The sequence below is a fragment of the Tachyglossus aculeatus genome, chromosome 17, assembly GCF_015852505.1.
Source record: "Tachyglossus aculeatus isolate mTacAcu1 chromosome 17, mTacAcu1.pri, whole genome shotgun sequence".
NCBI classification, from domain to species: Eukaryota; Metazoa; Chordata; class Mammalia; order Monotremata; family Tachyglossidae; genus Tachyglossus; species Tachyglossus aculeatus.
This window is the reverse complement of record NC_052082.1, coordinates 48,516,380-48,570,184: the sequence shown is the minus strand read 5'-3', so window position 1 is coordinate 48,570,184 and position 53,805 is coordinate 48,516,380. Positions and strand designations below refer to the sequence as shown.

General features: G+C 50.9%; 3 protein-coding genes across 4 annotated transcripts; 1 reads left to right on the top strand and 2 right to left on the bottom strand.

Annotated features, from left to right (window-relative positions):
- Nucleotides 1–8,770: 8,770 nt before the first annotated feature.
- Nucleotides 8,771–26,256, bottom strand: SARM1 (sterile alpha and TIR motif containing 1). The gene is made up of 9 exons (XM_038758948.1): nt 25,527–26,256; nt 19,375–19,993; nt 16,292–16,504; nt 15,932–16,023; nt 13,796–14,031; nt 10,836–10,938; nt 10,552–10,741; nt 9,474–9,595; nt 8,771–9,287 (listed from the first exon to the last, which is right to left on the bottom strand). The coding sequence occupies exons 1-9, from the start codon at nt 25,973–25,975 to the stop codon at nt 9,158–9,160; spliced, it is 2,154 nt and encodes a 717-aa protein (XP_038614876.1). The 5' UTR covers nt 25,976–26,256; the 3' UTR covers nt 8,771–9,157.
- A 6,191-nt stretch (nt 26,257–32,447) lies between these two features.
- On the top strand, nt 32,448–36,872 carry VTN (vitronectin). The gene is made up of 8 exons (XM_038758949.1): nt 32,448–32,559; nt 32,754–32,873; nt 33,417–33,692; nt 33,805–33,944; nt 34,273–34,429; nt 35,126–35,278; nt 36,149–36,457; nt 36,649–36,872. Exons 1-8 carry the CDS (start codon nt 32,490–32,492, stop codon nt 36,759–36,761), a joined length of 1,338 nt encoding a protein of 445 aa, XP_038614877.1. The 5' UTR covers nt 32,448–32,489; the 3' UTR covers nt 36,762–36,872.
- A 6,038-nt stretch (nt 36,873–42,910) lies between these two features.
- Nucleotides 42,911–51,504, bottom strand: TMEM199 (transmembrane protein 199). Of its 2 annotated transcripts, none has more exons than XM_038759482.1 (6): nt 51,316–51,504; nt 49,579–49,652; nt 47,378–47,467; nt 45,941–45,983; nt 45,563–45,675; nt 42,911–43,557 (listed from the first exon to the last, which is right to left on the bottom strand). In XM_038759482.1, exons 1-6 carry the CDS (start codon nt 51,464–51,466, stop codon nt 43,462–43,464), a joined length of 567 nt encoding a protein of 188 aa, XP_038615410.1. In that variant the 5' UTR covers nt 51,467–51,504; the 3' UTR covers nt 42,911–43,461. The 2 variants fall into 2 exon arrangements, with proteins under 2 accessions (XP_038615410.1, XP_038615411.1); XM_038759483.1 differs by lacking the exon at nt 42,911–43,557 and adding an exon at nt 44,744–44,759.
- Nucleotides 51,505–53,805: the final 2,301 nt, after the last annotated feature.

Sequence of the window (53,805 nt, the reverse complement as noted above, 5' to 3'; positions counted from 1 at the left end):
TGGCCTGACCTCTGAATTTTATGGCAGTGCCATATTGTCCCTTCTTCTCCCGCCCACACTTCGTCTTGTTTCTGTCTCCTAAGCAGTTTGGGGGGGCAGGGGGTGAGGATTTTGCTGAGGTTTTTGTTTTGAGGAGCGGTTCCTATCGCTTCCTCATTCCCTGTCCCAGGTCCCCCAAGTTGTTAATAAGTAGTTCGATTTTATGGTTCTTTCTGTGACTAGTGCAGTCAGAAGCTCCTTTCAGGCAGAGTGCTTTAATCCTTAGTGCACCTCGGTCTCCTGCTCTCTCCCTCACTGCTCTTTCCCCTCATTGATTCCACCATTTCTCTGGACTTCTTTTCCCCACCTCAGGGTCTTTCCGTGAAGATGAGAGTGTTTGGGGGCAATTATTTTAAGGGATATGGCCAGTAGGAAAGACTGCATTCCCTTCTCCCTAGATGTTCCCATCTTAAAACCCTACCTGCCTATAGATAAGGACAGACAGATGGACACTCGCAAAGCCAATTAACTTCTCCGTGCCTCCGTTTCCTCAACTGTAAAATGGAGATCAAAAGCCTGTTCTCCCTCCTACTTAAATTGTGAGCCTCGTGAAGGACAGGGACTGTGTCCAAACTAATTAACTTCTGTTCTACCCCAGGCCTAAGAACAGCATTGACACATAGTAAGAGCTTAGCGGTACGGCCTAGTGGATAGAGTATGGGCCTAGGTGTCAGAAGGACCTGAGTTCTAATCCCGGCTCCACCACTTACCTGCTTTGCTTCTCTGTGCCTCAGTTACCTCATCTCTAAAATGGGGATTAAGATTCCCCCCGTTTAGACTGTGAGCCCACTATTGGGTAGGGACTGTCTCTATATGTTGCCAACTTGTACTTCCCAAGCGCTTAGTACAGTGCTCTGCACACAGTAAGCGCTCAATAAATATGATTGATTGATTGATTGACTGTGAACCCCGTGTGGGACAGGGACCGGGACCAACCCAATTACCTTGTATATCTATTCCAGTGCTTAGGACAGTACCTGGCACTTAGTAAGTGTTTAACAAATAATAATAATAGTAGTAAGAACAAATACCATAAAAAGGGGGTTTCTCCCTTTTCTTCCTTTTCATTACCCATTTCCTCAGCCTGCAACCTACCGCTGGGCATTCAGTGTACATCTGTGAAGAGAAGCAGCATGGCTCAGTGGAAAGAGCCCGGGCTGGGGGGCCAGAGGTCGTGGGTTCTAATCTCGACTCTGCCGCTTGTCAGCTGTGTGACCTTGGGCACGTCACTTAACTTCTCTGGGCCTCAGTTCCCTCATCTGGAAAATGGGGATGAAGGCTGTGAGCCCTATGTTGGATAATCTGATTACGTTGTAGCTACCCCAGCGCTTAGAACAGTGCTTGGCACGTAGTAAGCGCTTAACAAATACCAACATTATTATTATCCGTGGAAAACACCCCACGCCAAATGGAGGCCAGGCATCTCAGGCCAGTCCCCCTGGACTCCCCACCACGGATCATTTCTTTCCCCTCCGCCGCTTCCGCCCCTGGCTGACGGTTTTCCCTTCCCTGCCTTCGTGTCGCCTTTTCCCTAAGGCTTCCTAAGGTTCTAGCTTTGCTGGCCACTTCCAAGCAGTCGCCTATCCCGGGGAATGCAGGATACTAACAAATCCTTAGCTTCCCTGCCTTTCCCTCCCACACTACCAAGGCTCAGCCTAGGCCCCTCAGCCTAATCCCCTCAGCTCCTCGAGCACCAGCTCAGCGCAGAATCACCCCCCGAACGGTGGGCACTGCCAACTAGGGCAACCTGAAGCAGGGCCTGAGCCCCGGAGGGCAGTGGCCAGACTGGAGTTTTCTCCCCTTAGGGCCGGAAAGGTCTTCCAAGGAACCAGGACGTGGTTCCTGCTCACTCAGGAGTCCTGCCGTCATCCACCTCCGAGTGACTTTGGGAAAACAGGAGGTTGTGGCCCGAGGGGCCGGGAAGCAGGAGGACAGGGACACGGTAGCCACGGTGCAGGAATGTGGGCAAGAAACTGGCACCCAAGAAAGTGGTATATTAAGCTGAAAAAAACCTCCCCTGTGTTTGTGCCGGGGCCAAGGAGTAAAGGCCACTTTTTTCAGTCTCTGGGTCTCAACAGTACAGTCTCAACAGTACAATCTGGTCCAAAGGTGAGTGGATTAAAGTCCGTAGGAAGAGCAGGGGTCAGCAATTTGTCCTTAGGAAGGGGAGAGTGAAGGAAAAAGAGAGCCTGGTTCCCTAACCTAGACCCTGCTCCCATCGGGCACCCAGGGATTTGCCGATCCCCACTTCCCTCCCGCTTTTCCTGCCCTCTGCCGCAGTCCCGGCCAGCTGGAGAAGCCCAAGGAGCTTTGTAGGGTTTGGTGGTCCCAAGGACCAACCCCTAGGGAGGGAACCCACTTCATGGTGTTTCCCAAGGTGAAGAATGGGGTGAGACAGTCCCTGTCCCCTCCCTTTAGTTTCTGTGGACTCCTGACATACAGGGCTCTGCACACAGTAAGCGCTCAATAAATACGATTGATTGATTTTTCTCTCTGGGACACGTGACACGGGCCAGAGGACGAGGTTCGTGGGGCCAGCTCAGAGGAGAGTGCCTCCCACGATAAGGACAAGGTGGCATGTCCTGTGAGTTAATAATAATAATGATGATGGTATTCGTTAAGTGCTTACTATGTGCAAAGCACTGGGGAAGCAGAAGGGGTTGGAGCTTTGCAGTCTAGGACCTTTCTAGGGTGCTGGGGGAGAGGGGTCTTCTTAGGGGCCAAACTTCAGCCCCTCAGGACGCTGTCTGGGCCCCTCCCCAGGTTGGGCATGGCTTTCTGGAAGGGAGGAGGAGCCAGGAGCAGGTAAGGCCCTCCTGTAAATAACTAGGTCTCCAGGGTGCCAGTGACTGGTACCCGGGCCACCTAAGTAAAGATCTTTTTAAAACCAAAGCTCAGAGTTGATGATACACTGAAAAAACAACACCTGTGTTCTGGAGCAGACGGAGAGGAATTGGCCCGACGGTGGGGGGCAAAACTTTGGACCACATTGGCGTGACTTAGCGCCTGAACTGATAAGGTAAGTGATTTGTTTGTACATATTTATTAATCTATTTATTTATTTATTTTACTTGTACATATCTATTCTATTTATTTTATTTTGTTAGTATGTTTGGTTTTGTTCTCTGTCTCCCCCTTTTAGACTGTGAGCCCACTGCTGGGTAGGGACTGTCTCTATATGTTGCCAACTTGGACTTCCCAAGCGCTTAGTACAGTGCTGTGCACACAGTAAGCACTCAATAAATACGATTGATGATGATGATGATTTGCCACGGGGAAGTGTCCCCCCAACACTGGGTTTGTAGGGGGGCATTCTGGTCCCCTCTTTGGTCAAAACAAACCAGGTGAGACGCTCGAGATGGCTGGGCCGTCAGAGGCCTTCCCTGACTAAACCCTCCTTTCCTTTTCTCCCACTCCCTCTGCGCTGCCTTGACTGGCTCCCTTAATTCATTCCCCCTCCCAGTCCCACAGCACTTATGTACATATCTGCAATTTTATTTATTTATAATTCAATCATTCAGTCATATTTATCGAGCGCTCACCGTGCACAGAGCACTGTACTACTACTACTAATAATGACATTTATTAAGCACTTATGTGCAAAGCACTGTTCTAAGCGCTGGGGAGGTTACAAGGTGATCGGGCTGTCCCACGGGGGGGCACACAGTCTTCATTCCCATCTATATGTTGCCAACTTGTACTTCCCAAGTGCTTAGTACAGTGCTCTGCACACAGTAAGTGCTCAATAAATACAATTGAATGAATGAATGAATTTTCCAGATGAGGGAACTGAGGCACAGAGAAGTGACTTGCCCAAGGCTGACAACTGGCAGAGCTGGGATTTGAACCCATGACCTCTTACTTCAAAGCCCGGGCTCTTTCCACTGAGCCACGGTGCTTCTCTTCGGAGAGTCCAATACAGCAACAGTCACCTTCCCTGCCCACAATAGTGGGCTTACAGTCTAGAGTGGGGGAGACAATGTCTCCTCTTCTAGACTCTAAGTTCACTGCAGGCAGGGACTGTGTCTGTTATATAATAATAATAATAATAATGTTGGTATTTGTTAAGCGCTTACTATGTGCCAAGCACTGTTCTAAGCGTTGGGGGGGGATACAAGGTAATCAGGTTGTCCCACGTGGGGCTCATAGTCTTAATCCCCATTTTACAGATGGGGCCCAGAGAAGTAAAGTGACTTGCCCAAGGTCACACAGCAGACAAGTGGCGGAGCCAGGATTAGAACCCACAAACTCTAACTCCCAAGCCCGGGCTCCTTCCACTGAGCCACGCTGCTTCACTTTTATCTGCTACTGTACTCTCCCCAGCGCTTAGTACAGTGCTGTGCGCACAGTAAGCGCTCAATAAATACAATTGACTATTTCCTCACTCATCCATTCATTCTATCGTATTTATTGAGCGCTTACTGTGCGCAGAGCACTGTACTAAGCGCTTGGGAAGTCCAAGTTGGCAACACATAGAGACGGCCCCTACCCAACAGCGGGCTCACAGTCTAGAAGGGGGAGACGGATAACGGAACATGTAGACGGGTGTCAAGGTCGTCAGAACAAATAATTACAGCTCTGTGCAGGTCGTTAACAAAATAACTAGAATAGTAAATATGTACAAGTAAAATAGGGTGATAAATCTGTACAAATATAGATACAAGTGCTGTGGGGAGGGGAAGGAGGAGAGGAAAAAGGGGGCTCAGTCTGGGATCCAGCTAAATCTAAACGCCTGGACAATTCCCAGCTGGATGGGGAGCATTTTCTCTAGTGTTTGGCCCAGGGAGAGCTCTTCATTGTCGTGCTTGGCTGCCGGGAAGGACTCGGCGTACTGCTTACTGTAAAAGGAAGGGGAGTAGAGGAGGCCCTGGCCACTAGCCACTGGCTACTGGCCACCCCCCCTGGGCAAGCTCTGCTGGCTAACCTGCTAGTGCCCGCCAGAGCCCCAGCCTCTGCCAGCTCTTGGGCAGGAAAAGGAACTCCCTGGCACAGGCGAATTGGATAACAAAGGAGAGTTCCTGCTTACCATCCTATAATAATAATGGTATTGAGCGCTTACTATGTGCCAGGCACTGTACTATCAATCAATCAATCAATCGTATTTATTGAGCGCTTACTGTGTGCAGAGCACTGGACTAAGCGCTTGGGAAGTACAAGCTGGCAACATCTAGAGACAGTCCCTACCCAACAGTGGGCTCACAGGCTAGACGGGGGAGACAGAGAACAAAACCAAACATACTAACAAAATAAAATAAATAGAATAGATAGGTACAAGTAAAATAAATAGAGTAATAAATATGTACAAACATATCCATATATACAGGTGCTGTGGGGAAGGGAAGGAGGTAAGATGGGGGGGATGGAGAGGGGGACGAGGGGGAGAAGCGCTGGGGTGGCTTGGTGGCAAGAGCCGGGCTTGGGAGTCGAAGGTCATGGGTTCCAATCCCGCTGTGTCACTTACCAGCTGTGTGATTTTCAGCAAGTCACTTAATCAATCAATCGTATTTATTGAGTGCTTACTGTGTGCACAGCACTGTACTAAGTGCTTGGGAAGTACAAGTTGGCAACATATAGAGACAGTCCCTACCCAACAGTGGGCTCACAGTCTAGAAGAACTTCTCTGCGCCTCAGTTATCTAATCTGGAAAATGGGGATGAAGACTGTGAGCCCCACATGGGACAACCTGATTGCCTTGTATCTACCCCAGGGCTTAGAACATATATAGTAAGCGCTTAATAAATGCCATCATCATCATCATTACTATTATTTAGCTTTAATTCTATTTGTTCTGATGACTTACTATGTGCCAGGCACTGTACTAAGCACTGGGGTGGGCACAGCGTGGCTTGGTTGCAAGAGCCGGGCTTGGGAGTCGAAGGTCATGGGTTCCAATCCCGGCTCTGCCACTTACCAGCTGTGTGACTTTCAGCAAGTCACTTAATCAGTCATATTTATTGAGCGCTTACTGTGTGCAGAGCACTGTACTAAGCGCTTGGGAAGTCCAAGTTGGCAACATATAGAGACAGTCCCTACCCAACAGTGGGCTCACAGTCTAGAAGAACTTCTCTGGGCCTCAGTTACCTAATCTGGAAAATGGGGATGAAGACTGTGAGCCGCACTTGGGACAACCTGATTGCCTTGTATCTACCCCAGGGCTTAGAACATATGTAGTAAGCACTTAATAAATGCCATCATCATCATCATCATTATTATTTAGCTTTAATTCTATTTGTTCTGACGACTTGACACCTGTCCACGTGTTTTGTTTTGTTGTCTGTCTCCCCCTTCTAGACTGTGAGCCCGCTGGTGGGTAGGGACCGTCTCCATATGTTGCCGACTTGTACTTCCCAAGCGTTCAGTACAGTGCTCTGCACACAGTAAGTACTCCATAAATACGATTGAATGAAGAACAGTGCTTTGCACATAGTAAGTGCTTAACGAATATCATTTTTTTTTTAATTATCATTTCAAACTTCCAACCTCTAAATTCAGAAAGTTAAGCACACTCGCCCCCAAGGGAGCTGCAAGAATGAACAATTCTGATTCCTTACGCTATTATTCTCATAGACCCGGAGCCTTCAAAACTGTAAGCTCACTGTGAGCAGAACGGGGTCTACCCACTATATTGTACTCTCCCACACGCTTAGTACAGTACTTCTAGACTGTGAGTCCACTGTAGGGTAGGGACCGTCTCTATATGTCGCCAACTTGTACTTCCCAAGGGCTTAGTACAGTGCTCTGCACACAGTAAGCGCTCAATAAATACGATTGAATGAGTGAATGCTCTGCACACAGTTACGTGCTCAATAAATACAATCGATTGCCAATCCAGACGTTGGGCCGGGAAGCCCAAAAGTCCACCAGGAGCCGAGGGGCTCCCTCATCAATCAATCAATCAATCAATCGTATTTATTGAGCACTTACTGTGTGCAGAGCACTGTACTAAGCGCTTCGGAAGTATAAGGTGGCAACATATAGAGACAGTCCCTACCCAACAGTGGGCTCACAGTCTAAAACACTTGGCTCCTTACAGCCCCCGGCCCTCTTTCTCTAGAGCCCCAAGGCCCACCCCACTGAGGCTCCCCCATAGAGAAGCAGCACGGCTTAGTGGAAAGAGCCCGGGCTTTGGAGTCAGAGGTCGTGGGTTCAAATCCACATGTCTGCTGAGTGACCTTGGGCAAGCCACTTAACTTCTCTGAGCCTCAGTTACCTCATCTGTAAAGTGGGGACTAAGACTGTGAGCCCCATGTGGGACAGCCTGATCACCTAGTATCCCCCCAGTGCTTAGAACAGTGCTTTGCACATAGTAAGTGCTTAACAAATGCCAACATTATTATTATTATTCTTATTAATCAATCAATCGTATTTATTGAGCGCTTACTGTGTGCAGAGCACTGTGCTAAGCACTTGGGAAGGACAAGTTGGCAACATATAGAGACAGTCCCTACCCAACAGTGGGCTCACAGTCTAAAAGGGGGAGACAGAACAAAACCAAACATACTAACAAAATAAAATAAATAGAATAGATATGTACAAGTAAAATAGAGTAATAAATATGTACAAACATATATACATATATACAGGTGCTGTGGGGAAAGGAAGGAGGTAAGATGGGGGGATGGAGAGGGGGACGAGGGGGAGGAAGGAAGGGGCTCAGAAAAGTGCTTTGCACATAGTAAGCGCTTAACAAATGCCAACATCATTATTATTATTATTATTATTATTATTATTATTATTATTATCTTCCCCCCCGCCACCTCGGCGCCAAGAGCATGCATGTCCGAAATGAGGCTACTTCTCACGGCATTACCTTGGAGAGAGTGTATTGGAGCCCAGGGCCGGCCGGGCTAAGAGCACAGACTGGTTACAGGTCAAGGCCACGGGGTGGTGAGGTGAAGCGAGGTGCTACTTGCAACGCTGCTAAAGTGGGGAAAAGGCCGGAAAGACGGGAGAAAGCAGGCCACGCTGGCTGACCCCGCCTCAGGTTCCCTTCCTAGGGGCTGTTTCCCAGCCCTCCCTGGTTCTCTGCGACCGCCTGGCTTTCAGGGGGTGAAAAGGGCCGTGGGGTGGTTCCCCTTCCTTGCTAAAGCCAGCAAGGACGGGGAGGGGCACCCCTTAAGTCTGAAGAGGCAGGCCAGGGTGAAACCACAGGTTGGTCCAGGGCGGTTCCGGACGGGGAGGTTGCTTAAAGTTAGTAAGGAGGAGTCTGGCCTGGCGGGGTGGCTCGTGCTGTCCTCTCCCCCGACCCTGCAGATGCCACAGTGGTTCCCCACATCTCCCTATAACACCCCCAAAGTGTGCTGAGCCATTCCTGTGCTGATGGAGTCCTGGGTTAGCAGGCAGCTGGGCGCCCCGGCCCTGTCTCCGAGGTCCCAAACCCATTAACAGCTAATGGATTCCAAGCGGGTACCCCAGGGGCTTCCCCTACCCACGCTCTCCTTCTCGGGGATGGGATAGGAAACCAGCCTGGAAGCAGCGTGGCTCAGTGGAAAGAGCCCGGGCTTTGGAGTCAGGGGTCATGGGTTCAAACCCCGGCTCCGCCACTTGTCAGCTGTGTGACTTTGGGCAAGTCACTTCACTTCTCTGGGCCTCAGGTCCCTCATCTGTAAAATGGGGGTTAAGACTGTGAGCCCCACGTGGGACAACCTGATCACCTTGTAACCTCCCCAGCGCTTAGAACAGTGCTTTGCACATAGTAAGCACTTAATAAATGCCATTATTATTATCTCCCCACCGCTTAGAACAGTGCTTTGCACATAGTAAGCGCTTAATAAATGCCATTATTATTATCTCCCCACTGCCTCTGGCTCCCCTCTACCCCTATAGCTGCTGTTTCTCTCTCTCATCCTGCTCTCCCCTTCCATTCTCCTTCTCCCTGCTGACCGGAGCTGGACAGTTGGGTCGCCGCTCACCTCCAGGGCAGCAGCAGAGAGAGGGTCACAGGCTGGGGAGAGCGGAGGCAGGAGCGTCATTCCCTCCGATCCCGGCCAAGGACCATCCCGGAGGGTCCCGGGCGCAGGCGATACTGCGGCGTCCGCTGTAGGGGTGAGGGGCATGGCCGGGGTGTGACATCCCGCAGCGTGGGGGGTTGACGCCGGCAGCGGGGCCCGGCCCGGGGTTAGGTCTGGCCAAGGGGGACCGCACACTCCAGACCGTTGTCGGAGCCGGCTGAGGAGTCGCGGGAGGAACGGCCCTGCAGGAAGCGGATGATCTTCTCGATGGTGGCCTCCTGGTACTCGTGGGACCACCTGTGGGCACAGTAGGGCACGGGTCAGAGAGGGCATTGCCCGGGAGCATCCCCAGTGCCTGGTGTGCAATCAGGAGCCCGGTACTAGTCCTCCCCTCTGGGGTCTCGCCCCTTAGGCTCCGTTGGCACAGGGTCGCCTCCCCCCAACCTCGCCGCCTCCCAACCGTGGGTCATCCCCCAGCCTCACTTAATGCCATTGAACTTGAGGACGGCCCGCATGTCCTCGGGCAGGGCCCGCGGCTCCGGCCACTCGAAGCCATCGATGACGGGCACGATGTTCTTGCCACAGTTCAGGGCGGTCACAATCTCCTGGGGGAAGGCACAGGGGTTAGAAGAGATTTGCTCTGCTGAGCAGGGGGTGATGTGAAGGGAAGAGGACCTGCAGGTTGCCCCCGGACAAGCCCTGTGACCACCCCAGGGTCACTGAGGGGCGGAGGGGTAAATCGGGGAAGATGGGAGGGAGAGACTGTGAGCCCACTGTTGGGTAGGGACTGTCTCTATATGTTGCCAACTTGTACTTCCCAAGTGCTTAGTACAGTGCTCTGCACACAGTAAGCGCTCAATAAATACGATTGATTGATTGATTGATTGAGAGAGGAAGCCCGGCACAGACAAGGAGGCGAGGCTGCCGATGTCCCTCTGTGCCCTTGGGACAGTTTTGTCGTCCGTCTCTCCCTTCTAGACTGTGAGCCCGCTTTTGGGTAGGGACCGTCTCTCCATGCTGCCGACTTGTACTTCCCAAGCACTTAGTACAGTGCTCTGCACACAGTAAGTGCTGAATAGGTATGAATGAATGAATGACAGGGGAGTGGGCGCGCTCGGGAATTTCTCCGCAATTTGAGATTGGGTCAAACAAGCAAGCTCTAGACCGTAAGCTAGTTGTGGGCAGGGAATGGGTCTGTTATATTGTCATATTCTACTCTCCCAATAATAATAAACGTGGTATTTAGGTGCTCACTACATGGCAGGCACTGTACTAAGCACTGGGGGGGGGATACAAGCAAATCAATCGGTCAGTACGAAGCACTTACACACAGACACATTCCCTGCCCATAACGAGCATACCGTCTCGGTAAGGACACAGTCTCCCAAGCGCTTAGTACAGCGTCCCGCACACAGTAAGCGCTCACTAAAAACCACGGATCGATCGACAAGACATGCAAATGAAAGGCAAGACTTTTGGGAGTCACAACTCAGGCATTCCTAGCAGGTGAGGGCTGTTGGGGGGGGCCGGAGGCCGGCGAGGGGCTGGGGAGGATGGCCACCTTGTGCACCCAATCCTTGCAGTCAACGTCCTGCATGCACTTGTCCAGCGCCCCGGCCGACAGCACCAGCATGAAGTTGCGGGCGCTCGTGACGCTCTGGATCAGCTTGTCCTCAAACTTGCCGGCCTCCAGCTTCTCCACGTCGATGAACACACTGAAGCCGTGCAGCTGCAGGTGCACCTTGAGGAGACTGCGTCCACGGAGGGGAGGGTTGGGGCCCGGACCTCCCCGCCCCGCCCGGCCGCCCCGGGCCCCCGCGAGCCCCTCGGCCCACGCCCGCACACCTGGCCAGCTGGGAGCCCGAGCTGCGTCGGTAGCTGATGAACACGTCGGGGCCGTCGGAGTTGGACTTGCAGCCGCTGCAGGGTAAGGGCGAGTGCAGCATCTCTGGAGCGGGGGGACGGGACGGTGCAAGAGGGTGGTCACCTGCGGCCGCCTGCCCTGCTGCTTCCCCCCTCGGACGGCCACCCCCGACCACGGGCCGTCCAAGGGACCCGGCCTGGCGCAGTTTCTAATTCCGGCTCTGCTACTTCAATCAATCAATCAATCGTATTTATTGAGCGCTTACTGTGTGCAGAACACTGTACTAAGCGCTTGGGAAGTACAAGTTGGCAACATATACAGTCCCTACCCAACAGTGGGCTCACAGTCTAGAGGGGGGAGAGCTAGTCTAGTAGCCTTGCTGCATGGACTGATGTGGGCTAGGGGCAAAGGAGAGTAAGGACTGTAAGCTCACTGTGGGCAGGGAATGTGTCTGTTTATCGTTGTATTGTACTTTCCCAAGCACTTAGTAAGTGCACACAGTAAGTGCTCAATGAATGAATGAATGAGTGGGGGGCTCATTGCCAGCGTAGTGTTGAGGTACATTTCATTGCTTCAACTGCTGGGAACGGGGCATATAGACTCTCTTAAGTTTATGTATTATAAATTAGTTATTTATAACTAATTATTTATAACTAACTTTATAACTAACATTTATAACTAATGTCTTTCTCCACCTCTAGACTGTAAGCTCTTTGGCAGGGAACATATCTGCCAACCCTGTTGTATTGCACTCTCCCAAGTGCTTAGTAGATTGCTCTGCACATAGTAAGCTCTCATTAAATACCACTGAGGATGATGAAGATGATTGATGATGGACTGTAAGCTCCTTGTGGGCAGGGATCGCATCTACTAACTCTGTTGCATTGTACTTTTCCAAGGGCTTAGTACGTTGCTCTGCATCATCATCATCATCAATCGTATTTATTGAGCGCCCACTGTGTGCAGAGCGCTGTACTAAGCACTGTACTTGCCCGCTGCGCGTAGGGACCGTCTCTCTATGTTGCCAACTTGTACTTCCCAAGCGCACACAGTAAGCGCTCAATAAATACGACTGAATGAATCAATGCTGTGTGACTTTGGGCAAGTCACCTGTTCTGTGGGCCGCCGTTTCCTCATCTGTCATTGTACTTCCCAAGCGCACACAGTAAGCGCTCAATAAATCCGACTGAATGAATCAATGCTGTGTGACTTTGGGCAAGTCACCTGTTCTCTGGGCCGCCGGTTCCTCATCTGTCATTGTAATTCCCAAGCTCAAACAGTGAGCACTCAATAGATACGACTGAATGAATCAATGCTGTGTGACTTTGGGCAAGTCACCTGTTCTCTGGGCCGCCGGTTCCTCATCTGTCAAACACCCATCCCTCAGACTGAGAGTCAGGTGCGAGACAGGGACTGCGTCCTACCTGATGAACTTGTATAATAATAATGATGGTATAAGCGCTTACTATGTGCAAAGCACCATTCTAAGCGCCGGGGAGGTTACAATAATAATAATAATGATGGCATTTATTAAGCGCTTACTATGTGCAAATCACTGTTCTAAGCGCTGGGAGATTACAATAATAATAATAACGATGGCATTTATTAAGCGCTTACTATGTGCAAAGCACCGTTCTAAGCGCTGGGGAGGTTGCAATAATAATAATAATAATAATGATGGCATTTATTAAGCGCTTACTATGTGCAAAGCACCGTTCTAAGCGCTGGGGAGGTTACAAGGCGATCAGGTTGTCCCGCAGGGGGCTCAAAGTCTGAGCCCACTGTTGGGTAGGGACTGTCTCTATATGTTGCCAATTTGTACTTCCCAAGCGCTTAGTACAGTGCTCTGCACATAGTAAGCGCTCAATAAATACGATTGATGATGATGATCCCCATTTTACAGGTGAGGTCACTGAGGCACAGAGAAGTGAAATGACTTGCCCAAAGTCACACAGCTGACAGCTGGCAGAGCCGGGATTGGAACCCATGACCTCTGACTCCAAAGCCCGGGCTCTTTCCACCGAGCCACGCTGTGCACACAGTAAGTGCTCAATAAATAATTTCTAGACGGTGAGCCCGCTGTTGCCAACTTGTACTTCCCAAGCGCTTAGTCCAGTGCTCTGCACACAGTAAGCGCTCAATAAATACGACTGAATGAAGGAATGAAGAGCATGGGCTTTGGAGTCAGAGACTGCGGGTTCAAATCCCGGCCCTGCCACTGTCAGCTGTGTGACTTTGGGCAAGTCACTTCACTTCTCTGGGCCTCAGTTCCCTCATCCATAAAATGGGGATGAAGGCTGTGAGCCCTTCGTGGGACAACCTGATTACCTTGTATCTACCCCAGCGCTTAGAACAGTGCTTTGCACAAAGTAAGCGCTTAACAAATACCAACATTATTATTATTATTATTATTATCTATGTGCACAGAGGATGCAGCTCCAGTACTCACTACAGCGCTTGGAACATAGTAAATGCTTAAGAAACATCACTCTTATAATAATAATAATAATGGCATTTATTAAGCGCTTACTATGTGCAAACCACTGTTCTAAGCGCTGGGGAGTTTACAAGGTGATTAGGTTGTCTCACGGGGGGCTCACAGTCTTAATCCCCATTTTACAGATGAGGTCACTGAGGCCCAGAGAAGTGAAGTGACTTGCCCAAAGTCACAAAGCAGACTGGATTGGAACCCATGACCTCAGACTCCAAAGCCCGGGCTCTTTCCACTGAGCCACGCTGCTTCATTCATTCATTCATTCATTCAATCATATTTATTGAGCGCTTACTGTGTGCAGAGCACTGGACTAAGCGCTTGGGAAGTACAGGTCGGCAACATATAGAGACGGTCCCTACCCGACAGCGGGCTCACAGTGTAGAAGGCTTCATCATTTGAGGAGGGAGGCAGCCGTCCGGCCCGGGGGTCTCGGGCGGGGGGTCTCACCTCGGGCCGCGGTGAGGATGCGCACGCGGTGGACGCCCAGCCGGATGCCGCAGTCGTCCTGCAGCTGCTGCTCGGAGACGCGGTGAAGGAGGGTCCGGTCGATGCCGCAGGCCACCAGCCCGTACGTGTACTGCCTGAAGCGCGGGTCCACCGCCCCCAGCCAGTCCGCCAGATTGCTGCGGTCGCAGGTGGCATAGTTGGCGAAGGTCTTCAGCTCCGTCAGCTCTCGGAAGAACCTGGGAGGGCGGAGGGAAGGGCAGCAGGAGGGGCAGGCCCGGTGGGCGGCGTGGAGGGGGCCGCAGCAGGCCCGGAGTCAATCAATCAATCAATCGTATTTATCGAGCGCTTACTGTGCGCAGAGCACTGGACTAAGCGCTTGGGAAGGACAAGTTGGCAACATCTAGAGACGGCCCCTACCCAACAGTGGGCTCACAGTCTAGAAGGGGGTGACAGAAAACAAAACAAAACATATTAACAAAATAAAATAAATAGAATAGATATGTACAGGGGTCAGAGGGCACAGGAGGCACAACAGACCCACGGGCCAGCCTAGGACGACGGGGCGGTCGTATTTATGGAGCGCTTCCTGTGTGCAGAGCACTACATTAAGTGCTTGAGAGAGTACAACGATATAATAATAATGATGATGGCATTTATTAAGCGCTTCCTATGTGCAAAGCACTGTTCTAAGCGCTGAGGAGGTTACAAGGTGATCAGGTTGTCCCATGGGGAGCTCACAGTTTTAATCTCCATTTTCCAAATGAGGCAACGGAGGCCCAGAGAATAATAATAATGATGGCATTTGCTAAGCCCTTACTATGTGCAAAGCCCTGTTCTAAGTGCTGGGGAGGTTACAAGGTGATCAGGTTGTCCCACGGGGAGCTCACAGTTTTAATCTCCATTTTCCAAATGAGGCAACTGAGGCCCAGAGAATAATAATAATGATGATGATGGCATTTGCTAAGCGCTTACTATGTGTAAAGCACTGTTCTAAGCGCTGGGAAGGTTACAAGGTGATCAGGTTGTCCCACGAGGGGCTCACAGTCTTCATCCCCATTTTACGGATGAGGGAACTGAGGCCCAGAGAAGTGAAGTGACTTGCCCAAAGTCACACAGCAGACAAGTGGCAGAGCTGGGATTTGAACCCATGACCTCTGACTCCAAAGCCCAGGCTCTTTCCACTGAGCCACGCTGCTTCTAGACGCCCTTCATTTCCCCAACTTCTTGCTGTACCAGTTGAGTTTAACTTCCTGCCCTCCGTGTGTCCACAACTGATGGTCCCGTTGCCTTCATTAGATTGTAAACTCTTTGAAGGCAGAATCCTTGTCTTCTCACTCTCCTGGGCTCTCCCAAGCACTTAAAACAGTTGCCAGGCCCCCCACAGCAGTTATTCGAAAATTTCCCCAACAGCATGGCTCAGTGGAAAAGCGCACGGGCTTTGCAGTCAGAGGTCATGGGTTCAAATCCCAGCTCCGCCAATCGTCAGCTGTGTGACTTTGGCCAAGTCACTTAACTTCTCTGTGCCTCAGTTACCTCATCCGTAAAATGGGGATGAAGACTGTGAGCCCTCCGTGGGACAACCCGATCACCTTGTAACCTCCCCAGCGCTTAGAACAGTGCTTTGCACATAGTAAGCACTTAATAAATGCCATCATTATTATTATTATTCCTGCTGTACCAGTTGTGCTTTCCTTCCTGCCCGCCGTGTGTCCACAACTGATGGCCCCGTTGCCCTCATTAGATTGTAAACTCTTTGAAGGCAGAATCCTTGTCTTCTCACTCTCCCGGGCTCTCCCAAGCACTTAAAACAGTTGCTAGGCTCCCCACAGTGGTTATTTGATAATTTCCCCAACTTCCTGCTGTACCAGTTGTGTTTTCCTTCCTGCCCGCCATGTGTCCACAACTGATGGCCCCATTGCCCTCATTAGATTGTAAACTCTTTGAAGGCAGAATCCTTGTCTTCTCACTCTCCCGGGCTCTCCCAAGCACTTAAAACAGTTGCCAGGCACCCCACCGCGGTTGTTATTCGATAATTACCATCTAATGGATGATGAATGAGTGAACAAATGAACGGACATGCAAGCGGAGTGACAAAAACTCAGCGGAAAGGAGGAAGAGCGGGCAGAGCGGCCGTACCTCTTGCGGGTGATGCCCGACGTCATGCCCAAGTCATCCCGCAGCTCCTCCTCTGTGAGCCGTAGCAGCAAGTCCCCGTCCACCTGCTGATCCTGGTGGGCAGAAGGGCAGGCCCGTGCCCGCTTCGGACGCCCGGGCCCTCTCCCATCTCGCCATTCCCCCGGGGCCCAATCCAGGGGAGAAGAGGGGCTCCGTGGAGGGGAGCGGGAAGGGGTATCTAGCAGGGGCCGGGGGCGGCCAACGGGGAAGGGCCCCGGGGTGAGGGTGGGAAGGGGTTGATCGGAGTGGGGACAGGCCTCTTCCAGTAGGGTCAGAGACGGGGTGACCCCGAGGTGGGAAGGGACGGGGCCCGGTCCATACCCGGAATCGCTCGCAGAACTGGGAGAAGCCGATCTGCTGCAGCCAGGTGCGCACTTCGGCCTCCTTCCAGCTGGCCACGCAGGGCAGGATGCGCCGGGGCACCTCCTCGCCCACCAGGCGCAGCGCCCGCTTGGCCAGCGTGGAGGTGGTGCCGTTGGGCGAGTAGCAAACCAGCCGCTTCAGGCTCTGGGTGGCCCCGATCTCACTGAAAACCTAAGGGTGGGATGGGCAGGCCGGTGGCTTACATCTCCGGCCGTCCCCGACGCGGTGGGCCCCGCGGAGGCAGGCGAGGTGACCCTGGCCTTCCCTTCTTTCTCACGCCTTCCCCCGACTTGGGGTCTCCCGCACCCCCTCCCAGCTGGGCCCTGCCGCTAATGACCACCGAGGCAGGTGGCTCAGCGGCCAGCGGGTGTCCACATAATAATAATGTTGGTATTTGTTAAGCGCTTACCGTGTGCAAAGCACTGTTCTAAGCGCTGGGGGGAATACAAGGAGATGAGGTTGCCCCATGTGGGGCTCACAGTCTTAATCCCCATTTTACAGATGAGGGAACTGAGGCACAGAGAAGTGAAGTGACTTGCCCAAGGTCACACAGCCGACATGTGGGGGAGGTGGGATTCGAACCCATGACCTGCGACTCCCAAGCCCGCGCTCTTTCCGCTGAGCCACGCTGCTTCTCACATCAGTGTCCCCCTCCCCTGCCCAGTTGAGAAGAGGGGCAGGGAGGGAGAAGAGGGTGGTATCCTGCCCCGGGGCTCAGTGCCACTTAATAATAATAATAATAATAATAATAATAATAACGATGGCATTTGTTAAGCGCTTACTATGCGCTTAACTATCCCCCCCGCCTTACCTCCCCCACAGCACCTGTATCTATGTTTGGACGGATTTATTACTCTATTTATTTATTTATTTTGCTTGTACATATTTCTTCTATTTATTTTATTCTGTTAATACGTTTTGTTTTGTTCCCTGTCTTCCCCTTCTAGACTGTGAGCCCGCTGTTGGGTAGGGACCGCCTCTATATGATGCCAACTTGGACATCCCAAGCACTTAGGGAAAGTGCTGTTAAGTTTGGAGTCAGAGGTCACAGGCTCAAACCCCGGCTCTGCTCCGCCAACTGCCAGCTGTGTGACTTTGGGCAAGTCACTTCACTTCTCTGTGCCTCAGTACCTCATCTGTAAAATGGGGATGAAGACTGTGAGCCCCCCCCATGGGACAACCTGATCACCTTGTAACCTCCCCAGCGCTTAGAACAGTGCTTTGGCACATTGTAAGCGCTTAATGATCAATCAATCAATCAATCGTATTTATTGAGCGCTTACTGTGTGCAGAGCCCTGTACTAAGCGCTTGGGAAGTCCAAGTTGGCAACATCTAGAGACGGTCCCTACCCAACAGTCTAGACTGTGAGCCCACTCTTCTAGACTGTGAGCCCACTGTTGGGTAGGGACCGTCTCTAGATGTTGCCAACTTGGACTTTTAGTCCGGTGCTCTGCACACAGTAAGCGCTCAATCAATACGATTGATTGATTGATTGATAGAATAAATGCCATCGTTATTATTATTATGAGGGAACCGAGGCCCAGAGAAGCGAAGTGACCTGCCGAAAGTCACCCGTGACCTCTGACTCCAAAGCCCGGGCTCTTTCCGCCGAGCCACGCTCGGACACGACTCCCGGCCCGCTTCCCCACGGCGCCCACCTCCTAATCCTCCTCCTCCTGTTTTAATAATAATAATAATGATGGCATTTGTTAAGCGCTTACTACGTGCAGAGCACTGGTCTAAGCGCTGGGGGGAGATACAAGGTGATCAAGTTGTCCCACAGTCTTAATCCCCATTTTCCAGATGAGGGAACTGAGGCTCAGAGAAGTGAAGTGACTCGCCCAAGGTCACATAGCAGACATGTGGCGGAACTGGGATTCGAACCCATGACCTCTGGCTCCAAAGCCTGGGCTCTTTCCACCGAGCCACGCTCAGACACGACTCCCGGCCTGCTTCCCCACGGCGCCCACCTCCTAATCCTCCTCCTCCTGTTTTAATAATAATAATAATGATGGCATTTGTTAAGCGCTTACTACGTGCAGAGCACTGGTCTAAGCGCTGGGGGGAGATACAAGGTGATCAAGTTGTCCCACAGTCTTAATCCCCATTTTCCAGATGAGGGAACTGAGGCTCAGAGAAGTGAAGTGACTCGCCCAAGGTCACACAGCAGACATGTGGCAGAGCTGGGATTCAAACCCATGACCTCTGGCTCCAAAGCCCGGGCTCTTTCCACTGAGCCACGCTGCTTCCTCTCTTCCTCGCTGTTTTCTCCTCCAGGAGGCCTTCCCAGACTGAGCCCCTTCCTTCCTCTCCCCCTCGTCCCCTTCTCCATCCCCCCATCTTACCTCCTTCCCTTCCCCGCAGCACCTGTATATATGTATATATATTTGTACATATTTATTACTCTATTTTACTTGTATATATCTATTCTATTTTATTAGTATGTTTGGTTTTGTTCTCTGTCTCCCCCTTTTAGACTGTGAGCCCACTGTTGGGTAGGGACTATCTCTAAATGTTGCCAACTTAGACTTCCCAAGCACTTAGTCCAGTGCTCTGCACACAGTAAGCGCTCACTAAATACGATTGATTGATTCTCCTCCAGGAGGCCTTCCCAGACTGAGCCCCTTCCTTCCTCTCCCCTTCGTCCCCCTCTCCATCCCCCCCATTTTACCTCCTTCCCTTCCCCACAGCACCTGTATATATGTAGGTACATATTTATTACTCTATTTTACTTGTACATATCTATTCTATTCATTTTATTTTGTTAGTATGTTTGGCTTAGTTCTCTGTCTCCCCCTTCTAGACTGTGAGCCCACTGTTGGGTAGGGACTGTCTCTAGATGTTGCCAACTTGGACTTCCCAAGCTCTTAGTCCAGTGCTCTGCACACAGTAAGTGCTCAATAAATACGATTGATGATGATGATGATGTTGCCAACTTGTACTTCCCAAGCGCTTAGTCCAGTGCTCTGCACACAGTAAGCGCTCAATAGATACAATTGATGGATGGATTCTCTCTCACCCGCCACCCTCAGGCGCTCACCTTGCTCTTCCCCTGCAGGTTCTTGATGGCGGCCTCGGCGCAGAGGTAGAAGGCGGCGATGCACTGGGCCTCGAGCCGCGAGGACTCGAGCAGGGCCACCAGGCGCTGCAGGTCGTCGGCCGCCCGGCCCTGGCGCGTGTCGCTGGCGTCCACGAGGCGCCGGGCGAAGTGGCCGGGGTCCAGCGAGGCCACGAGGGGCTCGACCAGCGCCAGGGTGCCCGAGCGCTCCACCTCCCGCTCCACCTCCTTGTTGGTGGCCAGCACGGCCACGGCCAGGCAGGCGTGGAGCCGGAGCAGCTCGTCGTCCTTGGAGAAGGCCAGGGGGAAGAGCCACTCGGCCGCCCGCTTCTCCACCATGAGCCGCTGGTTGGCCTGCCCGCCGTGCATGGCGCAGTTGGCCAGCGCCAGGGCGCAGTGGCGCAGCACCACGGGGTCGGTCCAGCGGCACCAGTAGAGGACGGCGTCCAGCCCGCCGGCCGTGATCAGCTGGTGGCAGGTCTCCTCCGTGTGTTTGAACATGTGCTCCAGGATGCCCGCCACGCTGCGGGCCAGCTCCACGGGCTCCCGCTCCTTGGCCAGGTTCAGGATCACGCCCAGCCCCATCCGGGCCACCCGGTCCCTGCGGAGAGACGGCGGCCGGGGGAGCGCGGGCGGGCGGGCGGGCGGGCGCGCCTCGGCCGGGTCACGCTTCGCGTTCTATTAATAATAGTGGCGTTTTCTAGGTGCGCTGTGTGACTTTGGACAAGTCACTTTCACTGGGCCTCAGTTACCTCATCGGGAAAATGGGGATTAAGACTGTGAGCCGCACGGGCGTGGCTCGGTGGAAAGAGCGCGGGCTTCGCAGTCAGGGGTCGTCGGTTCTAATCCCGGCTCTGCCACTGGTATGCTTTGTGACTTTGGGCAAGTCACTTTCACTTCTCTGGGCCTCAGTTGCCTCCTCGGGAGAATGGGGATTAAGACTGTGAGCCTCACGGGTGTGGCTCGGTGGAAAGAGCACGGGCTTCGCAGTCAGGGGTGGTTGGTTCTAATCCCGGCTCTGCCACTGGTGTGCTGTGTGACTCTGGGCAAGTCACTTTCACTTCTGTGGGCCTCAGTTGCCTCCTCGGGAAAATGGGGATTAAGACTGTGAGCCTCACGTGCGTGGCTCAGTGGAAAAAGTGCGGGCTTCGGAGCCAGACGTCAGGGGTTCAAATCCCGGCTCTGCCACTTCTAGACTGTGAGCCCACTGTTGGGTAGGGACCGTCTCTATATGTTGCCAACTTGTACTTCCCAAGCGCTTAGTACAGTGCTCTGCACACAGTAAGCGCTCAATAAATACAATTGAATGAATGAATGAATGACCATCTCTCTATAATAATAATAATGATAGCATTTATTAAGCGCTTACTACGTGCAAAGCATTGTTCTAAGCACTGGGGAGGTTACAAGGTGATCAGGTTGTCCCTCATGGGGTTCACAGCCTTAATCCCCATTTTACAGATGAGGGAACTGAGGCCCAGAAAAGTGAAGTGACTTGCCCAAAGTCACCCAGCTGACAATTGGCAGAGCCGGGATTTGAACCCATGACCCCGACTCCAAAGCCCAGGCTCTTTCCAATGAGCCACGCTGCTTCTCATGTTGCCAACTTGGACTTCCCAAGTGCTTAGTCCAGTGCTCTGCACACAGTAAGCGCTCAATAAATATGATTGAATGAATGAATGAACAGGATAATAACGTTGGTATTCGTTAAGCACTTACTATAATATGCCAGTATTATTATTATTATTATGTGCCAAACACCATTCGAAGCACTGTGGGGCTACAAGGTAATCAAGGTTGTCCCGTGTGGGGCTCACAGTTTTCATCCCTATTTTATTCATTCATTCAGTCATAGTTATTGAGCGCTTACTGTGTGCAGAGCACTGTACAGATGAGGGAACTGAGGCTCAGAGAAGTGAAGTGACTTGACTAAGGTCACACAGCTGACAAGTGGCGGAGCCAGGATTCGAACCCATGACCCCTGACTCCCAAACCCGGGCTCTTTCCACCGAGCCACGCCGCCTGTGTTGGGTCACACTGACTTTTGATAAGATGCTCATTAATTTAGCAGAGGGAGAGTTAGCCACCACCGAAAATCATTACGTTCACAACACTCCCAGAGAATCCATTACGCCCGATCTCACTGAATCGCGAGGAATTAGAAGCACAGACCCGGGAGTCAGAAGGACCTGAGTTCTAATCCCAGCTCTGCCACAGGTCTAGCTCTGTGACCTTGGACAAGTCACTTCACTTCTCTGGGCCTCAGTTACCTCATCTGTAAAATGGGGATTGAGACCGGAAGCCCCATGTGGGATGGGGACTGTTTCCAACCTGATTTGTTGGCATCCACTTCAGCGTTCAGTACAGTGCCCGGCACACAGTAAGCACTTAACAAATACCAAATTATTATTATTATTACTTCACTCTAGACACTTCAAGCGCTTAGTAAGACGCTTCAAGCGCGGAGAAGCAGTGTGGCTTAGTGGAAACGGCACGGGCTCGGGAGTCAGAGGTCTTGGGTTCTAATCCCGGCTCCGCCACTCGTCTGCTGTGTGATCTTGGGCAAGTCATTTAACTTCTCTGTGCCTCAGTTACCTCATCTGTAAAATGGGGCTCCACGTGGGACAACCTGATCACCTTGTAACCTCCCCAGCGCTTAGAACGGTGCTTTGCACATAGTAAGTGCTTAATAAATGCCATCATTATTATTATCATTATTGTAACTACCCCAGCGCTTAGAACAGTGGTTGGCACATAGCACTTAGCAGATACCATTATTATTATTTTAAAGTGCTCTGCACGTAATAAGCACTCAATTAATACCATTGATTGATTGTCCTAGGCACACTTTAGACACACTTACTCCGTGTGTAAGCTCACTGTAGACAGGGAATGTGCCCGCTAATTCTGATGACGATGCTAAAATACACCCTTTCCTCTACATCACACAGCACTTAGCAGATATCATTATTATTATTATTTTAAAGTGCTCTGCACGTAATAAGTGCTCAATAAATACCATTGATTGATTGTCCTAGACACACTTTAGACACACTCCGTGTGTAAGCTCATTACAGACAGGGAACGTGCCCGCTAATTCTGCTGACGATGCTAATACGCCCTTTCCTCTCCATCACATAGCACTTAGCAGATACCATTATTATTATTTTAAAGTGCTCTGCATGTAATAAGCGCTCAATAAATACCATTGATTGATTGTCCTAGACACACTTCAGACGCACTTACTCGTGTGTAAGCTCACTGTAGACAGGGAATGTGCCCGCTAATTCTGTTGACGATGCTAAAATACGCCCTTTCCTCTCCATCACATAGCACTTAGCTGATACCATTATTATTATTTTAAAGTGCTCTGCATATAATAAGCGCCCAATACCATTGATTGATCGTCCTAGACACAATTTAGACAAACTTACTCCGTGTGTAAGCTCATTATAGACAGGGAACATGCCCACTAATTCTGTTGACGATGCTAAACTACGCCCTTTCCTCTCCGTCCAAACCGCTTATACGTTCCAGGTCATTCCAGGTCAGAGGGAGAGAAGGGTTAGAAACCTGGTCTTCTTATTCCCCGGCCCAGGCTCGTCACCAAATCCTGTCAGTCCTTCCTCCTCAACACTTCCAGAATTTGCTCCTTCCTCTCCATCCAACTGGCACTTTTCCAGTCCAGACATTTGACTTCTGCAAAACCCGCCTCACCGATGTCCTGGCCTCCAGTCCACATTTCACTCTGCTGCCTAGATCAATTTTCTAAAAACACCTTTCTGCTCGGGCCTCCTCACTCCTCCAAAGCCTCCAACGGTCACCTCTCCTCATCAAGTGGGAAGTCTGTCCCTGTACTAAGCGCTCAGTACAGTGCTCTGCACGCAGTAAGCGCTCAATAAATACGATTGAATAAAAAGTCCTGCCCGCTGGCTTTCATTCATTCATTCAGCTGTCTCCTCCTACTTAACCACTCTCTTCTCCCATTAAATTCCAGAATGCAATCTTCGTTCCTCTGCAGCCAACCTATTTACTCTGCCTTGTTCTTGTCTCTTCCTACAGTGCCTTCCCACTTCTAGAAAGTCCCTCCCCTTTCATATCTCAGAGACCGCAGCTTTTCCCATCTCCAAAGCCCTTTTGAGACCTCTTCTTCCCCATCTCTCCCAACTTCAGCCACTGCCACTTCAGCCCTGCCCCTATAATAATAATAATAATGGTATTTGTTAAGCGCTTACTATGTGCAAAGCACTGTTCTAAGCGCTGGGGAGGACACAAGGTAATCAGGTTGTCCCACGGGGGGCTCACAGTCTTCACCCCCATTTTACAGATGAGATACTTATGTTCTTATCTTATACACTGCCTTATTTCCCCTATCAATCCGTTATTTATTCAAGAGCCTGTCTCCCTCACTAGACTGTAAACTCTTGAGGGCAGATACTGTGTCTTCTAACTCTTACATTCTCCAGGAGGCCTTCCCAGACTGAGCCCCCTTTTTCCTCTCCTCCTTCCCCTCCCCACAGCCCCTGTATATATAATAATAATAACAATAATGTCACTTATTAAGCACTTACTATGTGCAAACCACTGTTCTAAGTGCTGGGGTAGATACAAGGTAATCAAGTTGTCCCACGGGGGGGGCTCACAGACTTAATCCCCATTTTCCAGATGAGGTAACTGAGGTACAGAGAGCCCACTGTTGGATAGGGACCATCAATGTTTGTACAGATTTATTACTTTATTTATTTTACTTGTACATATTTACTATTCTATTTATTTTGTTAATGATGTGTACCTGGCTTTATTACAGATTTATTCCTCTATTTTACTTACACATATTTACTATTCTATTTATTTCATTAATGATGTGTACCTGGCTTTATTACAGATTTATTCCTCTATTTTACTTGCACATATTTACTATTCTATTTATTTTGTAATGATGTGTTCCTGGTTTTATTACAGATTTATTACTCTATTTTACTTGCACATATTTACTATTCTATTTATTTCGTTAATGATGTGTACCTGGCTCTATTACAGATTTATTACTCTATTTTACTTGCACATATTTACCATTCTATTTATTTCGTTAATGATGTGTATCTAGCTTTATTTTGATTTCTTCCGGCAACTGGACACCTGTCCACATGTTCTGTTTTGTCATCTGTCTCCCCTCTTCTAGACTGCGAGCCCGTCGTTGGGTAGGGACCGTCTCTCTATGTTGCCGACTTGTACTGCCCAAGCGCTTAGTACAGTGCTCTGCACACAGAAAAATATGATTGAATGAACGAATGAATGAATTCTCCTACTCCCTGACTACTTTGCTCTCCTCAGAGCTGGCGCTTAATAGAAACTATCGATGATCTGTTAAGAATTCCCCCTCCCCCCGGCTCCTCTCCTCCCTCCTCCAGCTCTGGGGACTGCAGAGGCTGAGATCACATCTATAATGGGATTAAAGCTTCTCAGGGACAGACAGAAGGAGTCGAGGGCTGTCCTGTGCTCGGAAGGGGTGGTTGTTGGGCAGTCCGCAACCTCTGCCCAGATGCCAAGGTGATGTCAGTGCTCAGATATGATGGGAGCAGGGAGAGGGCCAGGCCTCAGACAGGAAGAGTCAGGTAACTTGCAGGAACAATTTGGGTGGAAACAGTTGGGTGGTCCCCAGCCAGGGAAAACCCTCCCACACGCCCGTCAAACTTACCACCCCGGTGGCAGAAAGTAGCAGCTTTTGTGAACAAAATGAGAACTTTTTTCGGGTCTGAGTCCCAAACCGGCCCCCTCCCACTCCAGACTCGGCCTGTCCTGAACCTCTTGTTCCCACCCTGGAAAGGGGGCTTTGGATCCCAACAACCCCAATCCTGGAACGGATCTAGGAGAGAGGTTCGAGGGCAGGCTGCGGAGCTGGTCAGGACGGGTCTGAGGGTGGAGATGCCCATGGGTGGGAGTGCCTGGCAGCACCCTGGGGGCAGGGGTCGGGGCGCTACAAGGGTTGATGGGATGTCCATATATGTTTGTGCACATTTGTCTCTTCTGGGGTACGCGCTCAAAGGGTGAGAGGTTGCTTATTGCAACACTGGATCTCTGAGTGCCCCCCTTTCCCCTCCATGCTGCCCTCCGGTATGCCCCGCAGTCCTCACCTGTTCTCCGCCACCAGGATCTGCTCCAACAGGCGGGCGGCCTGTGCCCGCGTATCCAGCGTTGGGGCCTGTAGCAGGTCCAGGAGCAGGTCCAGGCCGCCCTCCAGCCGGATGGCATCACACAGCCCCTTGGCAACTTCCCGCCCGACAGTGGGCAGCTCCCAGGCATCCTCCACCAGCTGGAAGACCTCGGACAGCCCGGCGCCCACCGCCTCGGGGCCGCCCGCCTGCTTCAGCCCCGACAGTGCCAGCTGCAGCTCGGGCAGGATCCGCTCCAGGGCCCCCTGCACCTCCACACTGGCTCCGGGGGACACCTCCAGGGTCCCCCCACTGCCTCCGGCCCACCAGGTGCCAGCGGGCCCAGGCACGGGGACGGAAAGCTTCTCGGGGCCCGACATGGCAAAGAAACGACAGAGTTTGTAGGCAGACAAGAGCACGGTGAGGACCATGGGGATGCTCGCCTAGGGATCCATGCCAGGGCACCACCTGCCTTTTCAGTGGGGCATCAAACCCAGAGGCCAGGAACGGGGTGGAGGGGACTGTCAGAAAATGGGCTGGGGGCTAGGGCAGGGTGGAGGGAGGGGGGGCCCCGTGGGAAGAAGAGGGAAGAGGGAAAGGACTGAGAAGGATGGGGAACAATGGGGGCGAGGAAGATACGGTGGAGCGGGTGGAGGGAGAAGGATGAGGAAGATGAGGATGGGACCAAGTGAGAGGGAAGAGGGGGATGAGGGGGTGAGGATGATGGGGATGGAGCGGGGGGGAAGGATGATGGGAATGGGGGGAAGAGGAGGATGGGGATGGATCGGTGGGGGGGAAGGGATGAGGATGATGGGGATGGAGGGGTGGGGGGGAAAGGATGAGGATGATGGGGATGGAGCGGTGGGGGGGAAGGGGAGAGGATGGTGGGGATGGAGGGGTGGGGGGGAAGGGATGAGGATGATGGAGAGGTGGGGGGAAGGGGAGAGGGTGATGGGGATAGAGGGGTTGGAGGGAAGGGGAGAGGATGATGGGGATGGAGAGCTGGGGGGAAGGGGAGAGGATGAAGGGGATGGAGAGGTGGGGGGAAGGGGAGAGGATGATGGGGATGGAGAGGTGGGGGCGAAGGGATGAAGATGATAGGGATGGAGAGGTGGGGGCGAAGGGATGAGGATGATGGAGAGGTGGAGGGAAGGGGAGAGGATGATGGGGATGGAGGGGTTGGGGGGAAGGGATGAGGATGATGGGGACGGAGGTAGAGATGGAGCGGTCCTTACAGCCGCCTGGGCCCACCTGGCCTCTTGTCCGCTTCCACCGCCGCGACTCTGGAGCTGGGAAGGAGCCGGAACAAAGCGCTGGGCGCCGGCGCCCGCCCCCGGCCCGCCCACTCCTCACCCGGACCGCAGGCCCGCCCCACCACACTCCGGCAGCCCCTACACCCGACCGCCAGCATCATCATCGGATTTTTAACCGCTTACTACGTGCCAGGCACTGTACTGAGCGCCGGGGCAGATACAAGCAAATCGGGTTGCACCCAATCCCGGTCCCACGTGGGGCACACAGTCTTAAATCCCCATTTTACAGCTGAGGGAACTGAGGCACTGGGAAGTGAAGCGGCTTGCCCAAAGTCCTGAGGTTCCTGGGTGGGAGTGGGGAGAAAGAGAGACAGACAGAAAGACAGAGGGACAGAGAAACAGGGGCATTGACAGGGACAGTCAATCAGCCAATCAATGGTATTTATTTATTCATTCCTTCATTCAATCGTATTTATTGAGCGCTTCCTGTGTGCAGAGCACTGGACTAAGCGCTTGGGAAGTCCAAGTTGGCAACATCTAGAGCCGGTCCCTACCCAACAACGGGCTCACAGTCTAGAAGGGGGAGACAGACAATGAAACCAAACATATTAACAAAATAAAATAAATAGAATAAATATGTACAAATTAAATAGAGTAATAAATTCATTCATTCATTCAATCGTATTTATTGAGCGCTTACTGTGTGCAGAGCACTGGACTAAGCGCTTGGGAAGTCCAAGTTGGCAACATCTAGATCCAGTCCCTACCCAACAGCAGGCTCACAGTCTAGGGAGGGGAGACAGACAACGAAACAAAACATATTAACAAAATAAAATAACTAGAATATATATGTACAAGTAAAATAGAGTAATAAATATGTACAAACATATATACATATTTATTGAGCGCTTACTATGTGCAGAGCACTGTGCTAAGCAATTGGGCAAATGCAACAGAATTAGCAGACACTTTTTCCCTGCGCACAAAGAGTTTACGGCCTAGAAATCGAAAACCTTCTCCCATTTGTTTTGAGCATCTTCTTACACCTTTCTTTCTCTCTTAGAGAGAGAAAACAATTTCATTCATTCAATCGTATTTATTGAGCGCTTACTGTGTGCAGAGCACTGTACTAAGCGCTTGGAAAGTACAAGCTTGCAACATATATTCATTCATTCATTCAATCGTATTTATTGAGCGCTTACTGTATGCAGAGCACTGTACTAAGTGCTTGGGAAGTACAAGTTTGCAACGTATATTCATTCATTCATTCAATCGTATTTATTGAGCGCTTACTGTGTGCAGAGCACTGTACTAAGCGCTTGGGAAGTACAAGTTTGCAACGTATATTCATTCATTCATTCATTCATATTTATTGAGCGCTTACTGTGTGCAGAGCACTGTACTAAGCGCTTGGGAAGTACAAGTTTGCAACGTATATCCATTCATTAATTCAATCGTATTTATTGAGTGCTTACTTTGTGCAGAGCACTGTACTAAGCGCTTGGGAAGTACCAGCACTTAAAACAGTGCTTTGCACATAGTAAGTGCTTAATAAATGCCATTATTATTATTACAAGTTGGCAACATATAGAGACGGTCCCTACCCAACAGTGGGCTCACAGTCTTAGAAGAAGGGAGACAGATGACAAAACATATAAACCAAATAAAATAAATAGAATAAATTATGTACATAAATACGTACAAACATATATACACATATACAGGTGCTGTGGGGAGGGGAAGGAGGTAAGGTGGGGGGGGGGGAATCATTCATTCATTCAATCGTATTTATTGAGCGCCCACTGCGTGCAGAGCACTGCACTAAGCGCTTGGGAAGTACCAGTTGGCAACTCATCAGAATAAATAGATTCATTCAATCGCATTTATTGAGCGCTTACTGTGTGCAGAGCACTGTACTAAGCGCTTGGGAAGTACAAGTTGGTGACAGATAGAGATGGTCCCTACCCAACAAGAGGCTAGTTGGGGGAGACAGCCAACAAAACAAAACACGTAGACAGGTGTCAAAATCATCAGAACAAATAGAATTAAAGCTCTATGCACATCATTAACAAAATAGACTAGTAAATATGTACAAGTAAAATAAATAGAGTAATAAATCTGTACAAATATACATACAGGTGCTGTGGGGAGGGGAAGGAGGTAGGGCGGGGGGGATGGGGAGGAGGAGAGGAAAAACGTGGCTCAGTGGAAAGGGCACGGGCTTTGGAGTCAAATCCCGGCTCCGCCACTTGTCAGCTGTGTGACTCTGGGCAAGTCACTTCACTTCTCCGGGCCTCAGTTCCCTCATCTGGAAAATGGGGATGAAGACTGTGAGCCCCCCGTGGGACAACCTGATTACCTTGTATCTACCCCAGCGCTTAGAACAGTGCTTGGCACAGAGTAAGTACTTAACAAATACCAACATTATTATTATTAAAAAGGGGGATCACTCTGGGAAGGCCTCTTGGAGGAGGTGAGCTCTCAATAGGGCCTTGAAGGGAGGCAGAGAGCTAGGTGGCTAAGCAATTGGGCAAATACAACAGAATTAGCAGACATTTTCCCTGCCCGCAACGGGTTTACGGCCTAGAAATCGAAGACCTACTCCCACTTGTTTTGAGCATCTTCTTACACCTTTCTTTCTCTCTTACAGAGAGGCAACAATGTCAAGGGAGAGATCCTGGCTCCCACCCCCATCCTTGATTCCCTGCAACCAGTTGCCAAAATCAATCAATCAATCAATCGTATTTATTGAGCGCTTAACTGTGTGCAGAGCACTGGACTAAGCGCTTGGGAAGTCCAAGTTGGCAACATATAGAGACGGTCCCTACCCAAGAGTGGGCTCACAGTCTAGAAGGGAGAGACGGAGAACAAAACCAAACATATTAACAAAATAAAATAAATAGAATAGATATGTACAAGTAAAATAAATGAATAAATAAGTAAATAAATAGAAATAAATAAATAGAAATAAATAAATAGAAATAAATAAATAAATAGAAATAAATAAATAAACAGGAAATAAATAAATAAATTGGTTTTTTTTTTCAAAAGCCTGAAGCCTCCAATCAATCAATCAATTGTATTCATTGAGCGCTTACTGTGTGCAGAGCACTGTACTAAGCACTTGGGAAGTCCAAGTTGGCAACATCTAGTGACGGTCCCTACCCAACAGCGGGCTCACTGTCTTGAAGGGGGAGACAGAGAACAAAACAAAACATATTAACAAAATAAAATAAATAGAATATTCATTCATTCATTCATTCAATCGTATTTATTGAGCGCTTACTGTGTGCAGAGTACTGTACTAGGTGCTTGGGAAGTACAAGTTGGCAACATCTAGAGATGGTCCCTACCCAACAGTGGGCTCACAGTCTAGAAGGGGGAGACAGAGAACAAAACAAAACATATTAACAAAATAAAATAAATAGAATATTCATTCATTCATTCAACTGTATTTATTGAGCGCTTACTGTGTGCAGAGCACTGTACTAATTGCTTGGAAAGGCCAATTCGGCCACAGATAGAGACGGTCCCTAGACAACAACGGGCTCACAGTCTAGAAGGGGGAGACAGAGAACAAAACCAAACATATTAACAAAATAAAATATATAGAATAGATATGTACAAGCAAAATAAATAAATAAATAAGTAAATAAATAGAAATAAATAGGGAATAAATAGAAATAAATAAATAGAAATAAATAAATAAACAGGAAATAAATAAATAAATTGTTTTTTGTTTTTTTTTCAAAAGCCTGAAGCCTCCAATCAATCAATCAATTGTACTCATTGAGCGCTTACTGCGTGCAGAGCACTGTACTAAGCGCTTGGGAAGTCCAAGTTGGCAACATCTAGTGACGGTCTCTACCCAACAGTGGGCTCACCGTCTAGAAGGGGGAGACAGAGAACAAAACAAAACATATTAACAAAATAAAATAGAATATTCATTCATTCAATCGTATTTATTGAGTGCTTACTGTGTGCAGAGCACTGTACTAGGCGTTTGGGAAGTACAAGTTCGCAACATCTAGAGACGGTCCCTACCCAACAGCGGCTCACAGTCTAGAAGGGGGAGACAGAGAACAAAACAAAACATATTAACAAAATAAAATAAATAGAATATTCATTCTTTCATTCAATTGTATTTATTGAGTGCTTACTGTGTGCAGAGCACTGTACTAAGCGCTTGGGAAGTACAAGTTGGCAACATCTAGAGATGGCCCCTACCAAACAGCAGGCTCACAGTCTAGAAGGGGGAGACAGAGAACAAAACAAACATATTAACAAAATGAAATAAATGGAATATGTACAAATAAAATAGAGTAATAAACATGTACAAACATATATACATATATACAGGTGCTGTGGGGAGGGGAAGGAGGTAAGGTGGGGGGGATGGGGAGGGGGAGGAGGGGGAGAGGAAGGAGAGGATGCCGAACACTGTTCTAAGCGCTAGGGTAGCTACAAGAGAAGCAGAGTGGCTCAGCGGAAAGAGCCCGGGCTTGGGAGTCAGAGGTTGTGGGTTCAAATCCCAACTCCGCCACTTGTCAGCTGTGTGACTTTGGGCAAGTACCAACTTCTCTGGGCCTCAGTTACCTCATCTGGAAAATGGAGATTAAGATTGTGAGCCCCCCGTGGGACAACCTGATCACCTTGTATCCTCCCCAGCACTTAGAACAGTGTTTTGCACATAGTAAGCGCTTAATACAGCGTGGCTCAGTGGAAAGAACACGGGCTTTGGAGTCAGAGGTCGTGGGTTCAAATCCCAGCTCTGCCAACTGTCAGCTGTGTGACTTTGGGCAAGTCACTTCACTTCTCTGGGCCTCAGTTACCTCATCTGTAAAATGGGGATTAAGACTGTGAGCCCCCCCCGGGACAACCTGATCACCTTGTAACCTTCCCAGCGCGTAGAACAGTGCTTTGCACATAGTAAGTGCTTAATAAATGCCATTATTATTATTATTAAATACCAAAATTATTATTATTATACAAGTTAATCAGGTCAGGCCCAGTCCCTGTCCCACATGGGGCTCACAGTCTCCATCCCCATTTTACAGATGAGGCCCGGCAAAGTGAAGTGACTTACCCAAGGTCACGCAGCAGACGCGTGCCGGAGCTGGGATTAGAACCCAGGTCCCTCTCACTTCCCTTTCCCCTCCTGCCTGTTTTTTGCTAGAGCGAATCCTGCCAGAGTTGGCCTCTTCCCAAACCTTTCCCAATTCCCTTCCCAGACTTTACCCAATCCCCTCTCTCCCAGGTTTGGATGGCGTCTCACCTGCTCCCTGTTAAAACGGCAGACCGTGAGCCCACTGTTGGGTAGGGACCGTCTCTATGTGTTGCCAACTTGTGCCTCCCAAGCGCTTAGTACAGTGCTCTGCACACAGTAAGCGCTCAATAAATACGATTGATTGATTGATTGATTTCTAACCTGGAGGAAGGGGATGCCAAACCCCAGCCCCTCCTCGCTCCCTCGCCCACTCCAGGACCTGGGGTCACTGGTATCAGCGTCCCTGGCTCCGACCGCCTGGTCACAGACCCAAGCCGGGAGGAGCTGGTGGGGAGCTGGAGGAAGGCAGAGGGGGATTGGCTGGATCCAGGGGTGGGAAGAGCCCGGCGACTGCTTTAGACACCCCCTCCCTCCTTCCCGCCTGCAGAGCCCAGATCCTTCCGGCCCCGGGTCCTGCCACGCGCCATGCCGTGGGCCCGGCCTGCAGCAGGCCTCCTGTTGGCCCTGCTGTTTATTGGGACGTTGGCTGATGAAGGTAAAGGGGACAAGGGCTACTGGCTCCAGGGGATGGGGGCCACCAGGTCACGGGAGGGGCAGAAGACGTGGTGACTTCCTCTGGGCTCTCGGGGGGCGATGGTGCAATAAGAGGGATGCCGGTGGGTGTGGGGGGATCCTTGGGAGTCTGAGGAGGCCAGGTGACCCTTGGCTTGTCCCCCCCACGCCACGCAGAGTCCTGCAGGGACCGCTGCACGGAAGGTTTTAACGCCAACAAGAAATGCCAGTGTGACGAGCTCTGTTCCTACTACCAGAGCTGCTGCACAGACTACATCACTACCTGCAAACCCCACGGTACGGCCAGCCCCGTCCCCTCTGCCCGTTACAGGATTCCCCCCTCCTCGGGCCGGATGCGTGGCCTAACGGAAGGAGCACGGGCCGGCTCTGCCCCTTCCTGCCGTGTGATCTCGGGCAGGTCGGCTTCTCCGCGCTTCAGTTTCCTCACCCGAAATTCGAGGGTTCGGTACCTGTTCTCTCTCCCACTTACGACCGTGGGCCCCACGTGAGACAGGGTCTGAGTCCGACCCGATTATCTTGGATCCAACCCGGCCCTTGGTACAGTTTTTGGCTCACAGTAAGCACCAGACGGATGCCACAATTATGGGACTGTTTGGGCATGTTTCAGTTCCTGCAGGCCCTGGGGGGTGAGGGTTGGCTTTGAGACGGGTGGTCTCACGAGGAGGGGCCATCTAGTACCATCCCCTGCCCACCAGATGAGTGAGTGTGTGTGTGTGAGAGAGAAAGGTGGGGCCAGCCCATCCAGGAAAAAAGGCGGTTTGGGGCAAACAGGTGGATGCCAGAGAGAAGACAAGGCTTCGGGGCTCTGTTTGTTCCCAGTGACCCGTGGAGATGCATTTGCTCTGCCTGAAGACGAGTACATAGACTACCCCGACCGGAGCGCTAATACTTCCAACGCCAACGCCACGGCCGACCTGATTGAGCAGGAAACCCTCCTGGACCCCACGGCGGTCCCAGAGGAGCAGGAGGAGACCACGAGCTCGAGCAATCTCCTGGGCACGGAGGTCCCGACTGAGGAGACGGAGGTGCCGTGCAGCGGGAAGCCCTTCGACGCCTTCACCGACCTGAAAAACGGCTCACTCTTTGCCTTCCGAGGTGCCGGGAGGAGAGGGAGGGAGCGGAGAGGAGCCGGGGTGAGGGACAGGGTGCGGGGAGGAGTGGTGGAGAGCTGAAGCAGAATCTGCCCCTTCCTCTCCCGTGACCCCAGGGAAGTACTGCTACGAGCTGGATGAGAAAAGTGTGCTCCCCGGGTACCCCAAGCTGATCCGCGACGTGTGGGGGATCGAGGGGCCCATCGATGCCGCCTTCACCCGCATCAACTGCCAGGGGAAGACCTACCTCTTCCAGGTGCTCGCCAAGTCGCAGCCAACCAACACAGGGGGATCCTGGGAAGAGGGAGGCGAGCAAGAGGGGCTGAGGGCTTGAGGGGATAAGGGGCAGGGGCTGGGGAGCGATGATCTGGGGTGGAAAAAGTAGGAACTTTGACATGGAAGCAACGGCCATCGAGACGCAAAATATCGTCTACTCCTTTTGGGTTAAGAAGCCAGGCCCTACCTGAAACGAGGCTGAGCCTCGGTAGGGTAGGGGAAAGGCCTGGGGAACTTTGGGAGGTTAGGGGCGTGTGTCCCCCTCGGCTCCCCGGGCCTCTGGCCAGCCTGCTCTCCCTTGTCCCCAGGGCAGCCAATACTGGCGCTTTGAGGACGGCGTTCTAGATGACGGCTACCCCCGGAACATCTCAGACGGTTTCCAGAACATTCCTGATGATCTGGATGCCGCTCTGGCCCTGCCTGCTCACAGCTACAGTGGCCGCGAGCGGGTTTACTTCTTCAAAGGTAGTATCGGGGAGGGAGGTCACCTGGCGTCCTCTCTGGGCCCGACAAAGGACCCCACCAGCCTCTTCCCTTTGGCCAGATCACGCCCTCCACCCCAGGGAACGTACCCACCCCATCTCCCATGCCAGGGACCAATGCCCTGCACAGCTCCATGCCAGAGCCCTGGGGCAGGGCAACCTCACTAAGGATCCTGATCCTTTTTTTAATGGCATTTATTAAGCGCTTACTATGTGCAAGGCACTGTTCTAGGCACTGGGGAGGTTACAAGGTGATCAGGTTGTCCCACGAGGGGCTCACAGTCTTAATCCCCATTTCACAGATGAGGTAACTGAGGCCCAGAGAAGTGAAGTGACTTGCTCAAAGTCACACAGCTGACAATTGGCGGAGCCGGGATTTGAACCCATGAACTCTGACTCCAAAGCCCAGGCTCTTTCAATCAATCAATCAATCATATTTATTGAGCGCTTACTGTGTGCAGAGCACTGTACTAAGCACTTGGGCTTTCCACTGAGCCACGCTTCTCTCGTTCTTCCCCCTTGCCCGTTGCCACTTTATTCCGTCCCTCCATTTCCCCACTGGGAAGCCCCAAGAGTCTAAATCCCACTGGCCTCGGGTGGGTGGGAGAGATGGCTCTCCAGGTCGCCCCCCCCACCCCATCTTCCCTCAGAATCCCCATCCAACTCCCGTCTTTCCCAGGGAAGAAGTACTGGCAGTATGAATTCCACACTCAGCCCAGCCGGGAAGAGTGTGAGGGCAGCTCCCCTTCGGCTGTGTTTGAACACTATGCCCTGCTGCAGCGGGACAGCTGGGAAGACATCTTCCAGCTCCTCTTCTGGGACAGCAGGCCTGGTAAGGGGGTCGGGACGGGGGGAGAGGAGGGCGGACACTTCCCTGCTTCCCCTCTGGATGAGGGGAAATGGGAGGTGGAGCCGGGGGAAGGGCACTGAGGGAAGAGGGGCAGAGGTCCAGGGAATGGACCAGCTGAGTAAATACTGGGTAGACTCACCCGAACATGCCCCCAGACATGGAGTGGAGGTGGGCACCGCCTCCAAAGGCTGCTGGGGGCAGGGATCGGGGGTCTCCCAGTGGGAACAGAAGCAGGGACTGTTGACTGGGGAGGAGAGCCCAACTTGGCCTAGGTCCCACCCCATGAGTTAATGTATAATTCCTGTTTGCTTTGGGCCCCTGAGTTGACCCAGACTTTGCTTCTATCAACTGTCGGGAAGAGGGGGTGTCTGAAGGTGGGAGGGGACCGCGGGAGGAAGAATCAGCTGGGGCCCCGGGCCTTGGACTTTGTCACCCAGCCCAGCTGCTTCCTACATCTGTTTCGGAGGGGGATGACGGGAAACGGAGGGCAGGCTTTTCCCTCCTCTGCCTCTGGAAAGAGCGAGAGGCAGGGAGGAGACCAAGGCCTGGAAAGAGGGAAAGTTCAGAAGGGCAGGGGAGCAAGAGGGTTGAAAGGGTGGGGAGGAATGGGGGTCAGTCAGGAGGGCACAGAGATGGGGTAAGGGATGAGAGAAAAAACGGGCACAGGAACACCGGCGGATGACAGGTCGGGTCAGCGTTTGGGTCAAGCGCTTAGTACAGTGCTCTGCACATAGTAACTGCTCAATAATCTGATTGAATGAATGCTGGTAGACCCCCCCCCCCCCCCACACACACACACACAGAGTCCTGGTCTCCTATGTGAGATGGCTCAGCTCCTCTGGTCCCCCACAGGAGGGGCGAGCCCACCCCAGTACATCAGCCAAAACTGGCGGGGGGTGCCGGGCCGCGTGGACGCCGCCGTGGCCGGTCGCATCTACCTATCCACACGCTCGTCCACCCGCTCCACCTGGGCCCAGAAGCGCAAGACCCGACGCAACCGCAAACGCTACCGCCTCCGCAACCGTTCCCGCTCCCCCGGCTCCGCCCGCTCCCTGTGGATGTTGTCCTTCCTCACGGACCCCGAATCGGAGGAGGAAGAGGATGATCGGTTTGTGCCCTCGGGGTGCCAGCCCATCCAGAGTGTCTACTTCTTCGTGGGAGGTGGGTCGTCTCCCCTGGGAGTAGAAGAGGGGGGCCGAGGCGGGGTCAGATTGGGGAGGGTGGGTACCTGGTGGGGCGAGAATCTGGGAGGAAGCAGGGGAGAAGGGCCCATTCTCTCCTCTCCCTCTTCCTTCATTCAATCATATTTATTGAGCGCTTACTGTGTACTCTTCCTCCGTTCTCTCCCCCAGACAAATATTATCGGGTCAACCTGCAGACTCGGCGGGTGGACACAGTGAAACCGCCCTATCCACGGCCCATTGCCCCTTACTGGCTGGGCTGTCTGGGCTCCGAGAGCCTCTAGACACCACGTCCGATTTGCCAGGGGCTCCTGAGTCTCTCCGCGTCTCCCAGCGCTGTGCTAATAAAGTCCTTTCAGGGTTGGGGCTCTGCCCATCCGTTGACCCGATGCTGGCGACCGGGTACCTCGCCCCCCCTTTCTATAACATGACGGCAGAAATCCCCCATGCTTCCCCTATCCCGGTTCTTTCAAAATCCCCTCCGCACTCCTCCGTGGCGGCAGGCATAAATCCATAAAGAAAGGAGGCAGAATCAGGAAGAACCCAAATGATGTTCCACGGAGATGTTGGGACCATCCAAGGGGGTGGGGAGGAGGATGGGGAAGTGGCTGGATGGGGGCAGGTTGTCAAACGGGCAGCCGGGGTGGATTACAAAGACTGGTTTGGGTAGGGGAGGGCATGATGGGGGGCACTGGGTGGGGAGATCCAGGGGGCATTGGGACCGGGTGTCAGAGGGATGAGGGATTTGGGGGAACGCTGGGAGAGCGTAACGGATGAAGAAGGGATGGAAGGAGGGGTGTCGTGGGGATGAATGTGTGCGTGATGTTGGCACGCGGGGGAAATTCCAGGGAGGGATCGACGACCCGCCCCGGGGATCCAGGGGAAATCCGAGGACTGGGGGTGCTGGCATGGGGGTGGAGGGGGTGAGAGGATTACAGAGCCAAGGAACCCCTCGGATGAAGCGAGGGCAGGAATGGGGGGGCCTGGGCACTGGGCTTATCTGTGGCCAGTGACTTGGTTGGACAGAGAGGAGGAGAGGACCCGAGGAGCCTTATTCACAGTGATAATGACTAGATTCGGCTTGTGTTGTTTCCTGTCTGGTCCCTAGAGGAGAGTAAGGACTGGGGAGTGTACTGGGCGGCGTGCTGGGGCTCTTCCAAAAATCACGTCCTTAATCAATCATATTTATTGAGTGATTACTGTGGGCAGGGCACTATAATAAGCGCTTGTACCAACACAACGATATAACATATTCCCTGCCCCTGACATCCTGATTTGGGCTGGCCAAGACAAGAGAGCAGCTACACATAACTGCAGCAACTAGTTAGGAGATGGTGCCAGGGAGAGCCACTTTCTACATCCCCCAAACACAGCAATATTATTATGCTCCGGTCAGCCTAGGCTTGTGTGAAACAACAGGATACTTGAAGGGGCAGTGCATAGAGCACAGGCCTGGGAATCAGAGGACCTGCATTCATTCAATCGTATTTACTGAGCGCTTACTGTATGTAGAGCACTGTACTAAAAGTGCTTGGGAAGTCCAAGTTGGCAACATCTAGAGACGGTCCCTACCCAACAGCGGGCTCACAGTCTAGAAGGGGGAGACAGAGAACAAAACAAAACATATTAACAAAATAAGTAGAATAAATATATACAAGTAAAATGCATTCTAATCCAGGCTCCGATACTTGTGTGCTGTGTGACCTTGGGCAAATCACATCACTTCTCTGTGCCCTCATCTGCAAAATGGGGATTCAACAGAGGTCTTTGAATACATGAAAGATTTAATGAGGGCACTATTATTATTATTATTACGTACTTAAAACGAACCAAGCACTACACTAAGCACTGCACATTTACACAAAAATTAATTCCAACCCAGTCCCTGTCCGTAATCCTAACCCTAGTTAGGGCTCACGATGTAAATGGGTAAGGATTGATAGCTAAAAAAACCGAGAAGCAGCAGGGCAGGGTGGATAGACAATGGGATAGAGCCACTTGTCTGTTGTGTGATCTTGGGCAAGTCACTTCATTTTCTCCCTACTTCAGTTCCCTCATCTGTAAAATGGAGATGGAGACTGTGAGCCACGTGGGACAGGGATTGTGTCCAACTGGATTATCTTATATTCATTCAGTCGTATTTACTGAGCACTTACTGTGTGCAGAGCACCATCCAGCGCTTAGTACAGTGCCTGGCACAGAGTGAGCGCTTAGCAAATACCATCATGATTATTAGCATCAGAATAGAAGCCAAACAGCGGCAATGAGTTAAAGCTCAATAATCACCAACAGAAGTCTCCACGGCCATAGAGTATGGAAAAGGAGGAAATGGACTGAAGTTGAAGCAGGCGGGATTCTGACTAGAAATCAGGGAGAACCTGGCATCTAGCGGAGGGCTGAACACTGGACAAGCCCAGGACTGGGCTTATTTATTGTTTACTGTTATATGGTACCCTCCCAGGCGCTTAGTACAGTGCTCTGCAAATGGTAAGCGCTCAATAAATATGAGATTGACTGACTGGCTGGGGGTCTGGGAATTGAGGGTGGGTTTCCATCCCTGGAGAAGAGCACCCAGATGGCCACTTAGTGCAATGCCTGGCACATAGTAAGCGCTTGACAAATCCCACCGTGGTTATTGTTGCTCTCCGATGGCGGGCTTAGGAGGAGTCCAGGTCGGTGACGATGGCTGCGTTGTAGATGAGGTCGGAGAGGCAGTTTCACACAGGTACCCAGATAATAACAACAATAAAAACAATAATAATGGTATTTGTTAAGCACTTACTATGTGCCAAGCACTGTCCTAAGTGCTGGGATAGATACAGGCTAATCAGGTTGTCCCACATGGAGCTCACAGTCTTAAATCCCCATTTTACTGATGAGGTAACAGGCACAGAAAAGTGGGTTGCCCAAGGTCACACGGCAGACAACCGTTGGAACCGGGATTAGAACACACATCCTCTGAGTCCCAAGCCCGGCCGCTTCTCTATTTTGTGTGCCAAGCTCTGTACTGAGCGCCGGGGTGGATATAAGCAAATCGGGTTGGACACAGTCCCTGTCCCACGTGGGGCTCACAGTCTCCATCCCCATTTTCCAGATGAGGTAACTGAGGCGCAGAGAAGTGAAGCGACTTGCCCAAGGTCCCACAGCAGACAAGTGGCAGAGCTGGGATTTGAACCCATGACCTTATGACTCCCAAGGCCGGGTTCTACCCACTAATCATAATAATAATGGCATTTGTTGAGCACTTACAATGTGCAAAGCACTGTTCTAAGCGCTGGTTACAAGGTAATCAGATTGTCCCACGTGGGGCTCACAGTCTTAATCCCCATTTTACAGTTGAGGTAACTGAGGCCCAGAGACTTGCCCAAGGTCACACAGCTGACAGTTGGCGGAGCCGAGATTTGAACCCATGACCTCTGACTCCAAAGCCCGGGCTCTTTCCATTGAGCCACGCTGCTTCTCTAGGCCTCGCTGTCTTAACATCACTGTCCTCTCTCCCACCAGGACCAAGGCGCAGAGAGATTTTCGAAGCTGGGGTGAGGCTGGGGCCGGGGGTGGTCTGTGGACCTTTAAGGACGCTGCCGTGCCCGCTAGGTGTGCCAGCCCTAGCTTCTCCAATCCCGGGCACTGCCCACCTCGGTCCCTCCCGCTCCCCTCCCTCTGCCCACTCTGGGCCTCGCCCCCCCGCCTCGTGTGGCTCGTGGGGTGGGGGCGGACCGGGATAAAAGGGGATGAACAGGTGGGCAAGAAAGGGGGATAAGGGAAGGGCCGGACGGGACCAGCCAGGATCGGATCGCGGGAGCCGGGGGAGCCCCCCGGGGCTGGGTCTGGCCGAGCATGGCCTGCATCCTCCATCACCTCCCGGGAGGGCAGCCTTCGGGCCGCATCTCCCCGGAACCGACGACAGGTGCGGCCCGAGAAGATGCTGGGAGTCCGGCCACCCTCTGCGGCCCCGCACAAAGGGTGACCGGTCCGTCCGGCCGGCCGTCCCCAGGCCCCGGGCCCCGGCGTCGGAAACGGACCACGTTCAGCCGCGGGCAGCTGCTGGAGCTGGAGCGCGTCTTCGCCGCGCGCCCCTATCCCGACATCGACACCCGGGACCGCCTGGCTCGACTCACGTGCCTCCCCGAGGCCAAGATCCAGGTGACCCCCTTCCCCCCCACAGATGCCCTCCCGCCTGCCCTCCATCCCTCCGGCCGGCCCGGGGTCGCGGAGCCGGGTTTGTGACCTTTCCCCTCTCCCTGGCCCTTCCCTCCCCGCAGGTTTGGTTTCAGAACCGCCGGGCCAGGAGAACCAAGAATGGGAACCCAGGCAGGCTGAGCTCCCAGCGGCGCCCTCTTCCCCCTCTGCAGCCCCCGGACCCCAAGAAGCGGGGGGTCAGCCCCCCAACCCGGCCTGATGGAGGGGACCCCACCCCAGGCTGGCTGCCCTGGCCAGATGGCCTGTGCCTTTCCCCTGGCCCTGCCTCTCTGGGTCCCCGGGAGGACACCACGGCAGACAGGAAGGCGCTGACCACTGGACAAACCAGCCCAGCCCACTGTCCGGGGCCGCCCGGCTCCTTGCAGACCTCGCTCGGTTGCCTCTCCGACCTCATCTACAACGCAGCCATCGTCACCGACCTGGACTCCTCCTAAGCCCGCCATCGGAGAGCAACAATAACCACGGTGGGATTTGTCAAGCGCTTACTATGTGCCAGGCATTGCACTAAGCGCTGGGGTGGATACAAGCAAATCGGGTTGGACACAGCCCCTGTCCCCCGTGCGGCTCCCAGCCTCAATCCCCATTATACGGATGAGGTAACTGAGGCCCAGAGAAGTGAAGTGACTTACCCAAGGACACACGGCAGATGCGTGGCAGGGGCGTGTTTAGAACCCATGACCTTCTGACTCCAAAATCCGTGTGAGGGACAGAGGCAGCCGGGGGAGGGAATTCCGGACCTCCCCTCCCACCCCCAAGGCTAAAGTATCGCTTCCTCCCACCTTGAAGCTGCTGATTCGCCCCTGGCCATTCCCACCGTCCCCCTTCCCGCTCCTAATTTAATTAAAAGTCCCAACCAAAAGGGGTGGATTTGTCCCACCTGTGGTTGTTGTACAAAGCCCTCCCCTTTGCCCCTAGCCCTACTGGGAGTCCTCTTCCCCCCCCCCCCCACCTAGCGAGATATTATTCTGTGATAATAAAGGAGAAATCGGGGCTTAGTTGGGTTTAGTTTTCGGGTGGTTGGAGGGCTCGACTGGGGTGGCGGGAGCCCGTTGTCGTATCACTGTCGGATGTAATACCGATTAATCTTTGAAATAAAACCAAGCTCTCAAAACCTTAATCTGGGCTTGCCGCGTCCGCCAACCGACGAGACTGCAAATTTAGCTCCATCACCTAATCCCAGACACGGCGTGGCCGGGTTGCGGCTCGGCTGGCAGCGGCGACTTATGCAGGTCTCTTTCCAGGGCTTAGAGGTAGAACGTTTAATCGCCAGCTTTAGGGGCGGGCAGGCTGATTAAATCCCCAGGCCCCCCACCCCTCATCCGCGTCCCAGTCCATGGGGGCAACAGAATGATGGAGAGCCCCCCACCCCACCCCAGGGACTTGGCTTCTAAGCCCGCCTCCACCACTTGTCTGCTGGGTGACCCTGGGCAGGTCACTTTACTTCTCTGTGCCTCAGTTCCCTCATCTGTAAAACAGGGATTCAGACTGGGAGCCCCACGTGGGACAACCTGACTACCCTGTATCGATTCCGGTGCTTGGCACGTAGTAAGCGCTGAACAAATCCCGTCATCATCACAACCGGACCTTCCTCGGGGGGAGGTGGCGGGTTCCCAGCCGGAGTCGAATGATAGGAGTTTGGGGGCACTTGCCAGACTGTTTGTTTGTTCCCTGGATTTCCCGCTGGGTCCAGGTTGGAATCGAATCTCCACCCCCTTTGAGGGGAAAAATGACGATGATGGCATTTGTTAAGCGCTTACTATGTGCAAAGCACTGTTCTAAGCGTTGGGGGAGGTTATAAGGTGATCAAGCTGTCCCACAGGGGGCTCACAGTTTTAATCCCCATTTCACAGATGAGGTAACTGAGGCAAGGAGAAGTGAAGTGACTTGCCCAAAGTCACACAGCTGACAGAGCCGGGATTTGAACCCGTGATCTCTGACTCCAAAGCCCGGGCTCTTTTCCACTGAGCCACGCTGCTTCTCCATCTCCACGCTGATTCGGTCCTCTGGGCTCTTAAAGATAGCCAAGAGCTGTGCCTGTGAACACCCGCTGTTGGGTAGGGACCGTCTCCATCTGTTGCCACGCTTAGTCCAGTGCTCTGCACGCAGTAAGCGCTCAATAAATACGACTGAATGAACGAATGTCACCCCAACTCGGTTTACGCAGGAACGGGTGCCGTCCCCGATCTCAAAGAACAGGTGCTCTAACCGCCGCACGACAAAAGACGAGGGGAACTCACACTCACGTCAGACTTTATAGCTCCGTGACTTCGTTTCCATCTTCACAGAGGCCGAGTACGGGAAGGGTGGGATGAAGGGAGTGAAAGGGGCCCGGCTCCCTTTCCCAAAAGGAATGGAGATCCCGAAAACTCACGGGACTCTGGGATGGGAGCGGGCCGAGGAAGGGACGGCGGTGGCCGGGTCCAGCCATTCATCGTCCTCAGGTCCCACAGGAATGTCGACCGGCGTGGTGGGGAGGGGAGGAAAAGAGACGATTGTGGGGAGAAAAAGAAAGATGGTTGGGGAGGGGGATAGCAGTGATCCCCTCTCGGTGAGGATACGCTCTCTGTAACGCTTTTCTCGACGGGAGACTGCCCCTCAGGAGAGTGAAGCGGGCCGTGGCCCTACCTCTCCCACTGACCACGGCAGCAATGGACAGCCCACCTTCGATACTCCAGGAATTCAGGCTTCTGCTGGCAGGAGGGAGGATCTTTTTCGCCGGGATGCCAGACCCCGGCGTCCCAAATCCGACGACCTGGAAACGTGCTCTGGGCAGCAGGATCCTCGCTAGAGCGCTCCCAGCTCTCCCTCCATAGCCCGCACCATGACGTACAGCTCGGCCAGGCCCACCACGGAAGCCACGATCACCGCAGACAGCACCCTCTGGGGCAGGGGAAGGAGGGGTTAAAGGGCATCCTGCCAAGCAGGCCGGGAGTCAATCAATCAATCGTATTTATTGAGCGCTTACTGTGTGCAGGGCACTGGACTAAGCGCTTGGGAAGTACAAGTTGGGAACGTAGAGAGACGGTCCCTACCCAATGGTGGGCTCACAGTCTAGAAGGGGGAGACGGAGAACAAAACCAAACATATTAACAAAATAAAATAAATAGAATAGATATGTACAAGTAAAATAAATAAATAGAAATAAATAAATAAATAGAAATAAATAAATAAATAGGAAATAAATAAATATTGTTTTTTTATGGCATTTATTAAGCGCTTACTATGTGCAAAGCACTGTTGGTCCCTGGCAAGCTAAGCGGCAGCGAGACCCAGTGGATGGGGCACAGGCCTGGAGTCGGAAGGCCCTGGGTTCTAATCCCGGCTCCTCCCTAGTCTGCTGTACGACCTTGGGCAAGTCACCTAACCTCTGTGCCTCAGTTACCTCATCCATAAGATGAGGATTAAGACTCCGAGCCCCATGTTCAAATCCCGGCTCCGCCAACTGTCCGCTGGGTGACTCTGGGCAAGACACTTAACTTCTCTGTGCCTCAGATACCTCAACCATAAGACGGGGATTAAGACTCCAAGCCCCATGTTCAAATCCCAGCTCTGCCAACTGTCCGCTGGGTGACTTTGGGCAAGACACTTAACTTCTCTGTGCCTCAGTTAACTCATTTGTAAAATGGGGATTAAGACTGTGAGCCCCATGTGGGACAACCCGATCACCTTGTAACCTCCCCAGCGCTTAGAACAGTGCTTTGCACATAGTAAGCGCTTAATAAATGCCATCATTATTATTATTAACTTCTCTGTGCCTCAGTTTTAACTCATCTGTAAAATAGGGATGAAGACCGTGAGCCCCCCGGGGGACAACCTGATCACCTTGTAACCTCCCCAGCGCTTAGAACAGTGCTTTGCACATAGTAAGCGCTTAATAAATGCCATCATTATTATTAACTTCTCTGTGCCTCAGTTAACTCATCTGTAAAATGGGGATTAAGACTGTGAGCCCCCCGGGGGACAACCTGATCACTTTATAACCTCCCCAGCGCTTAGAACAGTGCTTTGCATATAGTGAGCGCTTAATAAATACCAAAATTATTATTATTATTATTAACTTCTCTGTGCCTCAGTTAACTCATCTGTAAAATGGGGATGAAGACTGTGAGCCCCCCGGGGGACAACCTGATCACCTTGTAACCTCCCCAGCGCTTAGAACAGTGCTTTGCACATAGTGAGCGCTTAATACCAAAATTATTATTATTATTATTATTATTATTAACTTCTCTGTGCCTCAGTTAACTCACCTGCAAAATGGGGATGAAGACCGTGAGCCCCACATGGGACAACCTGATCACCTTGTAACCTCCCCAGCGCTTAGAACAGTGCTTTGCACATAGTAAAGCGCTTAATAAATACCAAAATTATTATTATTAATAGAGGGATTGTATCCAGGCTGATTAGTCTGTATCCGTACCCCAGCGCTTAGTACAGCGCCTGGCACATAGTAAGCACGTAACAGATACCATAAAAAAAAAAAAATGCCCAAGAGGTAGATTTCCACTCAGTGAGGAAAACTAGCACTCAATAGTTTCCCCATCTAAGAGCCAGATGCCATTCCCATCCTTTTCCTTTCAGATCGTCCCTCCCTTTTCCCTTTTCCTGTATATATGTACATATGTTTGTACATATTTATTACTCTATTTATTTATTTTACTTGTACATATCTATTCTATTTATTTTATTTTGTTAGTATGTTTGCTTTTGTTCTCTGTCTCCCCCTTCTAGACTGTGAGCCCACTGCTGGGTAGGGACTGTCTCTAGATGTTGCCAACTTGGACTTCCCAAGCGCTTAGTCCAGTGCTCTGCACACAGTAAGCGCTCAATAAATACAATTGATTGATTGACTGATTTCCAGCCCTCTCCCAGTTCCCACCATCCTTACCGCCGCCATTTCTTTGAAGACGTACTGGCTTCCCAGGTAGGTGCAAGTAAACGCGGCCGCCACGGTGACGATGAAGTTGAAGATGGTGACAACCACGGCTTTCACCGACCTCACTTTGGTCGGCGGCGGGGGGGGGAAGTAGGAGAGAGGCATGAGCGGACAGCTTCAGATTCACGGGTTTTTGGGAAAACTACGCGATCCCCATCCGGGGCCTGAGGTATCGATACCATTTCCCCCCCGGGGCCGCTCCAGGTCTCCCTTGGATAGCCGGCCTACCCATTTTCTGGCCGCTCTGGGCATTCATTCATTCAATCAATCGTATTTATAGAGCGCTTACTGTGTGCAGAGCACTGGACTAAGTGCTTGGGAAGTACTCACCTTGCCTCCCGAGGTCCACCAGAGTCCCGGTCCGTCTCGGGCCCTGGGAAGAACAGGAGCAGATGTCAGGATTTGATTCAACAGGCCGACCCCAGGCCGGGTGTGGGCTGCTTTGGGGTCAGAGGTGATCGTCCCGCGTCCAGAACATGGACGATATCTATTGTTGAATCCTTCTGATATTAGCTTGGGCAAGTCACTTAACCTCTGTGCCTCAGTTACCTCATCCGTAAGATGGGGATTAAGACTCTGAGCCCCATGTTCAAATCCCGGCTCCGCCAACTGTCCGCTGGGTGACTTTGGGCAAGACACAACTTCTCTGTGCCTCAGTTACCTCATCCATAAGATGGGGATTAAGACTCTGAGCCCCATGTTCAAATCCCGGCTCCGCCAATTGTCCGCTGGGTGACTTTGGGCAAGTCACTTAATCAATCAATCGTATTTATTGAGCGCTTACTGTGTACAGAGCACTGTACTAAGCGCTTGGGAAGCACAAGTTGGCAACACATAGAGACGGTCCCTACCCAACAGTGGGCTCACAGTCTAGAAGACTTCTCTGGGCCTCAGTTACCTCATCTGTAAAATGGGGATTAACGCTGTGAGCCCCACGAGGGGCAACCTGCTCGCCTTGTAACCTCCCCAGCGCTTAGAACAGTGCTTTGCGCATAGTAAGCGCTTAATAAATGCCATTGTTATTATTATTATTATCTGTTGAGGAGCTTGGTCCAAGCTCGGTTGTACTGACCTCTCCCAGGCACGTAGCACACAGTAAGCACTCGATAAATACCCTTGATAATAATAATGGCATTTATTAAGCGCTTACTATGTGCAAAGCACTGTTCTAAGCGCTGAGCACTGCTCTAAGTGCTAAGACTTGATGACAGTCCTCTAGACTGAGAGCCCACTGTTGGGTAGGGACCGTCTCTATATGCTGCCAACTTGTACTTCCCAAGCGCTTAGTACGGTGCTCTGCACACAGTAAGCGCTCAATAAATACTATTGATTGATTCTTTTCACTCAATGAAAAGCATCATCATCATCATCAATCATACTTATTGAGCGCTTACTATGTGCAGAGCATTGTACTAAGCGCTTGGGAAGTACAAATTGGCAACATCTAGAGACAGTCCCTACCCAACAGTGGGCTCACAGTCTAAAAGGGGGAGACAGAGAACAAAACCAAACATACTAACAAAATAAAATAAATAGAATAGATATGTACAAGTAAAATAAATAAATAAATAGAGTAATAAGTATGTACAAACATATATACATAGCAGCAGGTGGTTACTGAACTCCCCTTCATTCCCATCTCCCGAGGCAGCCCTGATCCCCGCAGCCTGGAATAATAGGAATTTTGTCCACTTCCTGGGAGAGACCGAAACTGCATATCCCTCAGCCTGCCCCTATCTGGGCTCCTTGCTGGGCACGTCCCCTCACCTGGCAAGAGACATTCTGGGTAATCCGCCTATATTCCTCATTGGCGAGCCGCGCTTTGATCCGTTCGAGCCGGGCCACCAACTCTGGATTCTGAGGTGAAGGAATAAAGAGAGATGTAAACCCTCCGTCCCGGGTCCCACTTCCTCACCAGGTGTCTAATACTGACCATTGCGGTTGATCTGGGAGCTCCTACCTCCCATCCCCGTGTTCTGGATACGCTCTTCCAGACTGTGAGCCCGCTGTTGGGTAGGGACCGTCTCTCTATGTTGCCAACTTGGACTTCCCAAGCGCTTAGTCCAGTGCTCCGCACACAGTTAGCGCTCAATAAACACGATTGATTGAATGAATGAATTCAGTCGTGTTTATTGAGCGCTTACTGTGTGCAGAGCACTGGACTAAGCGCTTGGAAAGTACAATTCGGCAAGAGAGACAATCCCTGAATATAAGGGTAGGGACCGTCTCTCTATGTTGCCAACCTGGACTTCCCAAGCGCTTAGTCCAGTGCTCTGCACACAGTTAGCGCTCAAATAAACATGATTGATTGAATGAATGAATGAATATAAGGGTAGGGACCGTCTCTATATGTTGCCAACTTGGACTTCCCAAGCGCTTAGTCCAGTGCTCTGCACACAGTTAGCGCTCAATAAACACGATTGATTGAATGAATGAATGAATATAAGGGTAGGGACCATCTCTATATGTTGCCAACTTGGACTTCCCAAGCGCTTAGTCCAGTGCTCTGCACACAGTTGGCGCTCAATAATAATAATAATAATAATGGCATTTGTTAAGCGCTTACTATGTGCACAGCACTGTTCTAAGCGCTGGGGGGGGAATACAAGGTGATCAAGTTGTCCCACGTGGGGCTCACAGTCTTAATCCCCATTTTCCCGATGAGGTAACTGAGGCTCAGAGAAGTGAAGTGTCTTGCCCATGGTCACACAGCAGACGTGTGGTGGAGCTGGGATTCAAACCCATGACCTCTGACTTCAAAGCCCAGGCTCCTTCCACTGAGCCATGCTGCTTCTCTAATAAATACTTCTCAATAAATATGATTGATTGAATGAGTGAATGAATATAAGGGTAAGGCTCTGGGTCCCATTTCCTCCTTCTGGACTGTGAGCCCGCTGTTGGGTAGGGACCGTCCGTCTCTAGATGTTGCCAACTTGGACTTCCCAAGTGCTTAGTACTGTGCTCTGCACACAGTAAGCGCTCAATAGATACGATTGACTGAATGAATGAATGTTTGTACGTATTTATTACTCTACTGATCTTCTAGACTGTGAGCCCACTGTTGGGTAGGGACCATCTCTAGATGTTGCCAACTTGGACTTCCCTAGCGCTTGGTACAGTGCTCTGCACACAGTAAGCGCTCAATAAATACGACTGAATGAATGAATGAATATAAGGGTAGGGCTCTGGGTCCCATTTCCTCCTTCTAGACTGTGAGCCCGCTGTTGGGTAGGGACCGTCTCTATATGTTGCCAACTTGGACTTCCCAAGTGCTTAATACAGTGCTCGCACACAGTTAGCGCTCAATAAATGCGATTGAATGAATGAATGAATATAAGGGTAGGGACCGTCTCTATATGTTGCCAACTCGTACTTCCCAAGCACTTAGTACAGTGCTCTGCACACAGTAAGCGCTCAATAAATACGATTGATTGAATGAATGAATGTTTGTACGTATTTATTACTCTACTGAGCTTCTAGACTGTGAGCCCCCTGTTGGGTAGGGACCGTCTCTAGATGTTGGACTTCCCAAGCGCTTAGTCCAGTGCTCTGCGCACAGTGAGTGCTCAATAAATACGACTGAATGAATGAATGAATGGTAACTCAGGATAAAAACCCCAGACTCTACCCGCCTCTAAAGGTCTTCTGAGCTAATAGACACAAACGTGCCTTTGCTCTTTGGAGGAAGAGGGCTGTGAAAATACCGTACATACGGAGGCGTGACATCATTGAAGGTTCACAGAAAAGTTTAACTACATCACTCATCATCATCATCATCATCATCAATCGTATTTATTGAGCGCTTACTATGTGCAGAGCACTGTACTAAGCGCTTGGGAGGTACAAATTGGCCACATATAGAGACAGTCCCTACCCAACAGTGGGCTCACAGTCTACACTCCTCATTTATCCCCCTCCACCGTCCCTCAAAAGTGTTCAAAATAATCGGGGCGCTTTACGTTACCTACCCGGGGGGGCTTCGCAACTTCGGGGAGGTAAATCTCGCTGCCTTCTAGGAGCTCGTGAAGGTACAGTGGGGAGCCTGGGAAGAGAAATCAATCAATCAATCAATCAATCAATCAGTGCTGTGCCCAGGACCGAATGAATGATAGAGTGAGGCTCCAGGGTTAGCACAGTGCTCTGCACATGGGAAGTGCTCAGTAAATAGGACTGAATGGAGTGAGGCTCCAAGGTTAATGCAGTGCTCTGCACACAGTAAGTGCTCAATACGAATGAATGAATGAAGGAGTGAGGCTCTAGGAGTAGCACAGTGCTCTGCATACAGTAAGCGCTCAATAAATAGGACTGAATGAATGGAGTGGGGCTCCAGAGTTAGCACAGTGCTCTGCACACAGTAAGTACTCAGTAAATACGACTGAATGGAATGAGGCTCCAAGGTTAATACTGTGCTCTGCACACAGTAAGCTCTCAATACGAATGAATGGATGGAGTGAGGCTTTAGGGTTAGCCCAGTGCTCTGCACACAGTAAGCGCTCAATAAATAGGACTGAATGAATGAAGGAGTGAGGCTCCAGGGTTAGCCCAGTGCTCTGCACACAATAAGTGCTCAGTAAATAGGGCTAAATGAATGGAGTGAGGCTCCAAGGTTAAGACAGTGCTCTGCACACAGTAAGCGCTCAATACGAATGAAGGAGTGAGGCTCCAGGGTTAGCCCAGTGCTCAGCACACAGTAAGCGCTCAATAAATAGGACTGAATGAATGGAGTGAGGCTCCAGAGTTAGCACAGTGCTCTGCACACAGTAAACGCTCACTGAACAGGATTGACTGAATGAAGGAGTGAGGCTCCAATGTTACCCAGTGCTCTGCACACAGTAAGCGCTCAATAAATAGGACTGAATGAAGAAGTGAGGCTCAGGGGTTAGCACAGTGCTCTGCACACAGTAAGCGTTCAGTAAATAGGACTGAATGAATGGAGTGAGGCTCCAGGGTTAGCCCACCGCTCTGCACACAGCAAGCGCTCAATAAATAGGACTGAATGAATGGAGGCTCCAGTGTTAGCCCAGTGCTCAGCACACAGTAAGCGCTCAATAAATGGGACTGAATAGAGTGAGGCTTCAGAATTAGCACAGTGCTCTGCACACAGTAAACGCCCACCAAACAGGATTGACTGAATGAAGGAGTGAGGCTCCAGTGTTACCCAGTGCTCTGCACATAGTAAGCGCTCAATAAATAGGACTGAATGAATGAAGGAGTGAGGCTCAGGGGTTAGCACAGTGCTCTGCACACAGTAAGCGTTCAGTAAATAGGACTGAATGAATGGAGTGAGGCTCCAGGATTAGCACAGTGCTCTGCTCACTAAACAGGACTGACTGAACGAAGAAGTGAGGCTCCAGTGTTACCCAGTGCTTTGCACACAGTAAGCGCTCAATAAATAGGACTGAATGAATGGAGTGAGGTTCCTGTGTTAGTTCCCCAGTCCTCTGCACACAGTAAGCGCTCAATAAATAGGACTGAATGAATGGAGTGAGGCTCCTGTTAGCTCCCCAGTGCTCTGCACACAGTAAGCGCTCAATAAATAGGACTGAATGGAGTGAGGCTCCGGGGTTAGCACAGTGCTCAGCACACAGTAGGCGCTCAGTAAATAGGACTGACTGAATGAAGGAGTGAGGCTCCAGGGTTGGCCCAGCGCTCACTAGACAGGACTGCATGACTGCCAAGATGGCGGCGGAAGTGTAGGCCCTGACCTTCCTCCCGTAGGTGGGCGTGCAGTTTTCGGAGCCAACTGAACGGCACGAGGGCCCCGGGCCCGTCCCGGCGGTGGGCGAGGGCGGCCTCCAGCTGGTCCCTGAGGTCCGGGGGCAGGGGGCCCAGCCCCCGCTCCCCGCCGCCCGCCATGACCCTGCCCAGCCTCTCCCCGGCCCTCACGAACTCCGCCATCTTGGCCCCTTCGCCCCGTCACGTGACGCGGCCCTCCATTTTCCTCAGCTCCGCCTCCCCGTCGCCCCTCCTTCCCCTCAGCGCCTCCTTCATTCATTCAGTCCGCTTTATTGAGCGCTTACTGTGTGGACTACCTCATTCATTCATTCAATCGTATTTATTCATCATCATCAATCGTATTTATTGAGCAGAGCACTGTACTAAGCGCTTGGGAAGTCCAAGTTGGCAACATCTAGAGACAGTCCCTACCCAACAGCGGGCTCACAGTCTAAAAGGGGGAGACAGAGAACAAAACCAAACATACTAACAAACTAAAATATTGAGCGCCCACTGTGTGCAGAGCACTGTACTAAGCGCTTGGGAAGTACAAGTTCATTCATTCAATCGTATTTATTGAGCGCTTCTTGTGCGCAGAACACTCTACTAAGCGCTTGGGAAGTACAAGTTGGCAACAGAGAGAGATGGTCCCTATTCATTCATTCCCCACAGCACCTGTATATATGTATATATGTTTGTACATATTTATTACTCTATTTATTTATTTTACTTGAACATATCTATTCTATTTATTTTATTTTGTTAGTATGTTTGGTTTTGTTCTCTGACTTCCCCTTTTAGACTGCGAGCCCGCTGTTGGGTAGGGACCGTCTCTAGATGTTGCCAACTTGGACTTCCCAAGCGCTTAGTACAGTGCTCTGCACACAGGAAGCGCTCAATACGATTGATTGATTGATTCATTCATTCATTCAATTGTATTTATTGAGCACTTCCCAACAGCGGGCTCACAGTCTAGAAGGGGGAAACGGACAGCAAAACAAAACATATTAACCAAATAAAATAAAGAGAATAAATAGGTACAAGTAAAATAAATAGAGTAGTAGATATGTACAAACATATATCCATATATACAGGTGCCGAGGGGAGGGGAAGGAGGTAAGGCGGTGGGGGGGGGGGGGGATACAGAAGCGGAGGAGGGGGAGAGGAAGGAGGGGGCTCAGTCTGGGAATAATACTAATACTAGTAATACCACTAATACTAACAATACTAACGCTACTGATACTAAATACTGCTAATACTAATACTACTAATACAAACAATACCAACACTAATAATACCAACACTAATAATACTAATGCTACTAATAACAACACTAATACTAACAATACCAATACTACTAATACTACTACTACTAATGCTAATAATGCTAATACTAATAATACGAACACCACTAACACTAACAATACTAATACTAACAATACTAGTACTAATGATACTAATACTAATACTAATAGCATGAATAATACTAATACTAATAATACTAATACTAACACTAATAGCAATGCTAAGAATACCAGCACTAATAATACTAATACTAACACTACTAACAATACTAACACTACTAATGCAACCATCACTAACACTAACCATACTAACACTAGCACTAAAAATACTAATACTACTAGTACTAACAATACTAACACTACTAATACCACTAATACTAACACTAACCATACTAATACCAAAAATACTAATACTACCAATACTAACAATTCCAGTGCTCTGCACACAGTAAGTGCTCAATAAATACGATTGACTGTTTAATACTACTAATACTACCAATACTCATACCAACACCAATACTAGTAATACTAATACTCTAATACTAATACCGCTAAGACTACTAATACTCCAATACTAATACTAGTAATACTAATACTAACAATACTAATGGTAGCAATACAACTACTACTAATACCACTAACACTAATACTAATACTACTAATACTAATACCACTAACACTAACCATGCTAAAACTAATAATACTAATACTACTAACACTAACACTAATAATACCAATACTACTAGCACTAACAATACTAAAACTAATACTACTAATACTACTAATACTAACACTACTAATACTAACACTACTAACACCAACAGTACAAATACTACCAATACAACTAATACTAATACTAACCATACTAATACTAACACTGAAAATACTAATACTACTAACACTAACAATACTAATACTACTAATACCACCAATCCTAATACTAACCATACTAACACTAATACCAAAAACACTAATACTACTAGCACTAACAATACCAACACTACTAATACTACCAATACTTATACTAATAATACCAATACCAGCAACACTAATACTCTAATACTAATACTGCTAAGACTACTAATACTCTAACACTAACACTAATAATACTAATACTAACAATACTAATGGCAGTAATACAACTACTACTAATACTACTAACACTAATACTAATAC

Coding starts and splice junctions, on each gene's coding strand:
- VTN (XM_038758949.1), top strand. CDS start 32,490: ATGCCGTGGGCCCGGCCTGCAGCAGGCCTCCTGTTGGCCCTGCTGTTT. Junction 32,874..33,416: donor CACTACCTGCAAACCCCACG/GTACGGCCAGCC, acceptor GTTTGTTCCCAG/TGACCCGTGGAGATGCATTT. Junction 33,945..34,272: donor GGAAGACCTACCTCTTCCAG/GTGCTCGCCAAG, acceptor CCTTGTCCCCAG/GGCAGCCAATACTGGCGCTT.
- SARM1 (XM_038758948.1), bottom strand. CDS start 25,975: ATGGTCCTCACCGTGCTCTTGTCTGCCTACAAACTCTGTCGTTTCTTT. Junction 16,505..19,374: donor ACCTGCAGGGGAAGAGCAAG/GTGAGCGCCTGA, acceptor TCCCACCCTTAG/GTTTTCAGTGAGATCGGGGC. Junction 10,742..10,835: donor TCGGGCTCCCAGCTGGCCAG/GTGTGCGGGCGT, acceptor CCGTGGACGCAG/TCTCCTCAAGGTGCACCTGC.
- TMEM199 (XM_038759482.1), bottom strand. CDS start 51,466: ATGGCGGGCGGCGGGGAGCGGGGGCTGGGCCCCCTGCCCCCGGACCTC. Junction 49,653..51,315: donor CGCCCACCTACGGGAGGAAG/GTCAGGGCCTAC, acceptor TTCTCTTCCCAG/GCTCCCCACTGTACCTTCAC. Junction 47,468..49,578: donor AAGTTGCGAAGCCCCCCCGG/GTAGGTAACGTA, acceptor CCTTCACCTCAG/AATCCAGAGTTGGTGGCCCG.